This window comes from Nicotiana sylvestris, chromosome 1 (assembly GCF_000393655.2).
Source record: "Nicotiana sylvestris chromosome 1, ASM39365v2, whole genome shotgun sequence".
Classification (NCBI taxonomy): domain Eukaryota; kingdom Viridiplantae; phylum Streptophyta; class Magnoliopsida; order Solanales; family Solanaceae; genus Nicotiana; species Nicotiana sylvestris.
The window spans coordinates 184,875,474-184,947,562 of NC_091057.1; the positions used below are offsets into that span (position 1 = coordinate 184,875,474).

Genomic DNA, 72,089 nt, shown 5'->3' on the forward strand with positions numbered 1-72,089 from the left:
AATATCAAGTAAATTGATTTCCTTTCCGTTTTAAACCAGTTGAAAGGTCCATATTTTACGCTAAAAACGTTATTGTATTTTTGAATACACCTGGTAAATACAGTTGAATACATCTGGAGATTAGCTGGACTTCCCTGATTCACGCCTATTTTTGCTACTATATTCATGAATACATTAGGTTAAATACATCAAATACACGTAAAAGGTATCTATAACACGTAACATAGCAAATGGTATTTATAGATGACTAATTACTACTAAAAGATAGTGCTTTATAAAAATTAGTAGAACCGTAGTCACTCATGAGAGGAAAGGTCTAAGAAAAGGTTTGGGTTCGTCATGGAAAATGGACTTGGGCTTGAGCTTGGGCTCACATTTTGGGGTAAAAATTACACTGGGCGCCCTATTTGGTCGCCCTCATTTAACCTATACCCATTTTTTAAATTTTTTTAACTTGTACCCATTTTTTAAACAACTTCAGCCCCATTTCTCCTTCTTTTTCTCCTCCTTCGTTTTCTTCTTTATTCTTCTACAACGATGACTTCAACATTATTTTAAAGTACACATCATTACGAAGGAGTAGTAGGTGCTACAATACACTGACTTGAAAACTTGAATCGGCCTCTTGAAATTGATAAGTGGCTGGCTGTATTCTATCTTCCTTGGTAATTATTAAACGTGCCAAAAAATTTTAAGATTATGTCTCTGCAAGAAAACTTAATACTACTTGTGTTTTGGAGCTTGAAGTACTCATAAGTGCTCAGTTGCCTTATAATCAGAAACTGCCTAAGGCTTAGCGAAAAACATCTGACCGTAGAAAACAGCTCAAAGCTACAATAAGAATGGGTAGACTGCACCAATTATATGGACCATGGTAACCACATTTAAACATATTTTATCTTAGTGGTGCAGTAAATCAAGGATTGATCAACTAACTTTTGCAATCGTGGGATGGTTCATGCAACATGCTGAAGTTAATCAAATATAGAACAACAACTTCAGCTCTAGAGATGAAGTTCCCTAATTACAAAAACAAAAACTTCAGCTCTAGAGCTGAAGTTCCCCAGTCATAAAAACTTCAGCTCTAGAGCTGAAGTTCGCCAGTTACAAACAAAATTTCAGCTCTAGAGCTAAAGTTCGCCAGTTACAAAACAAAAACACAAAAACAAAACTTCTTCAGCTACAAACAAAAACTTCAGCTCTAGAGCTGAAGTTCGCCAGTTACAAAACAAAAACACAAAAACAAAAAATTCAGCTCTAGAGCTGAAGTTCGCGAGTTACAAAACAAAAACTTCGCCAGTTACAAAACAAAAACTTCAGCTCTAGAGCTGAACTTCAGGCCCGGCTACTAAAATGCTGAAGTTTTGCGTCATTGTCTTTGCTACTTTAGCCCCGTATGCTAAAGTTATGCGAAAAAGTGGGTACGCTTACATTTTTCTTTACAAAGCGAGCACAAGTTAAAACGTGACAAAAAATGGGTATAGATGCAAATGCCCCTTTTTGGGCATGTATATCTTTCCTTCTTGGGCTTTATGTGGCCCGTTAGCATCAGTGACGCATATATCACGTGGTTAGCCATAACTCTGACTAACCATGGTAAGATTCTAACCAGCAGCGGTGAATTTTAACCCAAACCCTTTCTCTATCAGACTCTCCGAGATCCTGACACCTGTCTCAACCCGACGGCCACGATTATCTTACTTTAAATTATCCGCTTTCACATCTTCCTATATAATGTTCCGTCTAGCTTAAACCCTAAGCACAAATCGTACACAGCGGAAACCTCACTGAAAAATCTAGAGAGATGGCAAACCCAAAGGTGTTCTTTGACCTTACCATCGGCGGCACACCAGCTGGCCGTGTGGTGATGGAGCTCTATGCCGACACCGTTCCCAAGACGGCGGAGAACTTCCGTGCTCTCTGCACCGGCGAGAAAGGCGTCGGAAGGATGGGCAAGCCTTTGCACTACAAAGGCTCAACCTTCCACCGTGTGATCCCAGGGTTCATGTGTCAAGGAGGTGATTTCACCGCCGGAAACGGTACCGGAGGTGAGTCAATCTACGGCGCCAAATTCGCCGACGAGAACTTCAAAAGAAAGCACACCGGTCCTGGAATCCTCTCCATGGCTAATGCTGGACCTGGAACCAACGGTTCTCAATTCTTCATCTGCACCGCTAAGACTGAGTGGCTCGATGGCAAGCATGTTGTGTTCGGTCAAGTTGTTGAAGGCTATGATGTGATTAAGAAGGCTGAGGCTGTTGGATCTGGATCTGGCAGGTGCTCCAAGCCTGTTGTGATTGCTGACTGTGGTCAACTCTGCTAGATCTGAGGACGTTGATGATGATCTAGTTTATCTATATTTAAGTCGCCGTTTTTGGCTTTGTTTTTAATTTTAATCTATCAGTTACTGCTTGCTTACTGTGGGTCTAGTTCTAGGGTTGTGCTGTAATTGGTATTGGTTCTGCTTCTACCAGTTTATGTTTAATCTTAAGACTATGGTTTAAATAAGATAATACTCTCTCTGCTAATTTTGATTTTTGTTTTAATTATCTCCTGTTTTGGTAGAATAATTACTTTTTTGTTCGTGATCTAAACGAAGTCAAGTCATTATTTTGGCCTGTTGTATTTTGGCTGATAAAGAGGCGACCGACTTTTGACCGATGCGGTTCGCGTGAATTGATTTTGTTCTCTTTCCATAAGTTTTCTTAGAGTTGTGGGGCCAATTTTTGGGAAATGAATCTGATTCCGAAACGATATTTTATTTCGTGGTATGGATCGTATTGAGCGGTGTGATTGTAGCGAGGGTCCACAATTGTGGATGTGGCGCACCATCAAAGTATGTAGGAGTGCATCCCGGGAAATACTTTATTTTTCAAATTTTCCCTCCGGTTCAAAGAGTTTGAATTTGTAGTGTAAAATGATACACATATATTTTTATGCGATTATAAATTATTATATAAAGGTATTGTTTTTAAATAAGGAAATTGATCATTTTTTTTTACACGGATCAAAAAGAAAATATCACATAAATTGAAACGGAGGGAGTATTATTATTAATATTAATTTGAAAAAGAAAATGTACTATAGAGGATACTAATTTGGCTGTGTGACTTTGTAAGACGTAGCAGCGCGCCCTTCGATAATGAATGCATCTATGTGGCTATATCTAGAAGTTGTTACTGATTAAAACAATAATTGATTGTTACATTAAGTGTCAAAAGTTCTAGATGAAAAAATTGGTAGGAGCTTTTACCTTGTATACTAAAGCAGATACTACACTTTTTTTTATTAGAACACTTTTAATTTTAAACTCATCTACTTACTTAAATGACACGCTTTTATAAATATAGCAATGTAATCACATTTGTAAGATCACAAATTTTAACATGCTTTAGACATGTGTCAAAAGTTTCTTTGCGTGTATTTTATTCTTGAATTCTCTGCGACTCAAATACCGTCCAATACAATTAAATGAAGGGATTAGTCTTTTTCTAAATGTATAGAGTATTCGAAATATCCATTAGGTAATCTCGATAAACTAAAGCTCGATTGTGCTGTTTATAATGGGTAATCTTTGGAGCTGGTACTTGCCAAGAGTTATTTGATATAGGATCTTCTTTTCTCAATCGGCTTCTGAACTTACAACGTTGAACCTTTCAAGAAGGAAATTCTAAGATATGATCAAAAAAATTTATTTTTATGCCTCACACAATTAATATTAGTTGTATGAGAGGCACACCATAAAATCACTCGACACGATCATGTTGTCAAACAAAGAAAAAGATACAATATATAATACGTTAAACATCACATTTTATAATAGAGTCGTAGAGAGAATATTAGCCTTCCTAGAGCAGCTACACCTTGTCTTTGTACTTTGTGATAAAATAATCAACGCTGCCGTATCTTGATTGTGTTAATTATATTTGGAATCACTTTGATTGTTTTTCTTATATTTTCACCTTTCTTTAATTGATGTTTAATATTTCTTGAGGTTTTAGTGGGAGTTCCTTTTTGTGCCCATATACCAGTGGCCGAAAGGAAATTCGCTCAGATGCGAAGTTATAATTTTGAATTAATGGGTTTTGAATTATAAAAAGTGTAGCTTATTAAATTTTGAATATATTTATATATATTAAATAATGTTTTCGCTTAAATAATTTGAGAATTGCAAATGATTGGATTCTCTATTCAAAAGGTTGAAAAGAGAATTGAGAATTCATTCGTAATGTAGTGGCTAGCTTTGCCTTTTTACTACTGGAGGAGGTGAAGGAACTTTCTCTATCACATTCGCCGATACGAAAGTTGAGAATAATAGTTGGTGGAAACTGGTGGTCCTTGACCTTGGAAAACTTGATCGAATAAAGCTCCAATTTGTTATAAAATAAAAGTAATGCAATAAAATGTAAATAAAAAGAGATAGAAAGAAGGAAGAAGTCTTTTTTTTCTCTCACTTTGGTATCTTTTTTCATTGCAATTATATAGCCTTTTATATGCATAAAAAGTAAAGATGATGGACATAAAGTAAGAGATTTAATCTTTAAGCTATTCACAATACGGACATCCAATGTACAAACTATGTTATTCACAACATGAACATCCATTGTAGCATCCAATGTACAAACTATTCATAACACTCCCCCTTGAATGTCTAATGTGCTTCATTAAGAACTTACAAAAAAAATATTGGGATGTACATAGTTATTTATAATATGCATTGCTTGCTGCCTCATTAAAAACCTTACTAGGAAAACTCAGTGGGACAAAACATTGGTTAAGGAAAAGAGTGCAGTGTGTAGTTACTTCCCCTGATGAAAAATCACTTAAAGTCTCGAAGACGACACATTCCAATCTTATATATCAGTTTTTCAAATATTGAGGTTGGTAATGCCTTAGTAAACAGATCAGCCAAATTATCACTTGAACGAACTTGTTGTACATCTATTTCACCATTCTTCTGAAGATCATGAGTGAAAAAGAATTTCGGTGAAATGTGTTTTGTTCTATCTCCTTTGATATATCCTCCTTTCAATTGAGCTATGCATGCAGCATTGTCTTCATACAATATTGTTGGAATATTCTCTTTCGAAGAAAGACCACATGTTTGCTGAATGTGTTGAGTTATAGATCTTAACCAAACGCATTCTCGACTTGCTTCGTGAATGGCTATTATCTCTGCATGATTTGAAGAAGTAGCAACCATAGTTTGTTTTGTCGAACGCCATGATATGGTTGTACCTCCACTTGTAAATAAATAGCCTGTCTGAGATCGACCTTTGTGTGGATCAGACAAATATCCTGCATCTGCATAACCAATCAATGATGGCTTGGATTCATTTGAATAAAATAAACCCATATCAATGGTCCCTTGGAGGTATCTGAATATATGTTTAATACCATTCCAGTGTCTTTGTGTTGGCGAAGTACTAAATCTTGCCAATAAGCTTACTGAGAAAGCTATATCTGGTCGGGAATTATTGGCAAGATACATTAATGCCCCAATTGCACTAAGATATGGTACTTCGGCACCAAGAAGCTCTTCATCATTTTCATGAGGTCGGAATGGATCTTTCTTTATATCAAGTGATCTCACAACCATCGGGGTACTCAATGGATGTGCTTTATCCATATAGAATCGCTTTAAAATCTTTTCGGTGTATGTTGATTGATGGACAAATATTCCATCTTTCATATACTCAATTTGTAGACCAAGACAAAATTTTGTCTTTCCAAGATCTTTCATTTCAAATTCTTTCTTCAAACAGTCTACTGTTTTTGGAAGCTCCCCAGGAGTTCCAATGATATTTAAATCATCAACATACACGGCGATTATAACAAATTCAGATCCAGACCTTTTTATAAAGACACAAGGACAAATTGGATCATTCTTGTACCCTTCTTTCAACAGGTATTCACTCAGGCGATTGTACCACATACGACCTGATTGTTTCAATCCGTATAAAGATTTCTGAAGCTTTATTGAACAAGTTTCTCGAAAACTTTTATATGCTTCTGGCACTTTAAATCCCTCAGGTACTTTCATAAAAATTTCGTTGTCTAATGATCCATACAAATAGGCTGTAACAACATCCATTAGATGCATATCAAGTTTTTCTTGCACTGCCATATTTATGAGATACCTGAAGGTGATAGCATCCACTACAGGAGAATATGTCTCCATATAATCAATTCCAGGCCTTTGGGAAAACCCTTGTGCCACAAGTCGTGCTTTATATCTAACGACTTCATTTTTATCATTTCGTTTTCGCACAAAAACCCATTTATACCCTACTGGCTTTATGCCTTCAGGTGTTCGAACTATGGGTCCGAAGACTTCACGTTTTCCAAGTGAAGTTAACTCTGCCTGGATAGCGTCTTTCCATTTTGGCCAATCATTTCTCTGTCTACATTCATTGACAGATTTTGGTTCAAGATCCTCATCTTGTTGCATTATTTCAACAGCAACATTATAAGCAAAAATGTTATCGATAACAATATTATTTCGGTTCCATCTTTTCCCGGTTGAGATGTAACTTATTGATATCTCTTCATTCTCATTATTTTCAGGTACCTGGACCTCCCCTAAGGTCTTATCATTTATTACGTCTCGGGGCTCTTCTTGAGCCACTGCCTCTGTGTTATGTTCACTTTGATCATTTGCTCCTTTTCTTCTTCAAGGATTTTTTATCTTAAGAACAGATTGGTCTACCACGTTTCAAGCATGGCTTAGACTCATTTGCTTTAATTAATTGTCCTGCCGGGATATCAACTCGAATTAGAGCATTAGCAGCTGGAGTATATGACTTACTCACCCTTGGTAGGTCAGTGAATGCATCTGGCAATTGATTTGCAATATTTTACAAATGAATAATCTTTTGAACCTCTTGTTCACATTGATTTGTTCGAGGATCTAAATGAAACAGTAACAATACATCCAATCTATCTTCTTTTTCAGCTACTTATTTTCTCCCCTAATGTTGGATATACTGATTCATCAAAATGGCAATTAGAAAATCTTGTCGTAAATAAATCTCCAATCATCGGCTCTAGATATTTTATAATAGAAGGAGATTCATATCCAACATATATCCCCAACCTTCTTTGAGGACCCATCTTTGTGCGTTGTGGTGGAGCAATTGGAACATATATCGCACAACCAAAGATCCTAAGATGGGAAATATTTGGCTCCTGACCAAAAGCCAATTGCAATGGGGAGACTTTATGATAACTTGTGGGCCTTATCCGCACAAGTGCTACTACGTGCAAAATAGCATGACCTCATACTGAAATGGAAAGTTTTGTTCTCATAAGCATTGGTCTAGCGATTAATTAGAGGCGTTTGATCAATGATTCTGCTAGACCATTTTGTGTATGAACATGAGCAACCGGATGCTCAATTGTTATCCCAGTTGAAATAAAATAATCATTAAAGACTTGGGATGTAAACTCACCAGCATTATCAAGACGAATTGTCTTAATTGCATAATCTGGAAATTGTACTCTTAGCTTTATTATTTGAGCTAACAATCTCGCAAATGCCATATTGCGAGTTGATAGTAAGCACACATGTGACCATCTTGTAGATGTATATATCAAAACCATATAATATTTGAATGATCACATGAATGGTGAATGGGCTCACATATATCACCCTGTATACGTTCCAGAAATGCAGGGATTCCATCATAACTTTGATAGTTGATGGTCTAATAATTAATTTTCCTTGAGAACATGCAACACAAGAGAATTCCTTAAATTAAAGAATCTTCTGATTCTTCATTGCATGTCTATGTGAATTCTCAATTATTTTACGCATCATATTAGAACCAAATTGGCCCAACCGGTCATGCCAAATAATAAAATTATCTTGATTAGTAAACTTCTCGTTTACTACGACATGTGTTTCAATCCTGCTAATACTTGTGTAGTATAAGCCGGAGGAAAGAGCAGGTAACATTTCAAGCACATATTTCTTACCGGACATTATTGTAGTAATATAAAGATATTCAATCTTTTCATCATTTGTAGTCTCAATATGATAGCCATTTTGTCGAATATCTTTGAAACTTAATAAGTTTCTTTGAGATTTACTACAATATAGTGCTTCATCAATAGCCAAATTTGTTCCTCCTGGTAGTAATAAATTGGCTCTTCCAGAACCTTCAATTAATCTTGTACTACCGGATATTGTATTAACATTCGCTTCTTTCATTACCAAATAAGAGAAATATCTCTTATCTTTTAAAATAGTGTGTGTTGTAGCACTATCCAGAAGACATATATCATCTTTATTAATCTTGAGTCCAACTGAAGACTGGGGAATTTTCCTATTCTTCATAAAAAAAAATAAAAAATACATCATAAGAAATATGAAAGACAAACAGAAAAAAAATTAAGAAATACATTAGGAATGTAGAAACTAGCAACACATGATGCATTAGGAAAATACAATCAAGAAAAATAAACTAGTTGCAAACATAAAAATAACAACTTTTATAGCTTCATTACCCAGTGAGATGATTAGTTTTCAGTCAATATCTTCAAAGAAGTCTCCAGCTTCTAAATGAGTAATATTTGTTAGGCCTCCAAAATCATCATCTTTATATGCAAGATGTGCCTTAGAATCATATTTGTTTGAAAGACCTGCTTCATCATCATTATTTTGAAAGGTCAAGTGTGTCTCCACATTATTTTCTTTTTTTCTGAGGGAGGCTTGATAAAGTTTGACAAAATGATCTAGCGTACGACAAATGCGTTCCCAATGACCTTTCATATCACATCGGTGACACATACTAGTTTTACCTTTTGAATGATTAATTTGAGAACCCTTATTGTTCTCCAATTTATTTCTACTATAATGACGATATTGTTTCGTCCCCTACCACGTCCACGACCACGGTAATTATTTTGTTTTCTTTCAAACTTATCATATGCTGCTACAACATTCACTTCCGGAAATGGAGCTGACCTAGTGAGACGAGTTTCATGATTTTTCATTAATAGAGTATTATTCTGCTCTGTCACAAGTAGGTATGTGATTAACTCAGAATATTTCTTAAAACCTTTTTCACGGTATTGTTGTTGTAGCACCATATTTTAAGCGAGAAAAGTAAAAAATATTTTTTCCAATAAGTCCTCATCTGTGATAGTGTCTTCATATAATTTTAATAGAGAACTTACTTTAAAGATAACAAAATTATACTCACTTACGGTTTTAAAGTCTCGCAACCTTAAATGTATCAACTCATACCGAGCTTTCGGTAATACCGTAAGTTTTAGGTGGTCATACCGATCCTTCAAATTAATCCATAATTCAAGTGGATCTTTTAGGGTTAAATATTTAATTTTTAACCCTTCATGTAGATGATGACGAAGGAAAATCATGGCCTTCGCTTTATCCTGATTTGATGATTCATTTCCTTGTATAATAGTATTTCCAAGACCTTTAGCGTCAAGGTGAATTTCAACAACAAGGACCCATAATAAATAGTTCCTCCCGGTGATGTCAAGTGCCACAAATTCAAGTTTTGTTAAATTTGACATAGTGAAAACTATCATAAAAGATGAATAAGTTAGAGAAATAATTATAATAATAAACAATTAATGAAAACAAAACGATTAAGGTAAAAGAAATGAAAATATAGTTATATCATGTTAACAATCTACTATTTCATTTTATTCTTGCCATAAAGTAGAAATTACATACTTGTTTCATTTTACTTTATATTATTTATATATATGTGTTAATAGAATTGAACGTGACTAACATTATTTATATGTTCCAATAAATATAAAGTAATTAAACTATAAAATTATTGTTTGTCAATTCATTTCTCACAGTTCTTCAAAATGCCTTAAAGATATGTTTTGATTGAGGGAGTCCATGAATATTATAAGTATGTCATTAGTGCATATCTAGTTTGATGACTTTGAGGTCCTCTAAGAGTTGAGCACGGAAGGAAATAATTATTATCATTGCAATGTACTTAAACTATTTAAGATGCCCAAGAGCACAAGTAATCTGCAAACAGTGAGCATATGATATGTACTGCCATAAATAAAATGATTATAATGATACATACCTTAATAAAATATGGCTCAACTTAGCGGGAGTTAAGAATAAAATTAGAGCTTCGTGCTGATAACGTGTTATAAAATAAAAGCAATGCAATAAAATGTAAATACGAAGAGAAAGAAAGAAGGAAGAAGTCTTTTCTTCTTTCACTTTGGTATCTCTTTCCATTGCAATTACATAGCCTTTTATAGGCATAAAAAGTAAAGATGATGGACATAAAGTAGGAGATTTAATCTTTAAGCTATTCACAACATGGACATCCAATGTAGCATCCGATATACAAACTATGCTATTCACAACATGGACATCCAATGTAGCATCCAATGTACAAACTATTCATAACACCACTAAAATTTTAGAGTCATATTCTTTAATTAGATGGATGGTTATGCACTAAACATGTTTTTTAACCTCTACTCACTCATCAGATCTTAAATGTTTGTAATCTAAATCATTATGAGCTTGGAAAATACTACGGGCGAAGTGCACCAGTAGCCACTTTTAAACATGATATTTAAAATGTATCGACAATTTATAATGTATTTAAAGAATAATCAATTTCCCAAACTTTAGGATCAAGTATTCTAAATTTTTATGTCCTAAATTTTTTAGCTGATAATTTGAAACCCAGGACTAAGTGTGCGTTTGGTATGAAGGAAAATATTTTTCAGAATTTTTTTCCCAATTTTTCCATGTTTGGTTGGCTTAAATGTGTTGGAAAACATTTCCCTCATGAATTCATTTTCTTCAATTAGAGGAAAATGTTTTCCCTATCAAGAGAAGTGAAATATTTTCCAAACTCTTTTTCAACCTTCCCCACACTATTCTTCATCTCCACCAACCCACCTTACACACCCACCTACCCACCCCAACCCCTGCACGACCCCCTTCCCCCGCCCCCACCCCCCAATAAAAATATTATTAATAGTACTTTCTTTTCATATTATAGATAGAGTATTTTTTTCATTTCAACAAATGAGTATTTCCTTTCATGATATAATTTGTTAACAAGAAAGTATTTCTTCATGATGTAGAAAAAGTATTTTCTTTCATTTCAATAAAATAATGTAGTAAAAAGTATTTTCTTTCATTTCAACAAAAATAATATTTTCTTTTCATGATGTAGAAACATATTTTCTTTTATTTCAACAAAATGAGTATTTTATTTTCATGATGTAGAAAAAGTATTTTTTTTATTTCAATAAAATGAGTACTTTATTTTTATGTTGTAGAAAGATTACTTTTTTTTTTCAACCAAAAAAAAGTATCTTTTTTTATATTATGGAGCAAAAATTCCAATATTGTCTTTGCTTAGAAAAGTAAAGTAGCACATTAGTTCCTTTGAGTCTGTGAGAATTTTTATAAGAATAATTAAATTCTTCAAAAAATAGAGTCTTAAAAATATTGGGTATTTGGAGGAGGAGGAGGAGGAGGAGGAGGAGGGGGGGGGGGGGGGCGCAACAAACATGGGGGAAGGGAGATGAGGAGAGTAGCACAAAAAATTATTTTCTAAATAAGTATTTTCTACTCTCTAACCAAACACTAGAAAATATTTTCCGGAAAAAGTTTATCACTCATCAACCAAATGCCTTATTTTCCGGATTGTGTAATGGTAGGCAGTAAATGCCTTATTTTCTGCAACGGACCGTGCACTTAATACTATTGAATATCCTTCATTAAATACTACCAGGTGGTAGGCATTTACTTCGCCTTTACGAATACAATTCTCTCAGATAACAAGCGAGATCACCGCTCTCGGGCCCGATTGTCTTCTGTCTCAAATTCCACGCGTCACTTTCTCATGCGAACATTAAATATGAACATATTTTACCGCATATAATTTTCCTTCATACCAAACACACTCAAGTGTCTTGAATTTCTAAACTGCTAATTTAAAATCCAGGACATAAGATTCGAATTTTTGGAAATAATTTTCGAACTTACGGCACAAGGTCCTGGAGTTTGAACATTGAGGTTGAAGGAATTGACTAATCTTTAAATATAATATAATTAAACTACTGGTGTCATTCCAAACTGCACAGATGGTCTTCTTTTTCTCCAGCATTCAAATGTAATAACTATTAGCTCAACAAGTTAAATTTGCCTGCCAAAAGATATTCATGCAGCTACTTTAATAGGCAAAACTTATCCCACTAACTTAACGGGGAAATAATTTAAAGAGTGATCTTAAAGAGGACCATACTGTGCAAATAATATCATGGAATCCGTAGGTAACTGCAAATAGAAATCACAGGCATGAAGAAGATTTGCTAATCTAGGCACGAGTTATAGAATCAGGGGCGGATATACAAAATAAATTCTATGGGTTCAATTTTTAATGTTTAAAAATTAAATTCATTATTTTTTTAAAGTTATGGGTTCATATCTACTATTTTAAAAAATTTAATAAATTTTCACATATGAATTTTTACTCCGTATTAAAAATTATGGGTTCAATTGAACCCGTCATTAACACACTACATCTGCCCCTGTTTAGAATATCGAGTTTTTGCTCCCTATAGATTTGAGACATGTAACTTAGTAATGATAGGCTATAATTGTGTATTTTAGTCGCTTATTACACTTTAATTTACTGCACTTTAATTGAGTTTGAGCTTTAATCGCTAGTGTTTTGCACTAAATTGTGTTTTATGCCTTGTAGGAGTGATTTCGAGCTATGTAAATATTATGGAATGAATTCAAGTGATTTAGAGCTTTGAAGTCTGAGTAAAAGCTCAAGGAATTAAGCCAGGATCGTGTTCAGTGATCAATGGATGATAGTTAAGAAGGAAACGAAGAATCGAACGGGCATACAACGTATTGTCTAGTAAAATGCACATAACATTTTGCTCAGAACTCCATTCGGGCTCCACAACATATCGTTGGAAAGCTATTCGAAAGGGCTACAACTTTCATGTTTTGCATTTTTGTGAAATCCTACTACCGCGCCGCACCTGTGCAATTTTCCAACAGTCTGTCAGAAAACAGCTCTGTGAACTTCCCCATTGCTGCGCCGCACAGTGCGTCGCCCCATGCGGCACGCCTGTACAAATTTTACAGAGTGATTGTCCTATTTTATACGGGAGAAGGTGTTTTTGTCTGGGCCCGACCCTACTTGGTATAATTACATATAAAAATGCTATTTTGAGGACTTTTGACACATCAGAGACCAGTGAGACTACTTTGGACAAACTTTAGACCTAAGGAATACACACCACGCTTGGAGGAAGCTTCTAACTAGTTTTTCTTCTCTTCTCTTCTTTTAATTCATAGTTTATTAGTTCTAGAGTTTTGGGTGCCACATAAACGTTGTAGTTTGAAGTTTAGATTATTCTTATTATTTTATCATATTGGTTTATTTATTCAATCTTGCGATTAATTATTTGATTTCTTGATCACCAATTGAATAGTATCTACGAATCTAGTATTGAACTCGGGAGAGGAAATTCTAGATTGCATATAAGATTGAGTAGAGAAAGATCTTAACTCGGGGGGGGGGGGAGGGGCGGCGAATTTGGGGTTAGGATAGGAATATACCTAATCGCCTTGCTTGGTTACTATACAAGAATTATTAATGCGTTCTTATTAATTCTAATTTCATAGAAATATAGGCGTTAGATTAGCTTGAATAGGCGAGTTGTACTTCGGGAGAAAGCTACGAGCAATATTAACCCTGTCAACCAATAAATCAGATAAATTAATTAGACGATTTAAGTGGAAAACTCAACGGGATTGTTAGCTAACCCATAGCTCTAGAATATTCACTCATATTGAATTCGGCTTTAAGTTTATCGTTGTTTTCTTTAATCTCTTAATTTGTTACTTTAGATTAATTTTAGTTAAATATTCATACATTAGGATTCTCTTGAATAGATTAATTGTTTGGTTTAATTTAGTTGATAGTTAATCACAAGTCCTTGTGGGTACGATATCTGGACTTACAATCCTATATTACTTGTCGATCACGTATACTTGCGTATGCATTTGGGAGCAACAAGTTTTTGGCTCCATTGTTGGGGACTTAGAAATTAACTAGCCTACTAGATTAGATTTTTACTCTTTGTCTATTCAAGTCTTTAAATTTTTAATTTAGTTTAATATTTACTATCTTTGTTGATATGACATCTTGGGATGATAATTGGTTGAATATTGGTTATTCTTATTACGGTGATCCTTGTCCATATTATGAAGGACCACACTTAGGGTAAAATTGTGCATTTCAATCTGATGTGTGGAATTTTTGTAATGTGTGTGGTTGTCAAGGTGTCCATTGGGATGGTTGTCCTAATTCTTATTATCCTTCTCAGAGTTCTTATTATAATATTTATGAGTTTGATAGGAGCAATGAAGTGGAGGATATGGAAAGCGTGGCTCGTATTATAGACATGATGAGGCAAGTAGCCGAACAACATGACATGATGATGAGGCAAGTAGCCGAACAACAAGATGAAAATCGAAAGGCTATACGAAGAATTAGTGCAACAATAATGAGAATGAAGGCCGAGGCGGGTGGCTGAAGAGAGCGAGTTCCCACCAGAAGATAATTTAGAAGAAGCAGCTATAGTGAGCCAATCTTGGCTAGAGGAACAATCTCAGCTGATAAAATCTCATGAGTTCCTCAGTGATGGTCTTTCAAATATGACAGAACAACTGATAGACGACAGAACTGAGCTCAGGCAATAGATAGACGAATTTGGCTCAGATATCCATGACTTGCAGGCTCAATTGAGTAAAAAGGTTGAGGCGTCTGATACCATACAACTAATTATTGTGGATACTGGCCAACTTATGGAGCAAAAAGAGGAATCCCAACTATTTAACCAAATTATTAATGATGCAAAGTTTAACGAAGTGCGCAAAATTGAGGATGTAAAAAATAATGCAATTTTGGAGTTGGAACGTATTGGACCTCATTCTAAACACTTTTCAATATTGTGTTTGATTGGTGACATGGGAATTGATCCAGTCAAGCATATGAAGGAGACAATGGATGGGGAACAAAGTGCATATATTCTGAAATTTGTGATGCCAAGGAGACAAAACGACATCCCTCAGTTAAAATCCAAGAAATGCAAGATGCGATATTATTTACTTGGTTCCTTTATTTTCATACCACCTTCCTAGGAACATGACAGAAATATTAATGCAAAATTGGGGGCGCAATTCATATCCTCAAAGTGAAAAGAAAAGTGGTAAAAGTGATGGCGTCGTGCCGCGACGTTAAATCAAGTGCTTGTTGGGAGGCAACCCAATTTTCTTTTTTCTTTTTTTACTTTTGCTTATTTTTTATTGTGTTATATCTTTTGTAGTGTTGTTTTTGTATTTTGTAGGAGTACCAATAGACATGTGCAAAAGCGAGCAGGTGGTTGAAAATAAGTTTGAGGTATTCGCACAAGGGATCATACCTGGAAGAAGTCTAAGTATCCCGTGAGCCACTATTGCTTCAACCTTTGTCCTACCAGGGAGTCTTTTTTACCCTCTTATTATTTATAGTGTGCATTGAGCACATTGCACAATTTTAAGTGTGGGGTGAAGAGATTGTCTGTTTGATTTTCTGTGCTATCTTAGCTTAGCTGGAGTACTCGTTCTTAGTGTAGGAGTTTTTGTTAAAAAAAATATAGAAAATTGGAATTTTCCCAACGATGGATATCCTAGACAGTTTTCTTGAGAGATTTAAGTCTAAAGAAAAAGGACAAAAAGATTTTCTTTGTAGGTAGTGTAGCAATTCCTCTTGGATTTCTTTGTGTCGCGGTTTTTTTCCAAGGGTTTCGTTTGAACCGGGTATAGTTAATTTTAATTTTTTAGAACTAGGAAAACTTGTGCTTGTTTTGAATTGAAGCAATATCTTTTAACTTTGTCATGCCTTGAGAATAGAGAGTACTTTAGTGGTGACGCTTAGGCTCAATTTTTGACTCTTGTATAAGTACCTTAAATCGTATGATCTTAAGTTTGCTTAACTTTTTTGACTAAAGTGTCTTGATGAGTCCAATCCTGAATGAGTTATGTGCCATGTGTGTGTAAGGTTTTGTGCTATTCTATGCATTGCATTTGATGTCTAGAACTTATCCCGTGTGGTTGCAAAGCGAAATAGTAGTTTTGTTTAGTCTTGAAAGTGATATAGGTGTTTCTTTGTTGAGCCATATATATATTTTACCCGCCTAATTATTTGGCAACCACATTACAAGCCTCACACATTTGTTTGAATTAACCATCTATTTGAACCTTTTCACCTCTCATGAGCACTTGAATTGTTATGAACTGTGTAAAAGTTAAAGTGTGGGGTGATTGGGTTGACTTTTGAGTGGAACTAATGAAATAAGGAGAAAGGTGCACTGTTTTGAAAAAGTAAGAGCCACATGAATTGGAAAGAAAAAAATTAGTTGTATTGTTGTGAAAAATAATTCTAGATGGTGGTGGCTAGTGATATACTTGTGCTTAAAGAAGTGGGGAGTTAACATATATTGATGTGAAGGTGGAGTTATGGTTTGACATAAGTATGTGGTTTTAAATGTTAAAGTGTATGTATTAAAGTGCTTAGGGAGGTGTAGTCGCTCTTATATCTAAATGTATCATACCCGTCCCGCAGCCTACATTACAACCACATAAAGTCCTACTTGATCTTAGACTGAATGAGCTCGATTAGTAGAGTAATACACTACGGGCAAGCCTATGGTGCATCTCTTGTGACATATGAATGTTATTTCTGAGAGTGAGTGAATTCTTTCTATCTTGAGTTCCTAAGTGTTCTTAAATTTTATTGTGTGGAACTACTCTCTTTGTTGTGTGAGGGCACTTTATTCATGAAGGAAAAGGTAATTTCAGTGACCTCTATGTTAGAGTAAGTGGGTAAGTTGTGAATAATGCGTGGTACTTGTGAGTCAAATTTTGAGGTGAGGATGTTACACTCTTGTGCTTAGTCTATTTTAAATATTCTTGGTGTGATGAGTTAGGAGAATTGTTTAAAAAGATCGTGTCTATATAAAATGTAGTTTGATTGCTCGAGGACGAGCAATATTTTAAGTGTGGGATGTTGATGATAGGCTATAATTGCGTATTTTAATCGCTTATTACACTCTAATTTACTGCACTTTAATTGAGTTTGAGCTTTAATCGCTAGTGTTTTGCACTAAATTGTATTTTATGCCTTGTAGGAGTGATTTCGAGCTATGTAGATATTATGGAATGAATTCAAGTGATTTGGAGCTTTGAAGTCTGAGTAAAAGCCCAAGGAATTAAGCCGGGATCGTGTTCGGGGATCAACGGATGATAGTTAAGAACGAAACGAAGAATCGAGCGGGCATACGACGCATTATCTAGTAAAATGCACATAACTTTTCGTTCAGAACTCCATTCGGGCTCCGCAATATATCGTTGGAAAGCTATTCGAAAGGAATACAACTTTCATGTTTTGTATTTTTGCGAAATCCCACTACCGCGCTGCACAGTGTGTCGTAGCGTGCGCCGCACCTGTGCAATTTTCCAACAGTCTGTCAGAAAACAGCTCTCTGAACTTCCCCACTGCCGTGCCGCACAGTGCGCATCCCATGCGGCGCGCGTGTACAAATTTTACAGAGTTATTATCCTATTTCGCGCGGGAGAAGGTGTTTTCGTCTGGTCCCGACCCTACTTGGTATAATTACATATTAAAACGCTATTCTGAGGACTTTTGACACATCGGAGACCTAGGGAAACTACTTTGGACAAACTTTAGACCTAAGGAATATGCACCATGCTTGGAGGAGGCTTCAAACTAGTTTTTATTCTCGTCTCTTCTTTTAATCTCATAGTTTATTAGTTCTAGAGTTTTGGATGCTACATGAACGTTGTAGTTTGAAGCTTAGATTGTTCTTATTATTTTATCGTATTGGTTTATTTATTCAGTCTTGCGCTTAATTATTTGATTGCTTGATTACCGATTGAATACTATATATGAATCTAGGATTGAACTCGGGAGAAGGAATTCTAGATTGCAATAAGATTGAGTAGAGCAAGATCTTAACTCTGAAGGAGGGGGAGGGGATTTGCGGTTAGGATAGGAATATACCTAATCGCCTTGCTTGGTTACTATACATGAATTATTAATGCGTTCTTGTTAATTCTAATTCCATAGGAATATAGGCGTTAAATTAGCTTGAATAGGCGAGTTGTACTCCGGGAGAGGGCTACGAGCAATATTAACCTTGTCAACCAATAAATCAGATAAATTAATTAGACGATTTAAGTGAAAAACTCAACAGAATTGTTTGCTAACTCATAACTCTAGAATATTCACTCATATTGAATTCGGTTTTAAGTTTGTCGTTGTTTTCTTTAATCTCTTAATTTGTTACTTTAGATTAATTTTAGTTAAATATTCATACGTTAGGATTCGCTTGAATAGATTAATTATTTGGTTTAATTTAGTTGATAGTTAATCACAAGTCCATGTGAGTATGATATATGGACTTACAATCCTGTACTACTTGTCAACCACGTATACTTGCGTGTGTGTTTGGGAGCCACACTTAATTATGAAAGATTTTGATAATTTAATTTAATTTTTCCTATGTAGCAAAAAAGGAGTACTATAAAAAAGACTGATTAAACATGAGTAAAAATTCTTAGCCAAGATAGAGAACTTATGATCATATGCTAACATAGATATTATTATTGATCAAAATTTATCTTTAATTTTAACTGAAAAGCCTGATGGAGCTTATAGAGTTTATATTATTATGGGAGGTAATACTCTAAAATTGGCCTAAATTATATAATTTTTCTCAGTTGCCTAGCTAAACTATCGCCTTTCCCCGAAAACCCTCTGAACTTTATCCTCCTTTATAATAAAACTCGCTCATCGCTTATGTGGCATAATGTGTGCAATAAATCGACAAAAATGCGCGTGAAGGCCAAAAAAAAATCATTAAAATAGCCCACCTGACAGTGTTTAATGGCTAGTTAGCCTTATTTAAAATTTATATTTTTTTTATTTTCTCCTCTTTTTTTTATATTTCACCTTATTTCCTCATGTTTATATCTTTCTTCTCTATCTTGTCACTTTTTTTCTAAGTTTCTTCATCTGCAATTTTCTCTTTCTTATCAAAACCCTAATCTTCTATACAGATTCAGGAGCAGAACCTTAATTTTATCCCGATTTTCGAATAGAAGCAAGAACAGATTAAGCAATTGAGGTTAGAACCAGGATTAATGGAGAAAATCGCTAATAAATTATTTAAAAAGCTTTTATAACGGGGTTTAATGAAAAATCTAACAATCATTACTAGATATTCTATATGCTACCGATATTTTTCGCCAAAATGGCTGGATGAAGCAAAATTTTGGAAACGTACCGCCTTCCACCTCCCTCCTTCAAGAAAAGGGAGGAAAAAATTGTCTTGTGTCACGTGATCTTGTTTATGATTATTTAAAATTAGTGAATATGTTCATGCCTGGCACAGTTGTAAAATGCTTCGTTGAGTTTATTATTTAATCTTTTTTTGATATTTGAATTTTTAAGTACGGCCTATCTTTTTCCTAAGCAAGTAGCTCAAAGGTCACGGGAAAAAATAAAATATCAAATTCAAGTAGGAGTCACTTTAAACGGAAGATACTCCAACTTGAAAGTTGCTAAATAATTTATCCTTATAAATCATAAAAACTGAAATTTGTTATGAAACAATAAAAGAAGAAGAGTATCGCAGAGAAAAGTAGAACCCTCTATTTATAGGGAGAGGTTGACTTAGCCACCAAGTAATAAACCCTAGAATCTCTCTAAATATAGACATTCACCTTAAATATAATTCTATTTATAACACTCCTCCCTCCTTTGAATGTCTATTCAACAGATAATGTGTCTCGTTAAAACCTTAACTAAATAAAACCCAATGGGAAAAAAATTATAGAAAAGGAAAAAGAGTACACATATCTAACAATACGTTTTTTTGTTGCCTCGTTAAAAACCTTGCAAGGAAAACCCAATGGGAAAAAATCTTATAAGGGAAAAAGAGTGCAACGCGCATTAACTCTCCCTGATGAGAGCATCATTTACATCCTTGAGTCTTCACATTTCAATCTTGTGCACCATCTTCAAGAGATCGTTGGTAGAGATTTGATAAATAAATCAACCATATTAACTTGAATGAATATTTTGCATCTTGAAATCATCATTCGTGATACATATATAATGTCTTCATAAACTTCCGTAGAATGACCTTTTTAATATCTTCATAGAGGTATTCTCGATATCACATTATCATGCTTATAGTTATAGCAAGATACATATGTGCACAAATTGCACTTAGGATGTGGTACTTCAAGACCAAGAATTGTATATGCTTTAAGAGATTTAAATCCTTCATGGATTGTCATATAAGTTAAGTCATATAAGCCATATAATAGACTTTAGATGCATATCAAGTTTTTATGTCATGCTAAACATATAAGATATCGAAAACTGATTGCACATACCATTGACTTTATACTTTCAAGTATTTGAACTACATGTCCAAAACTACATGTCTTTCATATTAAATCAATTCTATTTGAATTGTGTATCGTCTATTTGGCCAATATTTTTGTATCTGTCTCGACAGCCTTAAGATCCCCATATATACTTAGCGCTATGATAGATGTCGTCGGCGAACATTTTATATCGGTTCCAATAATTTTTCATAAAGACATAACATAGAGATCTCTTCATTCATATATTCAGGTACCTGAATCTCTCATGAGATTTTATGAAGTGTTATGTCATGTGATCTTCTAGATCACTTGCCTCCTTATTATGATCAGTTTGATCATTTGCTCATCTTCTTTATCAAGAAGTTTTATCTGAAACCGATTTGTCTATATGGTTTAAGCGTACCATATACTTTGTCCTTCTAGGACTTAATATGAGCATTTGCAATGAAAATATAATTACTTTCTTTGGGTAAGCAAATGAGTCTGACATGCTTTGCAAAATATTGCAAATGAATTATCCTTTTATGAACTTCAAGTTCATATTATCTTATTCGAGGATCTATATGTATAAATAATAATTCATTCCATGTAATTTTTTTCTCAACTGTTTATCATGTCTCCCCCTCATGTTAGAAAGACTAACTTGCTTCCTCAACTTTGGAACTCATCTCTGTGCGTTATGGTCTTAATCAATATATACACCGCACATCAATAATAACAAGATGAAATTATTTGGTTCCTGACCCCGAACCACTTGTGAAGGGAGAATATAATATACTTTCGCATATGACTTATATCAAACTGATATAGATAACTTTGTTCTCATCAGTAATAATTTAGCTATTAAGTGGAGGCACTCAATAAATTATTTTGCTAAACCAGCTGTGATGTAAACCAACTTATCAAGATGAACTTCTTGAATAGAAAATCTGGAAATTATGCTCGAAATTAAATTATTGAGCAAGTTACCTCGCAAAACATCATATTGCAGGTTAATAATAATCGCACATGTAACCATCTCATAGATGCATCTTATGTGGTATACATGGCAAGTGAATGGGCCCATATTCACTTTTGATATTTCCAGCGTTTATGGGATTCAATCCCAATTTTAGTTGGTCTACTAATTAACGAGAACAAGCAACCTAGGAGAATTCGTAAAGATCTTTCTAGTTCTTTAATGTTTACTCATTTGAATTCTCTTTTATTTTTGCACATCATATTTAAATTGATATGACTAAACCAGCTATGCCAACTGGATATCAATAAACTCCAAGTTTATTATGATATGAGTTTTATATCAATAAAGTTCTACTTTATTGTGGCATTCTTTTATTTGTGTAGTACAAACTGAAGAATAAAGCGGGTAACTTTTCACATACATATTACCCCGCTACAAATTGTAGTAATAGAAGATATTAAATCTTTCCTTTATTTATAGTCTCAATATAATCAACTGCTTTCGCGTGTACTTTGGAAACTGAATAAGTTTCTTTGAGACTTACTACAACACAATACCTTATTAGTAATCAATTGTGTTTCTCCAAAATAGTATAATTGGCTCTTGCAAAGTTCTCAATTAATTTTGTACTACCACATATTCATCAATATCAATATGGTGAATATCTCTTTTAAAGAGAAAGTTATATCATTATGGTTATGGTCAAAATTATATGCAAGATATGTTTCTTGCATTAATGTTATTCTTTAATAATCGCATTACCAAAATATTTTGGTGTGCAATAGGTACATGACAAATGACCATTCATGCCATAATAATGACATTATTTTCTTATATCATCTCAAATCTCCTTCAAGAGGTGAGTGATTCACTACCACTAGCACGTTCATATTCTTCCAAGAATGAATATGTATTCATAAATTAGATGTTGTCATATTCACATCATGAATGGACCATAATCATCTATATGTGCTTTATAAAATCTCATGTCAAATCGATGACAAATATTACTTTCACAAAGTGAATGATTATTTTGAGAATCCTTATTGTTCTCATTATCACAATGATGACAAATATAATTTCATCTATTGTCACGTCCACATCCATTGATACATTCATAGTAATAATTTTTGTCATTCTTTTAGACTTATCACATACTGCTATCACATTCTCTAAAGGGAATGAGAAAGGGAATGAGAATGGAGCAAATTCAATGGGACGGGTTTTCAATTCTTTGCCCACAATCATACATGAATTTGATCATGGCAAGATATAGAAATTTTACCACTTTGGATGGTTATAATATCTTTCAAACTCTATTAGAGTTGCAATCAAAATTTATTGTCTTTGCTTGTATTTAAAATTAAATTATAGAATGTCAAGAATTTGAAAGAGAAAAGTAAAATACTTACCTTAAATCCAGAATTTAATCATGAAGGAAGTTCATAGAATAATTGACAATCATTATGCTCAATCCCAAATCTTCTACTCAATTGGTTAGAGTCTCGTGCTGATAACGTGTTATGAAACAATAAAAGAAGAAGAGTATTGCAGAGAAAAGTAGAGAGAAGAGAATTCTTATTGATATGGGATGAATTACAATGGAATAAAACCCTCTATTTATAGGGAGAGGTTGACTTAGCCACCAAGTAATAAACCCTAGAATCTCTCTAAATATAGATATTTACCTTAAATAAAATTCTATTTATAACAAAATTGAGCAAGTAAAACATCTATGTTTTTTTTGGCATCGATATTTAGAGCCAACCGCACAGACACCTCCTTCCCAACAACAACTGGCCCCTATCATTCTATCAAAATAATTTCTTTGACCATTGTTGAGGGAGAGTTGGAGAACATCCTCTATATCAAGCTTTTCCCCTCCCCCTCTCCTGGCGCAAAACAAAAAAAGGAGAAAACAAAAAAAGAGTAAAGAAAAATATGCTTTCCTTCTCTCTTTTACCCATTGGTCTACCTTTCTTGTTTAATGTACAATTAAATGTACCATATACCATATTTCTGCTGCTATGATTAATGAAGAATATGTCTCTTTATATAAAGGAAATGTTATCCTGGTCCTTAATATTCTTCAATAATTTTATCCGTTTCTTGGCAAATTAAGGACTTTAAATACGTACTTAAATATATCAATAATTTCATCAGTTTCTTGGCATATTAAGGAATTCAAAAAGAACTAATATAATTAGAGATCTTTGAGCAACATTAGAGGGGGAAAAAGAACCAAATTTGTCAAAAAAAGAGAAAAGAGATAAATACAATTGCTGGACATAGAAAGTGTATGGGTCGAAATCTGACTAGACAAGAACCCACGTAAAGAGGAACGACAAAAGGTCACTAGGGCCGAAGTCGTATCCATACAACGCTATAACGACATACACCTCAGCCAAGGCCGAGGTCGTGTATTCAGAGTGCTTGAACGGCAAATTGGATGTTACGGCTTCTCAGAAGGTCAATCAGTGATACAATCAAATGGCTTAGGTACTAAGGCTAATGACCGCTAGGTAAACAAGGATGCCTAGTATATAAACTAAGCGAGAAGAAGAAGAAAGGGGGCTGAAACAGATTCACACAGAGACATATTTTCGACGAAGAAGGATCTTCTTCTCTTTCTCCTCGCTAAAGAGAGAGAAGCAAGGGAGCTCAGATCCTCAATATACAACATTAGTCTCATCATGTCAAATGTATAAGGGTCAACCGTGTTAAAGATCGGTGACCATTTTTATCTATGCATTCTTCATTATCGTTCAATATTATGAAATTCCTTATCCTCTTCTTGTATTATGGGATCCGGTTATGGCTATAGTTAAATTTTATGTTCAGCTATGCTCGCTTGTTCTTGTCCTCTGTCTCAGATCTATGATGAATTATCTTTGACTAGGATTTACCTCAAATCTTCCTGTTTAATTAGTTTACAAAAAGATTTACCACTTTTTAGTCAAATAATTTGGCGCCGTTTGTAGGGATTTTCTAGCCAAAGTTTTTGTTTCCTCTAGATCTAAAGTCAGACAGAGTTTCACTTTCCGGTTGTCGTAGCCTTGCCCTCTCATTATAAACACCAACTTTAGAAAGTTGTCGGCATGCTTTTTAAATAACCAAACCAACCAGGGTCAGATCTATGCATGAAATCGAAATTATGTCTGATATCTATACAAAATCCACGTCTTGTTGTAGCGATGAGTTTGGTACATCGTGAGTATGAGTTGTCAAAGTGGGATTACGGTCACTACGCACTGAGCACGTCCGCAATCCTATTTGCTATGTCAATATTAGATATTGATCTATACTTCCACCTCTTAGGAAGGGACGTTAGACATGAGGCTACCCAATTTGAAGTCGTCATTCAAGTACGGGATAAAACGAGTCGTCCTACAACTCCCCTTTCCCCTCGCCAACCTATCAAGTCAAGGTAGCAGACAATTTTGCTTGGGTTTACCTTGTTATTTTTCTTTTTTGGATTGGAATAGGAACACGAGCATTCTTCCAGGTGCGCGAACAAGGAACAAACGCCACCAAAACAACACACAAGGAAAACGTACCGCACCATATCATCTCGCAGGCGACGGTCGAGCAAAACCTTCCACACCGTACCATATTACAAATAACAGACAAACGACTTAGAACAAGCCGGACTTATTAAGAAACAATTTGCATAACCTCGTACTGAGCGGTGAGCCCATGGAACATACAGTATCTCCAACACAGGCAGAACATGAACTCGAAAAACTTGTACGTATGCTCGCCATTACAATCCTATGCCAACGCAACCGACTAAATATTATGAATCACGTCCGAACTTCATTCGAATTAATAAAGTCCCAGGATGCCCAAAAGTCCAAGCAATAAGTTCATCGCATGTCCCGTTAACGGCCTCTCCAGGCCGAGTAATGAAGGGACTAGATAAATTGGGACTCATCCCGACATATGTATAAATGATACAACAACGAGTAATATTCTCCAATAAAAGCAAAGTCGTATGCGACATTCTTACCACTCCCTCGAACCAGCACATCGCCAAGTGAAGGTAAAGTTCGACCTCGCTCGAACTCATCACGGGTCACAATTCGACCTCGTTCAAATTTACACCCTTACGGCCCCCGGCCATTTCCAAGTGAAGGTAAGGTTCGACCTCGCTCAAACTCATTACGTGTCACAATTCGACCTTGTTTGAATTTACACCCTTACGGCCCCCAACCGTCGCCAAGTAAAGGTAAAGTTCGATCTCGTTCGAATTCATTACGGGTCACAATTTGACCTCGTTCGAGTATATACCCTTACGGACCCTGGCCAAGTTGGCAAGTCAAAATTTGACCTTGCTCGAATTTTCAAGTCAAAATTGGCTCTGCCCCAGTTGGCGAGTCAAAATTCGACCTTGCTCGAATTTTCAAGTCAAAACTGACTCCGCCTAAGTTGGTGAGTCAAAAAGAGAAGGGAAAGCCAAAAACATACAAACGAAGATGAGTCGACTATTTCATTCCAAGAAAATATAAGTATCTTACAAAGAGCCAAAAAGAAGGGGGGGCCCACCCAACAACAAATGAACAAAAAAAAGCTAAGTACAAAAAGCTATAAAAATTTCACCTGGCCTCATCTCCACCACCATCCTCTCCAGCATTGTCATCATCGAAAGGAAGCCCATCTTCAATCTCGGCACCCCCATCGGCTTCCGGTGTCGCAGGGTCATAACCACAAGCAAGACGAGCCTCACGTGAATCTTCAAAAGCATCCTCAAGAACGTTACCCGCCCTCTACAAACCCATATATATATCTCGTTGGGACTCAACATGGACCCACAACTCGTACAAATGGCGGGGGACAGCAACATGGGCAGATTCTTGAGGGCGGGCCTGAGCCAACAACTGCATCTTCTCAGCCTCGAGAGCCGTAACTCAGTCTCCCAGGCTCAAAGCATCCCGATCAAGTTCATCGATCCGCTCCTCGAGCCATGCATCCCTCAGTGTGGCCATCGCCCTCTTGGCTTCCCGCTCAGACCAGAGGATGCGGATAGTGTCTTACAGAGCCGCCGCTCTCGCCAATGCATCCACTTGAGCTCCTTCAACTCTCTCCAACTGCGCCACCTTCTTTTCTAGCTCTGCCACCTTCCCTGTCCACTCTGCACTTAGAATGGAGACTCTAGTGGCATTCTGCTCAAGCTTGGATCGCAAAGACAACACCTTCGCCTGAAGATCCTCGCATTCCGCTGCAACTCCTTTGCCCACCTCGAGCTCCTCGTCTTTGGCACTAAGTAGCTCCTCGAGCTCGTTGCACCTGCGGATAGACCACATCATATTCTCGTCCCTTTTCTCTAGCTCCTCCCTGACAGATTGAGTATTACTGCCTGCCCTAGATTGCGGATGCATCTCACAGCACCTGTTGCGATACCGGTGATACTTAGCGGCCATTTTCAGAAAGACTTCGGCCCGCGTCTCAGCCCTACGAGCACTCTCGATCTCCAGTATGCAAGTCTAAAAGGGGGGAGGGAGAAATCAACGAAGGCAAATAGCACAAAACAAAGAAAATAGCAAAAGGAAACTCACCCTCAAGGTCTTCCCAGCCACACCACGTGACAACCCGGAATCACTAATCTCCCGAAGAGACTCGCTTTCGATGGCGGAACACTAAAGGTCAAATTAGGGCACCAAGTCCACCGTGTCCTCCAACAAGTTAAAGTCTGACAAAATTTCGAGCACACGGGAAGGGCCCTCCGCCTCACATAAACTCTGGTAAAACCCTCCTCGAACATCCTCATGTCCTTAGGATCAATATCAGAATCAGACTCATAATCATCCATCACTATGCCCTTTAACCTTTCATTAGCTGAAGAGGGGGTACAAGCCTGCCGAGACGTTGATGGACCACTCGGAACAATCACGACAGCCCCCGAACTCTGTCCCTTACCATGACAGTTCCCTCTACGATCGAAATGGGCATCGCCTCCGTACCTAGGCCGGTATCACCATCATCTTCAAATACCGCAAAAGTAGGGTCGTCCCTCGAGGATGTTTCAACCAAAGATGCTGTCACGACCCGGATTTCCCACCATCGGGTGTCGTGATGGCGCCTACTATCGGAGCTAGGCAAGCCAAATATTTAAAACACCTTTCCTGCTTTCTTTCAAACAATATAATAAACGAGACAAAATTTAAGTGGAAGACTTTAAATCTAAAGCAACTGAAAACCAAAAGTGCGGAAGTTTAGTACACCTCACTAACCAAGGTTTGGTGTCACTAGCTCACAGACTACTACAAAATACTACAAACAATGTCTGAAAGGAAATACATCATGTTTGTCTGATACAAGATGAACAAACGAAAAACATGGAAAGGGTCTTCGGCCTGCGAACGCCAGCTAGGCTACCTCGAGAGTCCCTGGACTGAAGATAGCTCCCAGAAGTCCTACTGATGTGGTCCGTAAGCTGCTCCCTGATCTGTGCACAAAAATGCACAGAGTGTAGCATCAGCACAACCGACCCCATGTGCCGGTGAGTGCCTGGCCTAACCCCGGCGAAGTAGTGACGAGGCTAGACAGGACCTACCACAATTAACCTGTACAGATATATATACAAGTGCAAGAAAACAATAACAAGATAATACAAAGTAAAGCTAGGAGGGGACATGCTATCGGGGAGTAACAGATAAAAATGAAATATCGGAAATAAACAGAAGAAACTCCGGTTCCCATGATATATATATATATATATAGTGGATGGCGTGCCATACGATCCCATAATATCTTATATAAGTGGACGGCGTGCCACACGATCCCATAATATCATATATAAGTGGACGGTGTGCCACACGATCCCATAATATCATATAAAAGTTGACGGCGTGCCATACGATCCCATAATATCATATAAAAGTGGACGGTGTGCCACACGATCCCATAATATCATATATATAAGTGGACGGCGTGCCACACGATCCCATAATATCATATAAAAGTGGACGACGTGCCACACGATCCCATAATATAATTCGAAACATATGATTTTGTAAGGAGAGTCCCATTAGGGGAAATCAACAACATATCACTCTAACCCGGCAAGGGTACAACTAACAACCCAAAAATATCCCGACAATGGAGAGTATATATATCGGTCTACACATCCCGGCAAGGGAGTAATCACAATATATTCTCTTTTTAAATCCCTTTTTCCTCAACTAACACATTCATGTTCGAGCTAACGCTCCAAAAGTACACCAATCACAATTTTACCTCAACCGTTCACATTATATTAAACTCATCAAATAAACAAAGAGCTTGTGTCACATTATTCGAATTAAAAGCAATCAAAACTCACGGTCATTCTAGACTCCGGTGCATAGATAACCGTCACCATGCCTATACACCGTACTCCACATTGGCAAGTAGCAAATATCATCTTAATCCTATTCCCTCGAGCCAAAGTTAGAACAAACACTTACCTCGAATGCTCCAAACTCAACTCACGCTTCTAGTATAGCTTTACCTCTTGATTCCACCACCAATCCGCTCGAATCTAGTCATAAGTTACTCAATCACATTAATAATTACTAAATGGATCAATCCCAATGCATGGAAATAATTTTTACAAGGTTTTTCCCAAAAAGGTCAAAAACAACCCTGGACCCACATGGTCGAAACTCGAGGTTCGGACCAAAACCCGGTTACCCATTCTCCCACGAATCCAAATATATGCTTTGTTTTGAAATCAGACCCCAAATTGAGGTCCAACTCCTCAATTTGTAGAAAACCTAGGTTCTACCCAAAACACCCAATTTCCCCCATGAAAATCTTTGTTTTGAAGTTGAAATCATGTTAAAAGATGTCAAGGAATAAAGAAATTAAGTTAGAAATCACTTACCAATCGTTTTGGAGAAGAAAAGTCATTTGGAAAATCGCCTCTTAGGTTTTGGGTTTTTGAAAAGTGGAAAAATGTCTGAAAATCCCGAATTTATAGATTTTGCTGGGGGCTGGTGCGGACCGCGCAGAAATGCACCGCGGCCGCGTGGCTGCCAGCGCGGACCGCGCGGAAATGTACCGCGGCCGCGCCGAGGGAGGGAAGAAGTGGGCTCTCTGAAACCCACCCAGCGCGGACCGCACTAATTTGGTGCGCGGCCGCGCTGGTCGACCTGGCTATCGACCCTCTGAACCCCCACCACGCGGACCGCACAGAAAAGCACCGCGGTCGCGTGGCTACCAGCGGGGACCGCGCAGAAATGGTCGCGGCCGCGTTGGGCCTGCAACACCTGAACCTGCATTTTTTTAAGTCTAAGACCTCCCGGGCCCCACTCAAAACTCACCCGAGCCCTCGGGGCTCCAAACCAAACATACATATGATCTTAAAAACATCTTACGGTCTCATTTGTGCGATCAATTCACCAAAATAACATCATATACATAGAATCAAGCCTCAAAATATATGATTTTCTTTCAACTTTCATAAAACTCAAATTCCCCATTTTAAGTCCGAAACACGTCATATGACGTCTGTTTTTAGCCAAACTTTACAGATAGTGCTTAAAACATATTTAAGACTCGTACAGGCGTCGGAACCAAAATACGAACCTGATACCACAGTTTTCTGATCAATTTCCTTCTTCATTTTCTTTAATTAATTTCAGAAAATAATTTCACACAAAAATTCATTTCTCGGGCTTGGAACCTCGAAATTTAATTTCGGGCACACGCCCAAGTCCCATATTTTTCTACGGATCCTCTGGGACCGTCGAATCACAGGTCGGGGTCCATTTACCCAAAATGTTGACCGAAGTCAATATTATGCATATTAATATCAGAATTCATCAAACTTTTCACATAATTCACATATTCTAACATAAAAACTTTTCCGGCTACGTGCCCGAACTGCGCACGCAAATCAAGGCAACTAAAAGCGAGGTTTTCAAGGCCTCAGAAGCGCGAAACAAGGAAGAACTACGGTGATGACCCTTTGGGTCGTCACAGATGCCCCCTTTGACAACCTCCGCCTCTTTGACGGGGCATCTTCGCCACTGCCACGAGAAGGTTCATCCATTGAACGGGCTGTGAGAATCAGATTGTCTGACCGAGGAGCGACCTCCAAACGAACAGGTTCGGCGGGCACGCGGCCCACCGAGCAACCGAACTTTAACTGCCCTCATTCACAGTCACCCTTGGTACGGGCCCGGTAGAGGAAGCCGGTTTACGGAAGCAAGGACAGGAGCCCTAGCCCTTCTACTTGCCAATGAGATTCGACCAAACAAAGATATAAGATAAAGAAAAAGGCGGAGCAAAGAACAAAGTGACTTAGGGAGAAATAAGTCGACTTACCAGCGGAAGGCTTGCGCCCGAACCTCTGGTGGAAAGGCACCCGTTCATGGATCCCCATCGTGTGGGGAAGAATTGAGCTCACCCAATCGCGAATATTGGCAACTTGTGGAGGAGGTACCCTCTCGGCTGCGGAAACAGAAAACACTCGACGGTCACTAAAGGGAAACAACTAACAACTATGTTCAAAAAAATATAATATAGAAAAAAAGGAAAGGGAAACCTATGGGCAAAATTCTACGCCTCAGGGAACCCAACAGGGTTAGACACCACGTGCTCCGTACGAATATAAAGGTAGTTTTCCCAGAAGCGGCGGTTGGTCTTGTCATCCATCTTCACCCCCAAACTCTTGGTTCCTCGGTGACACATGTGAATCATCGTGCCCCTATGAGAATGAGGGGTGAAGAGGTGAAGCATGTGTTGTAGAGAAATTCCCCGGTTGTCCAGCTTAGCGTGCTTGATAAGCATAAGAAAGAGCATGTACACGTACAGAGAGAGTTGAGCCGAACACACCTCGTAGAAGCGGCAAAAATCCATCGCGAAAGAGGGAAGGGGAAGCGTGTATCCAATGATTAATGGATATGCATAGAACGCACAATAGCCCGGGCGGTGTATGTGCACTATGTCCCGGCCCGCCGAAACTAGTTCAATGTGATCAGGGATTCCCCATTTGGCTTTGAACGCCATGAGAGCCGCAAAATCCATCATAGAAAGAACAGGTTCCAGCTCATCCCCAGCAGGGCTATTGAAGTCAATCCTTACCTTCTATGGGCAGGGAACCACCTCATCTACCGTCGGAAAACTCTCGTCCTCCGCCAAGCCCAGTCCCTCTTCGAGTAGGGGTATATCGTTTTCCGGCACCGGAGCACCAACAGCTTGGAGGATTCACTAGCCATCTCTTCTTTGATTGCAAAAAATCAGGACTAATAAGGGAAAAAGTTAGCGGCCACAGGAATTTTTTACAGAAAAGGAAATGTGAGAAACTGAAGGAGAGGAAAAAAAGCCGCAAAAGTCTCTTGAGCGATTGGGAAGTATAACATTCAAAAGTAAGATTTTCCCCTATTTATAGGGATATAAATACCCCAAGCGGGAAAACCAAACGCCACCATTTTGAAAACGGAAAGGGCACGAAAAACGATACATTGCATAGGAAACGTGCGCCATAATGACGCATGATGAATTTTAATGACATTCTGAACTGACGTAACGGTCTGATCCAACTCTCAAAACGTCATGTCGCTACCTCGCCACGAGATACTCGTCTCTCTCATAAAGTGATCATATTCCTAACAACTTTCGAATCGACAGAGTTCGCCCATCGAGCTCGCCAAAAGACGACCCCAATAGGCGGAGATGTGAACTGTATGGGTCGAAATCTGACCAGACAAGAACCCGCATGAAGAGGAATGGCAAAAGGTCACTTGGACCGAAGTCGTATCCATACAACGCTATAATGACACACACCTCGACCAAGACTGAGATCGTGTACTCAGAGTATTTGAACGATGAATTGGATATTACAGCTTCTCAGAAGGTCAATAAGTGATACAATCAACTGGCTTAGGTACTATGGATAATGACCTTTGGGTAAACGAGGATGCCTAGTATTTAAACTAAGTGAGAAGAAGAAGAAAGGGGGCTGAAACAGATTCACACAGAGACATATTTTCGAAGAAGAAGGATCTTCTTCTCTTTCTCCTCGCTAAAGAGAGAGAATCAAGGGAGCTCAGATCCTCAATATACTACGTTAGTCTCATCATGCCAAATGTATGGGGGTCAACCGTGTTAAAGATCGATGACCATTTTTATCTATGTATTCTTCATTGTCGTTCAATATTATGAAATTTCCCATCCTCTTGTATTACGGGATTCAGTTATGGCTATAGTTAAATTTTATGTTCAGCTATGCTCGCTTGTTCTTGTCCTCTGTCTCAGATCTATGATGAGTTATCTTTGGTTAGGATTTACCTCAAATCTTCATGTTTAAATAGTTTATAAAAAAGTTTAACACTTTTTATTCAAACAGAAAGATGCCACATCACCTTTCTCATTCCCAATTTTATATTTATGTATAAGTTCATTAAATTAAAAGTCGCTGATAAGTATTAAATATACTGATTCGTTAGATTAGAAGTCGCTCATAAGTATTAAGTTTTGAAAGCTCTTAAGTGTTGAGATATATACGTGTTAGTGTAAAATTGTTGGAGTTAATATGAAGCTTATATATGAAGATCGGACGATAAGATGACCTCCTGCCGGGCAAAGGAAAGAGGGTGATGAGTTGAGGTTGGGCTAAAATTTAGCTTGAAAGGATAGCAACGAACACATAAACTTTTGTAAGCGGTGTCGAAATTTATAAAGGAAAAGGATAAAATAACTATAATTTATCATATTTTTAAACAGTAAATAACTTTAGTCCATTAGTTTTTTTGAGTCTTAAGTTAGAAAAGATCCTAAGTTCAATTCTACTTAATCACTCAAATATTTGCAAAAAATAAAAATAAAAAATTACGCGTTAGTTGCGATTAAAACCTCTAACCTCTTATAGAAAAAATCAGACACATAACCAACACGCCAGAAGATAGTTTGCTTTAAGTGGTGATATTTTTTCCCGTTTATCTATTTTTCACTGTATTAATATATATTTAGTAAATATTTTCGATGAAGCAGTGTTGTGTGATAGCGCTTCACTTAACATGCGTCCGTCCTTGCAGAGGACATCTTTACGACTTGGCCGACAAATTTTTCCTTATATTACGAAAGAAATTTAGAATTAGGGTGATTTACAATTGCTAATTAAAAATTAGTCATAGTTTTCAAATTAGGTTAAATATGGCCAAATTTTTTATGCAAAAATAAAATTTGGACAAAAATACCCTTAGTTAAAATCCAAAAAAATCATAACATAAAATACTGGAGCTCAGACTTTTTACATATGAAATTCCAGCAACATGATATGCAGGGGTTCTACAAATTCAGCACATTATGCTTGGTTTTTTTGTGTTTTCGGCTGAGAAATTTTTTTTCTAGATTTTTTTCTGCATTAAATAATGGCTAATTTTCAATTACTTTGGCAAGCTCATACTACAACAACAACAACAACAACCCAGTATAATCCCACTTAGTGGGGTCTGGGGAGGGTAGTGTGTACGCAGACCTTACCCCTACCCTGGGGTAGAGAGGCTGTTTCCAAATAGACCCCCGACATCCTTCCCTCCAAGAACTTCCCACCTTGCTCTTGGGGAGACTCGAACTCACAACCTCTTGGTTGGAAGTGGAGGTTGCTTACCATCAGAGCAACCCCTCTAGCTAGACGTGAAAGTCTAGTACTAATGCTCCAAAGAGGTTAAATGGTGCATTTGAATGAATGCTGAGTTATTTATCTAGAGAAGTAAAGACCAATTTCTACTGATTTCTTTTTCCTCCATCCTTTAGTGGTACATTCATATTATAAAAATACTAGATTCACATGCGAGTACTAAACAACTACTCATTAATTATCATTGTTAAAGCGGACCGATCGAGACACAATCACAAATCGTGATGAAGTGAAGTTTGAACCGTAAAGTTGCGGGTGAATCTTAGTGATTTTTTTGATACTGTTTGATAATTAGATACTTTTGTTATCGTCTTTATAGTAATTCTTTTGAGAAACAACCATGGTTTCTCATTTAACCCCTTTTTGGAAGCTTAAACCTCTCGACTACTAGTCGATGACATGAGTGTTTTACTACTAACGCTACTCGCTTAGATTTTTTTTTTACTCCAATAATTTAAAACATGTATTGAAAATTATTTTGAACAAGACAATAATGAAATAGCATAATTTCAAATTTTAACGTAGGCAAAAAAAAAGGTTTATATGTTTCTTACTAATACCTGTGATGACAGGAGATTAGATATTCAATAAAATAATCAATGTGTAGGTACGGTGATTGGAACACCACCATCTAAACAGATAAAATAAAATAAAATAGTAAAAGGAGCAATAATAATATAGAGAAGAAAGTGAATATGCAGCTGATTAAGGTCAGTTGGGCCAGCTCACACGCTGTTTGGTTATCAGGTGACGTGGCCTTCCTGGTCGTTAGACTCGTTAACGAAGCATTTCCAAAAGAACCTCAAAGCTTCGATTTAACGGCGTTAAAATTGCTACCGTGTTTCCCGTTTACTAAATAGTCCCCACGTCACAGTAAAACGTTGAAGAAGCAGAGGAAGAAATACCATATTACCGAAGCTTCCAACAAACAAACTAACTTTATGGGTTTTTAGGAGAGGGAGGAAACAAGAATTTTCTGAAACTATTTTATTTGTTCTTCAATTGTTTCATATCTCCCTCTCCCAATTCCCAACGAACAGTAGCTCAGTTTTTGTAATTTTTTAGAAGGAACAATTATTCTTTTCAGATTCTGTATTTAATGCGTTTTTGAGCGTGTATAGAAGAGTTGGAAGCCTCCAGTGAAGCAATTATTCTTCCAGATTGAGTATTTGTTTGTGTATATAAATATTCGAGAAGTAAGAAGAAGTGACGGAGAGAGAGGATGGGGTTTTCGGAGAATAGTAGAGGGTTAGTTCTAGCTATGGTATCAAGCTTGTTCATTGGAACAAGTTTTATATTGAAGAAGAAAGGTCTCAAACGTGCTGCTGCTGCTGGAACTCGTGCAGGTCTGAAATGCTCTCTCTCTCTCTTATAGTTTTACTTCGGTTTATTAGACAATTTACTAATTGAAAAGGCACAATCTATTCGCTTGCCTGAAGTTGAATTACTTGTGTGGATGCAAAAATTTTAGTAATTAAAGGTGAAATTGTGTTGATGATAGTGCTATCCGTGATATTAGTGAAAATATAATCAACAGCGCCTTCAATACCAAATTAGTTGGGTTTCAACTGTATGAATCTTCGGTATCCATTCCAGCTTTATGAGGCCTGTTCAAATAGTCAAAAGATTCATTGTAGTCAAATTATTTTAAGCTGACCATTCTGCGAAACTCACATAGGAGAAATTGTACTAGTGAAAGAATATACTGCATTAATTATTTTGTATTTGGTAAATATTGCAAGTTTATATATCTAATACCTGGGCATGCTTATACATTGTATCTCAACATAGGGTAAAATTGTTCTGTTCAATTTGTTGTATTTATGTTGGTTCTTATTTGATTCATCAGGTATTTTAGGGTGTGTAATTTGTTGTTAATTAATAGGATCTATAGTCACCATCTGGTAGACTATATGCTAAGGGCATGCAGTTACTCAAGAGCTAAGCTTACCAGGATTTTTAATCATTTAGGTGGTGGAAACAATATCCTTCAGTTCAGGCCTGTGTTGGAATACATAAATGAAGTAGGAGATGGTCACATGAATAAAGACGAGAAAATCTAGAGGTCTAAACCCATTATTTGAATGTGGATAGGGAAATGCTAAAATGACTAATATGAGATCTAAAGGCAACTAATGCATCTCAATGTTGACAACCTTTCTAGCCCCATTAGGTCCAGTCTTCTTCTGGTAGCACTTACTAGTTGGGAATTGCTGAATTGGGTTCTTCACATTTAGGTTTCTTCTTCTTCCTGTTGTCATTTTCTTTAATTAAACCATGAGTAGAAGATTGACAAATAATAGTTGTCTAGCCGGCTGAAACACTGCAACCCAATGTTTATATACCAATAGTTTCTATTCTTATTCATGATCTTGCCAACCCATACATAATATGAGAAGAACCATCGTTGGTTGGACATTCTAGTGGGAACTGAAGCTTTTATCCCTGAAATACTTGTGAGTTTCACATGGAGTAATCTATGCCAGTACTTCTAGCTGATCATATTTTGCTTGAAAGTTAATATAGATTTTTATTTTTAGACTGTAGTCTAGTGTGCCAATTATCTGGTTAGTACTTAATTGATAGCACAGCAACAAACATCGTTTTTAGCACCCCTTTTCCTCATTAAATACGCTGTCAACTTCAATTCACCTGGCTAAACAGTTGTTGTAATCTTCACTGCAGGAGTTGGAGGTTATACTTATTTGCTTGAACCCCTTTGGTGGTCAGGCATGATCACAAGTAAGTGGATCATGAGATGTCTCCATAAGTTAACCTCTTTCCAGGAATGTGTTACATTGTTCTGGTCTTAATGTCATTTGGATTTGGGTATGCAGTGATTGTTTGGGAGGTTTCCAATTTTGTGGCTTATATTTATGCTCCGGCGGTTCTTGTGACCCCTCTTGGTGCATTGAGTATAATTATCAGGTATGATTTTGAAGCCTTTTTAGCTGTTTTAAAATTCTGATAAGGAACTCCTGCTGATGTTTGCGTAACTAACCTTGGTGAATCTGAATAGTGCTATCTTGGCGCACTTTTTGTTGAGGGAACGATTACAACTGTTAGGTGTGGTGGGATGCATATTGTGCATTGTAGGATCTGTGGTAATTGTTGTACATGCACCTCAGGAGCATATGCCAACTTCTGTGCAGGAAATCTGGATTTTGGCAATTCAACCAGGTCTGGACTTTTGGTATTATTCCTGTTTATCTAGCTATAGGTTATAAGATATTTCTCCCTCTTGCAGAGCTTATTACTAATTTCTCCTTGCTTCTTTTGTCATCAGCATTTTTGATTTATGTAGCCGCAACAGTATCCGTAGTAGTAGCTTTGATGTTGCATTTTGAGCCTCGTTGTGGGCAGACGAACGTACTGGTCTATTTGGGAATATGTTCCTTAATGGGTGCACTTACGGTAATTATTTTTTATTCTAGTCTACTTCCGTCATCTTCTTTTATTCTTTGGTGGAATGTGTACACTACATTCTTGTTGTTGGACAAGATGCGGTTTTGCACATGTGAACATTTTGCTAGCCTGTCAGGATGTTTCTGTAGCTTTTTTTAAAAAGATTATATCTGCAGGTTGTAAGCATAAAGGCTATTGGAATTGCAATAAAACTTACTTTGGAAGGAATTAGTCAGATTGCCTATCCGCAGACTTGGTTTTTTCTAGCTGTTGCAGTCATCTGTGTCATCACACAGTTGAATTATCTAAACAAGGTAATGTGTATATGGTACTTTCCCAGCTTGACTGAGACTTTCAGAAATCCATATGATCATTCGTTTGCATTACCTTGACTAGCGCGAAGTCCCATTTCTTCAATAACATGCTTGTCATTTAAGGTGTTAAAATTCAGAAGCGTCTATATTGATGATGACCTAGCAATGCATCCAGGGTCAGCTCATCTCATGCATCATGTGTATCTCTGGTTTCAATTCCTCTGAATTTAAATATTAGATCAGTTATTGGATTTATGATCTCCATGTAATGATATCAATTCTTGCGCAAGGTGTTTCATGTTAAATGACGATAAAACAGAGAATCAATACTTGATAGCAACTATGCTACAATGCTTTCCTGAGGTCTTTAAGTTATGTTTCTGTTTTCTACTTTTGTACAACAAAAACAAACCCAGTGTAATCCCACAAGTGGGGCCTGGGGAAGGTAATGTGTATGCAGATCCTACCCCTACCTTGTGAAGGTAGAGAGACTGTTTCCGATAGACCTTCGACTCGAAAAAAACATGGAGAAGAAGAGAAGCAGTAACAACAGCACATAATAGTGAGATAGCTGAAGCAAAAGAAACAACAAATAGTACTATAAATGTAAGAATAAAAGAATGCAATAATAATGATAATACTACTATTATGGAAAGGAAAGACATCGACTACCTACTAATTTACAACTCAAATTTTTGACCTCCAACCCCTCCTATCAAGGCCTCAAGGGTCATGTCCTCGGTAAGTTGAAGATATGTCATATCCTATCGAATCAATTCTCCACAATACTTTTTTAGCCTGCCTCTACCTCTTATTAGACCCCCCACGAACAACCTCTCATACCTCATAACTGGGGCATCTGTACATCTCCTCTTCACATGTCCGAGCCATCTCAAACTCCTTCCTGCATCTTGTCTGCCACAAAAGCCGCTCCCACCTTACCCCGAATATCCTCATTTTTAATCATATCTCTCTTGGGTGCCCACACATCCATCTCGTCATCTTCATTTCCGTTACTTTTATTTTCGGGACATGAGAATTCTTGACTGCCTAACACATTGCTCCATACAACATAGTCGGTCTAACAACCACTTTATAGAGCTTACCTTTAAGTCTCGGTGGCATATTCTTATCGCACAAAAAATAGGATACGAGCCTCTATTTCCTCCATCCGCCCCAATACGATGTGTGACATCATCGTCAATCTCCTCATGACCTTGAATTGTTGACCCTAGATACTTGAAACTTCCTCTTTTGGGGATGACTTGTGTATCAAACCTCACCTCCACGTTAGACTCATGAGTCACGTTACTGAACCTACACTCCAAGTATTTTGTTTAAGTCCTACTTAACCTGAAACCTTTAGACTCCAGAGTCTACCTCCAGCCTAATGTTAACTCCGCCTCGTGTCTCATCAATTAGTAGGATATCATCTGCAAATAACATGCATCATCTCACATCCCTTTGAATGTGTCATATCAATTCATCCATTACCAAAGCAAATAGAAACGGGCTAAGAGCTGATCCTTGGTGCAACCCCATCACGACGAGGAAGTGTTCCGAATCTTCTCTCATTGTCCTCACCCGGGTCTTAGCTTCGTCGTACATGTCCTTAGTCGCCCTAGTGTATGCCATAGGTACCCCTCTAGCCTCCAAACATTTTCATAGAACCTCCTTTGAAACCTTGTTGTATGCTTTTTCTAGGTCAATGAGCACTATATGAAGATCCTTTTTCCTCTCCCTATTCTGCTCCACTAACCTCCTAACAAGATGATTAGCTTCTGTAGTCGATCACCCCGGCATGAATCCAGACTGATTTTCGGAAATAGACACACACCTCCTCACCCTCATCTCTACCATCCTCTCCTAAGCTTTCGTAGTATTGTTCAGCAGCTTAATACCCCTATAGTTGTTGCAATTTTAAATATCGCCCTTGTTCTTGTACAAGGACTGCACCTCCATTCTTCAGGCATCTTTGTTGTTCTAAGAATGACATTGAACAACCCAATAAGCCACTCCAAACCCGCCTTACTCGCGCTCTTTCAAAATTCCACTGGGATCTCGTCCTGCCCGGTCGCTCTTTCCTTGCTCATCCTACACATAGCCCCTTCAACCTCCATAACCTTTGTATGCCTACAATACCCGAAATCTCTACGACTCTCAGAGTGCTCCAAATCCCCCAGCATAATATTCATGTCTCCCTCTTCTTTCAGGAGCTTATCGGTGTAAGTCAGCGATCTTCGTTTAATGTGTCTCTCCTCCACCAACACTTTGTTTTCAACTTTTGTGATTTGGCAATAAATGCTTCTTCTAATTTAGATCTTTATGTCACTTAGACAAATAAGTAGGGTACTATGAAACTGAAGGTGTCCTTAAATGATGCATTGCTCTACTCCTAAGTTGAGATGAAGGATACTACGGTTCAGTTTCTCGTTTCCTTTGTAGCTCTCTCTTGCATGCTTGATATGTGATTAGTTTTAATATCTGCAATGAGTGCTTTGGTTGGTAATCTCGTAAAAGAAATTTTCTACAATAGTTGGTACTACTTCATATTGAGATTTTCCTTATCAAATGAACCTTGAGATGCTGGTTGACCATTATAAAGTGCAGTTACTAAGAACTGCATGCTATTATGCCTAATCTTGGTTTTGCAGTTTAGCAATACGCATGATTTTTTAGGGATAATTTACATTGCTTCTCTTTTGGGTGTCTGAACCATTTTTTGACATTTATGCACCATTTGATTAGGCACTGGATACATTCAATGCCGCAATTGTTTCCCCAATATATTATGTAATGTTCACCACTTTGACCATCATTGCAAGCGCAATAATGTTCAAGGTATGTTGTCAATTTAAGCTATTCTTAATTGTGGTCGTCCTTCAATATGTTTACGGAGTAAAATGTGAACCCATCATTTGCTTTGTGATATTGCTCTACAGGATTGGGCTGGACAAGATGCTAGCAGTATAGTATCTGAGATCTGTGGATTTATCACAGTACTTTCAGGAACAGTCGTACTCCATGTGACTAGAGAACAGGAACCAGCAACTACACCAGGTAAAATGAAGTTGCAGCATGCACCCACCTTTAGATGCTGTAGGTCTCTCATATCAATGTATATATCCTTGATATTATGCAAGCTAAAATCTGCCAAAAGTAAGGAATTGGCTCATTCTGTCTGCAACACTTGAAAGCATATTTTGACTTAGGTGTAGTTATCTCCTGCTTCAGTCAATCTAACTAATTTTAGTATACAAATTTCTCGATACTTCTAAATTTTGTTTTTTGTAGTTTTCCGATTCAGTGGAGATTGTAAGTAGACACTGATAAAATAATCGAGTCTGGTATTTGATTTTACTCTACCTTTTGACAACGATTATTCTTTTCGTGATGGGGCTAGATCATGAAGAGAGTATGTGTTTTTACAAAGTTGCATATGTGAGATTAGCTGTTCCTACTTTGCTCAATTCAGGTGCACATATCAAAATGCGCTTCTGATTTTGGGTACTTGGTGACCCAAAAGAGCACGCATTTTTACATTGTTGCCCATGTGTGACACATAGGTACCTTACATTGGTGTTGGGACTGATGACCTTTTTGAGCTGGGGCTGGACTTTACTTTTAAAAGTGATTCTCTGAAGCTACTGTACTTTGAAGTCCAAATTGAGGCCTCAATATCATTTTTCTACTCAAATTTTACTACAGGTTTGTGCTTAGAATACATTGGTTTATGCAGGAAATATATCGTGGTATGACGGCGAAGATATAAAGGTTATGGAGGATGGACATTACATAATGTTGAATGATTCAAATTATTTCCGCTGATTTGATCTCGTGGCCATCGATTCTAGATCTTGATCGCAAAAGTTGAAGTTGTATCCATAACTGATGCTTGATTTATGTTTTCGTGGAATGAGAATTCTTCTTTAGGCTCAGAAATGTTGAGCTTTATAATTGGGAGGCAAGTTCTCCTACGAGCACAATTTTGGGAAAAGGCTACTAGTCGAGGTCACCTTGTATATGAAGCTTGGCATGGATTCTTGAAGAAGCCTTGACCAACATGTACATTTGGACATGCTTTTCTTGCTGACCTGCTATTCAAATTGAGGTTTGTACATACATGGTGGTGTCATTTATTTGAGCTTGTTTTGTAAGAGTATTTTAGTTGATTCATGTTGTAATTTATTGAGCCACCTTATTGTTGTAACATATTATTCATTGTTTTAGCATGAGAATATAACATAGTGAAGAAGGTTGCAGCAGTAAGTTAGGATGGTATTCTTTTGAAAGATAGTAAACCAAGCCTTTGTAAGCATTAGTTTTGGAGAATGATACATTATGTACTTTGTGGAGTTTATAATTTAGAAGTTAGAAGATTGTTAAAGCCGTATTGTTATAGATGCTTAGCAGCAAAGTGAAGCATTTCGCACTTACCTCAACCATAAAGATGGACGCTGAAACAAGCAATTTGGTTGGGTTTGGGGGGGGGGGGGGGGGGGGGTTAAAATTCACGAATAGCCTCTTTTCAGCTCTTGTTATTGAAAGATAACTGTTGTCATGAAATTTAGCTCCCGTTTTGGCCATAAAATTTGGGAGCTTTTTTCCAAATTTTATTTTTAAATATCTGCTTGTTTATAGATTTAGACCATTTTTTGGCAGATTTTGAAAACAAAATCTTCAAATCCCAAAAAGAGTTCTAGAATAGTTATTGAAGTTTTCTACTCATAAAACATCTAATTTTTTCAAGTAAAATGCATATCCAAACACAATTTTAACTTTCAAAAATTATTTCATCTCATCTCAAAAATTCATTTTTTAAGTTTCAATTATGTTCAAACGCTAGCTTAAAATTATGCAAGTGAAACTCTAGAATATCGTCATACAATTTCACTTGTGAATTTGAAATTCTAGATCGGGCTAATTTCCAAAAAAACATGACCACAAATGGGGGAGAAATTCAAAAATAGCCAGATTTACAAGTGGTCATTCAAAAATAGCCACAGTTTCAAAAGTAATCGAAATTTAGCCACTTTTCATATAAAGATAAATTTGAACGAAAACACTATTCAAAATCCGAAAAATACTTCAGCATAATATACTGAAGTTCCAGCATAAGTATACTGAAACTCTAGTATATATAATGGAGTTCCAGCATAAGTATACTGGAACTCCAACATATTATAATGGAGTTCCAGCATAAGTATACTGGAACTCCAGCATAATATACTGGAGTTCCAGTATAATATGCTGGAAGTTCATACACAGGTGCTCCAATCTCCAGTATATTATGTTGGAACTTTCCGCGTGTTGTAGTTCCAGCATATATGCTGAAAGTCCATACACAGGTGCACTGATCTTTAGTATATTATGCTAGATCGGTCCTTGTTGCAGCAAAATAGTAGCTATTTTTCAATGACATTGCAAATGCTGGCTATTTTTGAATGACCAATCCAAAAACTGACTAGTTCGTGCTATTTTAACCACAAATGGCCAATCAGGGCTCTCAATCCAAGCCCAATTGTTTTGCAAGTGGAGGGCCCTAGGCCAGTTATATCTCAACCCAATTGTGCTATTTCACAGCTAGGCCCCTACGTTGTTACACATAATGTGCTACAATATCGGGACATTTTCATCTATACCCGCTTTTTGGGTCACGTTTTAACTTGTGCTCGCTTTGCAAAAAAACTGCAAACGTGCTCACTTTTCGCGTAACTTCAGCATACGGGCCTGAAGTAGCAAAGACAATCACGCAAAACTTCAGCATTCTAGTAGACGTGCCTGAAGTAGCAAAAATTGCTGAACCAAGTGTGCTGAATTTTTGTGTTTGTAATTGTTGAACTTAAGCATAGTAGCTGAAGTTTTGTTCTCTATTTGCTGAAGATTTTGTTTGTAATTGTTGAACTTAAGCATAGTAGCTGAAGTTTTGTTCTCTATTTGCTGAAGTTTTTGTTTGTAATTGCTAAACTTAGGCATAATAGCTAAAGTTTTGTTCTCTATTTGCTGAAGTTTTTGTTTGTAATTGCTGAACTTAAGCATAGTAACTGAAGTTTTGTTCTCTATTTGCTAAAGTTTTTGTTTGTAATTGTTGAACTTAAGCATAATAATTGAAGTTTTGTTCTCTATTTGCTGAAGTTTTTGTTTGTAATTGTTGAACTTAAACATTTTAGTAGCTGAAATTTTGTTCTTTATTTGCTGAACTTCAGCATATTTTAGCTGAAGTTTTGTTCTATATTTGTTGAACTTCAGCATGAACTTCAACATGAATTAGTAACTTAAAAAACTAGATAATGATTTAGCACAACATGTTAAAATGCATTGATAATGTACAAAGCTGAATCCAAAAAATATATAATAGAATGTGAATTAAAGGAAATGGACTTATATTTACATACATGTACGTACTTACTTTAGAAAGTTATTCATAATTTATTTTTTAATAATCTGATAAACATACTTATGGCAACATCATCCCCATGAACTGAAGTTTCATAGCAGCACCAACAGCAACAGAGGGTTGAAGTTGTTTAAAAAGTGGGTACAAGTTAAAACTTTAAAAAAACATGGGTATAGATTAAATGAGAGCGCCCTAAATAGGGCGTCCCGTGTAATTTTTACTACAATATCTAGATACTAGTTTTATTTATGAAAAATTGGCATTCTATAACAACCCATAATAGGAATTGGCAATTTTTTAGCTTTATATCAGGCTTGGCAAAGATAGCCCCAAACAATTGGCATTATATAGCCAAATCCTAAAAAAAAAACTACTCTCTTTTATATTCTCTCTCAAAAAAAAATACACGCTATTTTGGCTTCCCTCCCCCTTTTTCTCCTTGTATTTCTTCTTCTTGCTCTCATAGTTTAGCAAAATTCTTGCAAATTATGCAAATAAAATCAGTGGGATGAAAAGGTAAGGTTGATTTTACATCAGAGAAAATCATAACCGAAAACTAAGAGAGAAAAAATATATTTCAACTTTGTTTTTCTTCTCTTTTTTTTGTTGGATTGAATGAGCGGGTATGATTGAAATTGGTTGAAAATACCTAAACAAGACTATATATAAAATTTGAGCAAGATTAGCAAAAACTAAGAGAGAAAAAATATATTTCAACTTTATTTTTCTTCTTTCTTCCTTTTTGGGTTGGATTGAATGAGTGGGTGTGATTGAAATTGGTTGAAAAATACTTAAACGAGACTATATACAAAATTTGAGCAAGATTAGAAGTGATTTAGACTGGTTTCGGCAAAAAATAGACCTAAAAATCCAACCGCGATATGTGTATATCACGTTGTATATCGTGTACATCAGTGTTTATCACACACAAGTTTTTAAGGACGTCTATGTATATCACTTTGTATATCGGTATACAATACAATTTTTTTATGGACGCCCGTATATATCACATTGTATATCGTATATACAGCACAAATTTTCATGGATATACACAGATACACATAATATATATGAGATATCACTGATGTACATAGAGGTATACACGAGTTACAATAGGGGATACACATGTGGAGTCGTCTTAAACTTGAGTTTTCAATCTGAAATGTGTTATACAAAGAAGGAAAATAAAATTTTAATAATTTTTTTAATATACACATTATTATTATGTTATATACTGTGATATATAAATAATATAATTATTAATTATAGAAAATAAATTGTTGATATAGCATGTTTAAGCAAGTTCTAAAATATAAAAATAATAAATATAATTGTGAGAGTAAATAATGTTTTAGTATACAAAGAAAATTAATTTTTGATGTACACAAAGAACGAAGAAAAATAAACTTATGATATCTATTTTGGTATACACATGTTCGATGTGCTATACACTAAGATATATAAATAATATAATATTTTTATTGTGGCATACATTGATATAAAGGCAGCAATAACTATATATATAATTTTATATTATTGATATACAAAGAATAATATTATTTATATACAAAGAATGAAATAAAATTTTAATATACATGTTGGTATAGACAAAGAAGGAAAAAAAAGTTGTGATATATATATTATTATTGTGATATATATATATATATATTAGCTATTTGATGCCAATATCTATAATTAAGGTACCATACCAAAACCCCTTTATTTATTGGACTAAAAAAAGTTAAATAAGCATTATTCTCATAGTGGACAATCACTACTTCGAGTGCATCATAATTTTCCTTGTAATACTTAGTAGTTGATATTTTAGCACTTAATAATTAGGAACTCGGCATCTGATTGTCTAGGACAGAGTGTGTATGGGTCCAAATTTGAACAACCACGACCGTTGATGAGTACGACAAACGTCGAGATCCTCGTAGCTCGACATCCTGCATGGGACGACCTATGGGCGAACAAGAGACTGTACGACTTTTGCAGCAGTGTAAGCCCATTAGGGGACATTAGGAATATTCTTTCGAATATTCCCTATGATTTGTCTTTTATGGTTTAGAAGGGGTTTGTCCCTTATAGATAGAGCGTAAAACCACCTTGTAAGCTCTCTGGCCATTTTTCCTAACTTACAACACTTGTTATAACATTTGTTTACATAAACGATTGATGCCATTATTGTTTGAGGGTTCGTCTTGACAAGATAAAGAAATCTTATCCTCTATATTCTCCTTGTATATCTTTTGTTCTAGAAATTATTATACTTAGCTAAGATTTACCCCTTCATTTTCTTTGATTGATTTATTCAAAAAGGTTCCGATATCTTTTGAGTCAAACAATTTGGCGCCGTCTGTGGGAATTTCTATAGTTGAGATCTTAGTTTTGTCTAGATCCTTGAAAGAAATAATCACCTCTTCTTAGCCTCGCAAAGGCTAACAATGGCAGGAAAAGGAGAAGCAAGATTAAAGACAATAGTAGGTGTTACGAACGACCTCCTGAATTCCCTCAATGAAGCCGGTAGGGAAGACAACGAAAACGCAACGCCAAGTGCTACACCTGAGGGAGAGATCTCACCCCCCCCCCCCACAAGGGCGTGACTGTCTCGCTGATCATAGGCTAAAAACTCGTGTTTTAGTCGTTGTACCAACACTTTAATTATTTTATTTTACAAAGGTTTGAGCTTAAATAATAATGAATTGTACTAAATTCATGCTTTATGCCTTGTAGGAAGCTAATCCGGCTTAAGAATTAAATTTGGGATGAATTTGATTAATTTGGGGCTTTGAAGTCTGAGTAAAAGCTAAATAAATCAAGTCGGGATCATGTTTGGGGGTCACAAAGCAAGTCGGGATAGCAAAATAAATGAAAAAATGAAGCAGCGCAAAAAATTGCACTGCCGCGCCGCGTGAGGCACCGCGGCAATGAAAAATTCTGCACTGCATTGTTTTTCTCCGTTAAAATGTATTCTGCCTCTGTTCAATCCATGTACGCGTCGCACGGGGCATCGCACGGGGTGTCACAGACGTGTAAAAATCGCAAAACTACTTTATTTCGGTCTAAAAAGGGTATTGTCACGACCCAATCCCCGAACCTGGTCGTGATGACACCTCTCGTGATGACAAGGCCAGCTAGACCAAAACGGAACACCTCTTTTAAACAGTTAATAACATATAATATAATACTCATAAATTGCGGAATTTAATGATAATAACCGCAAGAACCATCCCAACACAGCCCAAACCGGGGTGTCACAAGTCATGAACTACTACAGAATCTGCTATAGGTCTACAAGTACGGAATCCGATACAACAGTCTGAAGAAAACATAAATGATAGAGGATAAGAGAGACAAGGGGTTGCGGCATCAACAACTACCTTGTAACTCCAAATCACTGCCTAGCCTGGATGGAATCAGCGCTCAGGTGCGGACTCTGCTATGCTTGGATCTGCACACATGGTGCAGGGAGTAATGTGAGTACTCCGACTCAGTGAGTACTAACTATAAATAATGGCTGAAAGTATGAAAACACGTAAAGGCACAAAGCAATTCCATATCAAGCAGTAAAAATCACTTAAAGCAGTAAGTCAGTGAAGAAATTAAATGATATTCCTTTTAAAACAAGTAAAACCGGTAAATTAATAGGTAAATAACAAGTAGAAATCCGCCCCTCGGGCACGGTATTGATCGCTCAGCATAGTATCAGCCCATTGGGCTCACTCTCACTACAGTATCAGCCCCTCAGGTTCAGTATCAAACACTTAAAACAATATCAGCCCCTCGGTCTCACTCTCAGAATAGTATCAGCCCCTCGGGCTACCTCACAATCACTCATATCAGCCCCTCGGGCATAGTATCAATCGCTCAGCATAATGGGTACCCGCGCTCACTGTGGGTGTGCAGACTCCGGAGGGGCCCCTTACGGCCCAAACGCTATATCAAGCCACCTCGTGGCATCATCACTCGGCACTCGGCCTCACATCACTCAAGCCACCTCGTGGCATATAAAGTATCTCAGGCCCTCGGCCTCATATCACTCAGCATATCCTCACATATGGCCCTCGGCCTCACTCAGTCCAAAAAATCATCACAAGCCCCTTGGGCATTAGTAAAGCAATAGTTCTCAGCCCAAAATATGATGTAGAAATATCATTTAAGTTTCAAATCTGAGTAGAAGTGGCTGAGTTTGTAAAACAGTAGATATCAACAGGACTGAGTTCAAATAATAAGTCAAGCAGTAAGGAAACAGTGATAAAAATCCCCGAAGGGTTCAAATAATTGGCACGAAGCCCAAATATGGCAATCAGCCCAAATCATGATGATAACAAATGAATTTCAGTCAAATATTCGGTAAAATCATCAATCGGGATGGACCAAGTCACAATCCTCAGTAGTGAAAGACCCCACGCTCATCATCCAGCGCGTATCTTGCCTCAATATAGCACTACGATATGCAAATCCGGGGTTTCAAACCCTCAGGACATCATTTACAACCATTACTCACCTCGAACTGGCTAATTCTCTAGCTCGCGACGCCTTTGCCCCCCAAATCGGCCTCCACACGCGTCGAATCTAACCAAAATTAGAGCGAATACATCACAATATGTTTAGGGAACAATACCCAATCGAAAACAATCGAAAAATATCAAGAATCATGAAGTTGGCAAAAACCCGAGCCTACGTCTCGAAACTCAGAAATTTTTACGACATCGAGTTCCTTATCTCGCCACGAGTCTATATATACAAAAATCTCTCAAATCGGACCACAAATGGGCCCTCAAATCCCAAATTTAGAATTTCAATTTCAAGCCCTAATCTCTTAGAATTTGGCTATATTTTCATGAATTTCGAAGATGATTTCACAATATAATCATGTATTTAGTTCATAGGACTTACCTCCAATCACTTCCCGTCAAAACCCCTTCAATTCCCATCCAAAAGCTCTCAAGGTTGCTCAAAAATGGTGGAAAAATGGGTTGGGTTCGTGGATGAAATGTTTTAACATTCTGCCCAGATCACTGTAGCTCCTTCTATGCGATCGCATAGCACAAATATTCTGCCCCCCAGATTTAGCCCTATGCGATCGCATAGGCCTCCCTGCGATCGCATAGCATAAGGTCTTTACCCTGTGCGATCGCATGCCTTCCACCGCGATTGCATAGCACAACCAAACAGCCCCTCAAATTCCTTCTATGCGATCGCATGACACCCTCTGCGATCGCATAGAACAAAAATACTCTGCAATTTTTCTGCTGCATTTTACAACTCCAAACTTCCCGTTAACCATCCGAAATCATCCCGAGGCCCCGGGACCTCAACCAAAAGCACCAATCCAACTTAAAACATTATTCAAACTTGCTCCAATCATCAAAACACCTCAAACAACGCCAAAACCATCAAATTACATCGGATTCAAGCCTAAATTTCTTAAAAACTTCCGAAATACGCATTTGATAAAAAACCCAACCAAAACACCTCCGAATGATCTGAAATTTTGCACACACATCCAAAATTACCTAACGAAGCTACTGCAACTCTCGGAATTCCATTCCGACTCTCAGATCAAAATCTTACCTATCAACCGGAAATCGCCAAAATACTAACTTCGCCAATTCAAGCCTAATTCTACTCCGGACCTCCAAAATCAATTCCGATCACACTCCTAAGCCACATATCATCCACCGAAGCTAACCGAATCACCGGAAATCATATCTGAGCCCTCTAACTCAATAGTCAACACCCGATTGACTTTTTCCAAAACAAGCCTCCCTTAAAGAGACTAAGTGTCTCATTTCCTATCAAAACCAATCCGATTTAACTCTAACACACCGAATACCGACAACGAAACATGAAGAAGCATAAAATGGGGGAAACAGGGCGGTAACTTGTATGACAACGTGTCGGGTCATCACATTCTCCCCAACTTAAACAAACGCTCGTCCTCGAGTGGGTCAAGAAACATACCTGGGGCCTCAAACATGTGAGGATATCTGCTCCGCATCTCCCGCTCGGTCTCCTAAGTAGCCTCCTCCACGGGCCGATCTCTCCACTGCACCTTCACGAAGTGATATCCTTTGATCTCAATCTCCGAACCTGACGACCCAAAATAGCCGTTGGCTCCACATCGTAGGTCAAATCATCATCCAATTGGACCATCCTAAAGTCTAAAACATGAGACGGGTCCTCAACATACTTCCGGAGCATAGAAACATGGAATACCGGATGAACGCTCGACAAGCTGGGTGGCAAGGCAAGCTCATAAGCCACCTCCCCAATCCTCTGAAGCACCTCAAAAGGCCCAATGAACCTAGGACTCAACTTGCCCTTCTTCCCAAACCTCATAACACCCTTCACGGGAGAAACCTTCAGCAAGACCTTCTCACCAACCATATAGGACACATCTCAAACCTTCCGGTCTGCATAACTCTTCTGACGCGACTGCGCTATATGAAGCCTCTCCTGAATCACCTTCTCCTTCTCTAAGGCATCCTGTACCAAATTTGTCCCCAATAGTCTAGCCTTGCCGGGCTCGAACCAACCAATCGGAGATCTACACCGCCTCCCATACAAAGCCTCATATGGAGCTATCTGAATACTCGACTAGTAGTTGTTATTGTAAGCAAACTCTGCAAGTGGTAGAAACTTATCCCATGAACCTCCAAAGTCAATAACACAAGCACGCAACATGTCCTCCAATATCTGAATAGTGCGCTCGGACTCTCCGTCCGTCCGAGGATGAAACGTTGTGCTCAACTCTACCTGAGTACCCAACTCTCTCTACACGGCTCTCCAAAACTGTAAAGTAAACTGAGTACCTCTATCTTAGATGATGGAGACCGGAACACCATGCAACCGAACAATCTCCCGGATATAAATCCCTGCCAACCGCTCTGAAGGATAGGTAGTACACACAGGAATGAAGTGCGCAGACTTGGTTAGCTGATCCACAATCACCCAAATAGCATCGAACTTCTTCAAAGTCTGAGGAAGTCCAACCACGAAGTCCATAGTGATTCTCTCCCACTTCCACTCAGGAATAACCATCTGCTGAAGCAAGCCACCCGGTCTCTGATGCTCATATTTCACCTGCTGACAGTTGAGACACCGAGCTACAAACCGCACGATATCTTTCTTCATTCTTCTCCACCAATAATGCTACCTCAAATCCTGATACATCTTCGCGACACCCGGATGAATGGAATACCGCGAGCTATGGGCCTCTTCCAGAATCAACGCTCTAAGCCCATCCACATTGGGCACACAAATCCAGCCTTGCATCCTCATCACACCATCATCATCTATGGTCACATCTCTGGCATCACCATGTTGAACTCTGTCCTTAAGGACAAGAAAATGCAGATCATCATACTGGCGCTCTTTGATGAGATCATATAAGGAAGACCGAGAAACCACACAAGCCAACACCCGACTAGGCCCCGAAATATCCAATCTCACAAACCGATTGGCCAAGGCATGAACATCAACTGCAGGGGGTCTCTCCCCAACTGGAATATATGCCAAACTCCCCATACTCACTGTCTTTCAGCTCAAAGCATCGGCCACTACATTGGCCTTTCCCGGATGATACAGAATAGTGATATCATAATCCTTAAGCAACTCCAACCATCTCCGCTGCCTCAAATTAAGATCCTTTTGCTTGAACAAATGCTGAAGACTGCGATGATCAGTGAACACCTCACAAGATACGCCATACAAGTAATGCCTCCAAATCTTTAATGCATGAACTATGGCAGCCAACTCCAAATCATGAACGGGGTAGTTCTTCTCATGGGGCTTCAACTGACGAGAAGCATAAGCAATAACTCTACCCTCCTACATCAACACACAACTAATCCCAACTCTCGAAGCATCACAATACACAGTATATGAACCTGAAGCTGATGGCAAAACCAACACTGGAGCTGTGGTCAAGGCTGTCTTGAGCTTCTGAAAGCTTTCCTCACACTCGTCTGACCATACAAATGGAGCACCCTTCTGAGTCAACTTGGTCAAGGGCGATGCAATGGATGAAAATCCCTGAACAAACCGGCGATAATAGCCTGCTAACCCAAGAAAGCTACGAATCTTTGTGGCTGAGGACGGTCTGGGACAACTTTGAACCGCCTTTATCTTCTTCGGATCAACATGTATACCTTCGCTGGACACCACGTGCCCCAAGAAAGTTACTGAACTGAGCCAAAACTCACACTTGGAGAATTTTGCATAAAGCTTCTCCTCCCTCAATCTCTGCAACACAACACTCAAATACTCCGCGTGCTCCTCCTGACTACGCGAGTATACCAGAATATCATTAATGAATACTATAACGAACAAATCAAGATAAGGCCGGAACACGTTGTTCATCAAATGCATGAATGCTGCTGGGGCATTAGTTAGCCCGAAGGACATAACAAGAAACTCATAATGACCATATCTGGTCCTGAAAGCAGTCTTAAGAATATCTGAATCCCTGATCTTCAACTAGTGATAACCCGAACGGAGATCAATCTTGGAGAATACCCTCTCTCCCTGAAACTGATCAAATAAATCATCGATGCGAGGCAAGGATACTTGTTCTTAATTGTTACTTTGTTCAATTGCCTATAGTCGATGCACATGCTCATTGTGACATCATTCTTCGTCACAAATAAAATGGGCGCATCCCAAGGTGACACACTAGGCCGAATGAACCCCTTATATAGGAGTTCCTAAAGTTGTTCTTTTAATTCCTTCAACTCTGCTGGTGCCATACGATACGGTGGAATAGAAATGGGCTGATTGCCCGGCACCAGGTCAATACCAAAATCAATATCCCTGTCCGGTAGCATGCCTGACAAGTCTGCAGGAAAAACATTGGGAAAATCCCTCACAACTGGAATAGAAGCAATACTAGGAGTCTCAGCTCCAACGTCCCTCACAAACACTAGATATGAAAGGAAACCCTTCCCAACCATACGCTGGGCCTTCATGAAAGAGATCACTCTACTAGGGATATAATCAGTCACACCACGCCACTCGATCCGCGGTACACCCGACATAGCCAAAGTGACTGTCTTAACATGACAGTCTAGAATAGCACGACATGGAGATAGCCAGTCCATGCCCAAAATGACATCAAAATCTACCATGCTCAATAGCAATAGATCCACTCGGGTCTCCAAACTCCCAATAGTCACCACATATGACTAGTACACATGGTCTACAACAACAGTATCGCCCACTGTGGTAGATACATGAACAGATAAAGCAAGAAACTCACGGGGCGTACCCAAATAACGAGCAAACTATGATGACACATAAGAAAATGTGGAGCCGAGATCAAATAATACAGAGGCATCTCTGTGGCAGACTGAAACAATACCTGTAATGACAGCATCTGAAGCAATAGCATCTGGCCTGCCAGGAAGTGCATAGAAACGGGCCTAACCGCTCCCTGATCGACCTCCCCCTCTAGGGAGACCCCTGGCTGCCTGACCTTCACCCCTAGATGGCTGGGCGGGTGGTGAAGTGACTGGAGCAAAAGTCGAGGGTTGACCCCTCTGTTGGGACAAACTAGCAATACGACGAGGACACTGCCTCCACACATGCCCAAACTCTCCCAACTCGAAACAACTCCCAGGTGCTGGAGAAGGGGACTGAAGGGAACCCCTTGCACCGGAATGACCAGCTGATGCACTCGGCATAGAAGAACCTTGAGCTGACGGGGCACGAGATGAACTCTGGGCTGGAAGGGCACTGAGTGATGACTGGCCCCGCTGAGATCCATGATAACCATGCCCCGAAGATGCCCCGCGATACTCTGGGCGGGCTGACTGAGCATGCTTGAAAGAACGTCCCCTACCATGTTGAGACTAGCCCCTCAAAGAAGCACCACTATAACTGCCAGATCCTCGAGGCCTCTTGACCTCCCTCTCCTCTCAATCCTGACGGCAAACCGTCTCAATCTCACGAGCAATATTGACCACCTCCTCGAATGTAGCACCCAACACCCTCTCTCGGGTCATAAGAATACGGAGGTGATAGTTAAGGCCATCAACAAATCTCCTGATCCTCTCACGATTTGTCGGAACCATACAAATGGCATGATGAGCCAACTCAGAAAACCTCGACTCATACTGTGACACGGTCATATCCCCCTGTCGCAACCACTCAAACTGTCTACGCAGCTCCTCTATGCGGGACTGTGGCACATACTTCTCCAGGAAGAGAGTGGAGAACTGCTTCCAAGTAAGGGGCGCTGCTCCAACCGGCCTACGCCTCTCATACGCCTCCCACCATGTGAAGGCAGCTCTAGTAAACTGAAAGGTGGTAAATGCCACACCACTAGTCTCAAGAATCCTTGCTGTACGGAGCATCCACTGACACTTATCAAGAAAACCCTAGGCATCCTCGCCCTCGTCACCACTGAATGACGGAGACTGGAGTCTACCAAACCTCTCAAGGCGACGCTGCTCATCATACGGCATAACTAGCACAACAAACTCCTGAGCTGGTGCAACCGGCTGAGCTGGAGGTGCCCCCGGCGTCTGTAGTCCCTGCACTACCTGCTCAGGTGTGCGAGCAGCAGGGGTCTGATTGCCTCCCCCGGTCTGTGAAGTAGCTGCTGCTGTAGTGGCTGAAACTACCTAAGCCAGGCCAGTGCAAACTGATAAGATCTGTGCCAAGGCCTCCTAAAGACCCGGAACAACGGTAGGCACTGCTGGTGCCTGAACTGGTGCTGTTGGAGCATCCATAGTTGGAGCCTGATCCGGAGCCGGGGCAGCTGGTGGGTCAATAGGTGCAGCCCTCGCTGCTCTGCTTCTGCCACGTCCACAACCGCGTCCACAGCCTCTGGTGGCCTCAGTGGGTGGCACTGGTGGTCGTCCACCTCGTCTGGTAGTTCGCGTCCTCACCATCTGTGAGAGAATGGAATATCAGAAGTTTAGTACTCGGATCAACAAGTTCGCACGACAAGAGTTTCAAGGATATGAAGTTTTCCTAAAGGTTCTGCAGCCTCTCGAGGATAGGTACAGACGTCTCCGTACCGATCCACGAGACTCTACTAAACCTGCTCATGACTCGTGAGACCTAAGTAACCTAGGCTCTGATACCAATTTGTCACGACCCAATCCCCGAACCCGGTCGTGATGGCGCTTCTCATGAAGACAAGGCCAGCCAGACCAAAACGGAACACCTCTTTTAAACATTTAATAACATATAATATAATACTCATAAATTGCGAAATTTAATGATAATAACCGCAAGAACCATCCCGACACAGCCCAAACCGGGGTGTCACAAGTCATGAGCTACTACAGAATCTGCTATAGGTCTACAAGTATAGAATCCGATACAATAGTCTGAAGAAAACATAAATGATAGAGGATAAGAGAGACAAGGGGCTACGGCGTCAACAACTACCTCGTAACTCCAAATCACTGCCTAGCCTGGACAGAATCAGGGCTCAGGTGCGGACTCTGCTATGCCTGGATCTGCACACATGGTGCAGGGAGTAATGTGAGTACTCCGACTCAGTGAGTAATAACTATAAATAATGGTTGAAAGTATGAAAACACGTAAAGGCACAAAGCAATTCCATATCAAGCAGTAAAAATCACTTAAAGCAGTAAGTCAGTGAAGAAATCAAATGATATTCCTTTTAAAACAAGTAAAACCGGTAAATTAACAGGTAAATAACAAGTAGAAATCCGCCCCTCGGGCCCGGTATCGATCGCTCAACATAGTATCAGCCCCTTGGGCTCACTCTTAGTACAGTATCAGCCCCTCGGGCTCAGCATCAATCACTTAGAACAGTATTATCCCCTCGGGCTCACTCTCAGAATAGTATCAGTCCCTCGGGCTACCTCATAATCACTCATATCAGCCCCTCGGGCATAGTATCAATCGCTCAGCATAATGGGTACCCGCGCTCACTGTGGGTGTGCAGACTCCGGAGGGGCACCTTACAGCCCAAGCTCTATATCAAGCCACCTCGTGGCATCATCACTCGGCACTCGGCCTCACATCACTCAAGCCACCTCGTGGCATATAAAGTATCTCAGGCCCTTGGCCTCATATCACTCAACATATCCTCACATATGGCCCTCGGCCTCACTCAGTCCAAAAAATCATCACAAGCCCCTTGGGCATTAGTAAAGCAGTAGTTCTCAGCCCAAAACATGATGTGGAAATATCATTTAAGTTTCAAATCTGAGTAGAAGTGGCTGAGTTTGTAAAACAGTAGATATCAACAGGACTGAGTTCAAATAATAAGTCAAGTAGTGAGGAAACAGTGATAAAAATCCCCGAAGGGTTCAAATAATTGGCACGAAGCCCAAATATGGCAATCAGCCCAAATCATGATGATAACAAATGAATTTCAGTCAAATATTCGGTAAAATCATCAATCGGGATGGACCAAGTCACAATACTCAGTAGTGAAAGACCCCACGCTCATCATCCAACGCGTATCTTGCCTCAATATAGCACTACGATGTGCAAATCTGGGTTTCAAACCCTCAGGACATCATTTACAACCATTACTCACCTCGAACTGGCTAATTCTATAGCTCGTGACGCCTTTGCCCCCTAAATCGGCCTCCACGCGCGTCGAATCTAACCAAAATCATAGCGAATACATCACAATATGCTAAGGTAACAATACCCAATCGAAAACAATCGAAAACAATCGAGAATCACGAAGTTGGCAAAAACCCGAGCCCCGGGCCCACGTCTTGAAACTCAGAAATTTTTACGATATCAAGTTCCTTATCTCGCCACGAGTCTATACATACAAAAATCTCTCAAATCGGACCACAAATGGGCCCTCAAATCCCAAATTTAGAATTTCAATTTCAAGCCCTAATCTCTTACAATTTGGCTATATTTTCATGAATTTCAAAGATGATTTCACAATATAATCATGTATTTAGTTCATACGACTTACCTCCAATCACTTCCCGTCAAAACCCCTTCAATTCCCGTCCATAAGCTCTCAAGGTTGCACAAAAATGGTGGAAAAATGGGTTGGGTTCGCGGATGAAATGTTTTAACATTCTGCCTAGATCACTGTAACTCCTTCTATGCGATCGCATTAGAGCCCATGCGATCGCATAGCACAAATATTCTGCCCCCCAGATTTAGCCCTATGCGATCGCATAGGCCTCCCTGCGATCGCATAGCACAAGGTCTTTACCCTGTGCGATCGCATGCCTTCAACCGCGATCGCATAGCACAACCAAACAGCCCCTCGAATTCCTTCTATGCGATCGCATGACACCCTCTGCAATCGCATAGAACAAAAATACTCTGCAATTTTTCTGCTGCATTTTACAACTCCAAACTTCCCGTTAACCATCCGAAATCACCTCGAGGCCCCCGGGACCTCAACCAAAAGCACCAACACATCTTAAAACATTATTCAAACTTGCTCCAATCATCAAAACACCTCAAACAATGCCAAAACCATCAAATTACATCGGATTCAAGCCTAAATTTCTTAAAACTTCCGAAATACGCATTTGATCAAAAACCCGACCAAAACACCTCCAAATGATCTGAAATTTTGCACACACATCCAAAATCACCTAACAAAGCTACTTCAACTCTCGGAATTCCATTCCGACTCTCGGATCATAATATTACCTATCAACCGGAAATCGCCAAAATACTAACATCGTCAATTCAAGCCTAATTCTACTCCGGACCTCCAAAATCAATTCCGATCACACTCTTAAGCCACATATCATCCCCCGAAGCTAACTGAATCACCGTAAATCACATCCGAGCCCTCTAACTCAATATTCAACACCTGGTTGACTTTTTCCAAAACAAGCCTCCTTTAAAGAGACTAAGTGTCATTTCCTATCAAAACCAATCCGATTTAACTCTAACACACCGAATACCGACAACAAAACATGAAGAAGCATAAAATGGGAGAAACGGGGCGGTAACTCACATGACGACGGGTCGGGTCGTCACAGGTATAATTGTTAAAACCCCTTCCTACACGATTAAAAAGGGTAAATCATCAATTATTGATGGGGGAAGACCTGATTTTAGAGAGAAAAAAGAGGAGGAGACTCATCTTGAAGCATCAAAAATCAATAGGAACAACATTTTGGAGCAAGAATTAAAAGAGTTTTTCTAAACTTTCTTGTAATATCTATTTATTTGATGTTTAAGACTTATATTGTTGATGTTTTTATGAATATGAGTGGCTAAAATCCCAAATATTCTGGGGTTATGGATGTTAGATGATTATGTTGTTTGAAGCTTAAATTGATGATCTTGAATTTATTGTTAAGGGTTGTTTATTTGATTCTGCTGTTAATTATTTTACTACGTAGCTAACAGTAAAATACTATTTACGAATCTTGAGTTAAACTTGAAAAAGAAAATTCTTCATTGCATATAGAATCAAATAGAGCAAGATCTGGATCCTGGGCATCGGGTGAAAGATTCGTGATTGAGATAGAACTATATTTAATTGCCTTGTTTGGTTGAAAAATAGGAATTGTAAACGCATTTGAGTTAATATTAATACCATATAAATATAGGTATTAATTTAACTTGAATAGGCGCATAAGAATTCGACAGATTCTTATGAGTATTATTAACCCTATAATCAATAACCCAGATAATTCAATAAATCATTTTTAAGCTAAAAGCGTAGCATGATCTCTAGCAAACACATGACCCTGGAATATCTCTCTTATTAATTGTTAAAAGAAAATTGCACAAGTGTCGTAGTAACTTTGCATTGTATTATTATTTGATTACTAGTTAAATTGTAAATTGGTTATTTATGTATTTTGTGATGAATTAGCTTGAATCGATAATTGTTTGAGTTTGCATCAATCGATAAGTTGATCATAAGTCCTCGTGGGAACGATACTTTACTTATTACTATATTACTTGAAGATCGCGTACACTTGCGTGAGTGTTTTGAGCGCAACACGTTTTTGGCGCCATTGCCAGGGACTTAGAAATTAACTATTTTCTAGATCAGACTTTTATTCTTATCTTTACAAGTTTTTTTTTCTTCTTTTTTTTTTGTAAATATTTTATTTTTATAACTATTTGATTTTTCTCCTAGTATGTTTCTAGTTCTCTCAGGATGAAATATGGGGATGAAATATACAGAGGTAAGGTTAATGATGAAGACGCTTGGTTGACGGAAGATTTTTATAGCCCGTATTTTTGGGCTAGTCATGGCCTCACCTCTTGGAGATCTGAATTTGAATATGGGAGTAAGGGTTGATATTGGGACGGATATTCTCGATTAGGGGAATCTGCGGAACAACGTTGTTTACTAACAACGTTGATGAAAGATTGGTCTAAGGAGAGAGATGAGCTTGCACAAAAAATTGATAATTTTAGCTTGGTTGCATAACTTGGATTCAGATTTGAGTACAAAGGTTGATGCGTGTAACGCCCAACAATTTAATGATGAGTTGTATGAAGCTGAAAAAAATCTTCTAGACCATATTGAGGAGCTAAAACACGAATACCAATCATTAGATCATGTTTTTTTGAGGATGACAATGTTGAGAAGAGTGCTCTAGAGTCATGTGAGGGAGTAGATAACATTACTTTAGGATAATTGAGTGTGTGTATAAATGAGTATGTAAATAGTAGTAAAATTCATTAGTTAGGGAGCATTAGACCTCATTCCAATCATTTTTCCTCATTGTGTTTAGATAGTAAGATAGTAATCGAGTCATCCGAGCCTATGGGGGACTCAAAGAGTGAGGGTGAAAGTTCCTATATTCTTGAATTTGTTGTGTCAAAAAGCAAAAATTACATTTCTCATCTAAAGGTCAAAAAGTGCCGAGTGAAAATTTATTACTTGGTCTGGTTATCTTTGTAGCCCCACCAAATGAGCATAGCCACAGACTGGATGCCCTGTTAGGGGTACAATTCATAAGTTCAAGGTGGAAGCAAAAAGTGGTTCACGTCGTGCCGCGACGTTAAATCAGACGTTTGTTGGGAGGCAGCCCAATGAGTAACATCACTAACTTTAAATTATAGTTTAAAAAATTAGATTTTAGAAGTTATGATGTCTTTAGTCAGGTACAAGCATGAATTTGTGCATTAAATATTATTGTGAAGATGTGGTGATGTTGTAGTTGTGATGTGAGGTATATTTGTGTTGTTGATATGGTGAATTTGTCTCATTTCAAGTTGAAATTTAAAGAATGCAAGACATGCTTACAATGTGTTTGTTAAAATGTCTAAGTGACATGAAATTGAGTAATGTTGCAAATTGAGAAACAAATTGCATTGTGGGATGTTATTTTTAATAACAACTATGACATTAGACTACACCATGATCTTTCGCTTGCTAGATGTAAAATGATATGTAGGATTCATGCTAATGTGCCTATGTAGTATATTTTGTATAATAATTTTGAATTTTGTAAAATAGACTAATTTCTTTTTATGTTTATTTTTAATATTTTCAGCCTAGTTTTTGAATTCTTATTTTATTTACAATTGTTGCAATTCTCTCTAATGTTGGGTAGGCCGATAAGCATTATATCATTCTAATTGAAGAACAGGGTAGTCTGAATCCCTGTTATACATGCTAAGTGTCAACATGATAATAACATAAGTGTGGGGTATTTACTCCATTTGCTTTTAAAATGATTTTGTGTGTTTTAGCTAATATATTATGTTGTGTAGGTATAATGTCTCGGCGCCCAAGTAAAAGATCAAACACTGGCCCATCTAAGGTTGCATCTAGTAGCCGACGGGGATAAGGATGTGAACTCTATTCCCTCAGATGACGAGGAATATTTGTGCACCTTTGAGGATGAAGATGCTTAGGCCAATGGCCTCAGGGAGTCTCTTTTCTGATCTATTTTTGATCTTTTCAATTAGGGACAATGCAAGTTTTTAAGTGTGGGGTGACTTGCCCCTATTGTAATGTACTTACTTTTGTATTTTTCGTATTTTTGGTTGTTTGATTTTGTTTAGACTGTTAAAGTTTTTTTGGTTTGGTAGAGTATAGTGTTTGTAGATAGTAAGTGGTACTAATTTCGATTTTTTTCCTGACGATGGATTTTCTTGAGGGAAATGAAGTTGAAATTCGAAAAAAATAAATCAAAACACTTGTACGCGATCAAAAACTTGTTGCGCTCAAAACACTCACGCAAGTGTACGCGATCTTCAAGTAATATAGTAATAAGTAAAGTATCGTTCCCACGAGGACTTATGATCAACTTATCGATTGATGCAAACTCAAACAATTATTGATTCAAGCTAATTCATCACAAAATACATAAATAACCAATTTACAATTTAACTAGTAATCAAACAATAATACAACGCAAAGTTACTACGCCACTTATGCAATTTAATTTTAATAATTAATAAGAGAGATATTCCAGGGTCATGGGTTTTCTAGATATCATGCTACGCTTTTAGCTTAACAATAATTTATTGAATTATTTGGGTTATTGATTATAGGGTTAATAATACCCATAAGAATCTGTCGAATTTTTATGCGCCTATTCAAGTTAAATTAATACCTATATTTCTATGGTATTAAATTAATTCAAATGCATTTACAATTCTTATTTTTCAACCAAACAAGACAATTAAGTATAGTTCTATCTCAATCGCGAATCTTTCACCCGATGTCCAGGATCTAGATCTTACTCTATTTGATTCTATATGCAATCAAGAATTTTTTTTTCCAAGTTTAACTCAAAATTCGTAAATAGTATTTCATTGTTAGCTACGTAGTAAAATAATTAATAGCAGAATCAAATAAACAACCCTCAACGATAAATTCAAGATCATCAATTTAAGCTTCAAACAACATAATCATCTAACACCCACAACCAAAGAATATTTGGGTTTTTAGCCACTCATATTCATACAAACATCAACAATATAAGTCTTAAACATCAAATAGATAGATACTAGAAGAAAGTTTAGAAAAACTCTTTTAATCCTTGCTCCAAAATGTTGTTCCTCTTTATTTTTGATGCTTCAAGATGAGTGTCCTCCTCCTTTTTCTCTCTAAAATCAGGTCTGCCCCCTTCAATAATGGATGATTTACCCTTTTTAATCATGTAGGAAGGGATTTTGATAATTATACCCTTTTTAGACCGAAATAAAATAGTTCTGCGATTTTTACACATCCGCGATGCCCCGTGCGACGCGTATATGGATTGAACAGAGGCACAATACATTTTAACGGAGCAAAACAATGCAACACAGAATTTTGCACTGCCGCGGCGCGGTAGTGCAATTTTTTGCGCTGCTTCGTTTTTTCATTTGTTTTGCTATCCCGGCTTACTTTGCGACCCCCGAACACGATCCCGACTTGATTTATTTAGCTTTTACTCAGACTTCAAAGCCCCAAATTAATCAAATTCATCCCAAATTTAGTTCTTAAGTCGGATTAGCTTCCTGCAAGGCATAAAGCATGAATTTAGTACAATTCATTATCATTTAAGCTCAAATCTTTGTAAAATGCAATAATTAAAGTGTTGTTACAACGACTAAAATACGAGTTTTTAGCCTATGATCAACACCCCACACTTAAACCATTGCTCGTCCTCGAGTAACTAACATACATTTCACATAAGGACGACTCCTTTTTATCAAACAACTTCTTTAACAACACATGCTGACACTTAAGTACCAATTCATAATATTTCAATGTCAAGACATGACTCACAAGTGCCACGCATTTTCATAACTTGCTTACTTACTCTAACACAAGAGTCAAAACTTTTCCTTGCTTTTACAAATCATGTGCCCTCCCACAACTAATATAGACTAGTTCCTCTCAAAATAATATTCAAGAATATTTAGGAACTCAAAATAGGAAGAATTAACTCACTCTCAAAATTGAAATTCATGTGCAACAGATGACATACCATATGCTTGCCCCTAGTGTAATACTCTACTAATTGAGCTTATTCAATCAAGGATCAAATAGGACTTTAATTGGTTGTAATGCAGGCTCAGGAAGGGTGTGATAAATATAGAATGTAGTAGCTACACCTCTTTGAGCACTTCCATACATACACCATTTCATTTCACAATTTCAGCATCACTCTTATTGTTAAACCATCTCCAACCTTTTTGAGGTTTTACATACTAACAACAAATCCCATTCTCTTTAAGCACCATAAGTTAGGGAATGTTACTAATGAAAATTCATCCCCTATATATATACATATATATACAAATATGAATTACTCTTCACATTGTATATATGTATTTTTTCAATTTTTTTTAAACAAACCATCCAATCTCTTCTGAACTTTAACAACATTAAAACAACACTAAGTGCTCATGAGAGATAGAGGTTCAAACAAATAATATATTTACATAAATTGGTAAGGTTTGTAATGTGGATGCCAAAAAAATAGGGTTAACAGCTCAAAAGGTTTGACTAAGATATATACAACTAGATGAGAATAATTATAAAACTGGTTCAACAAAGAAATGCCTATATCATCTCCTAAACTAAATAATGCTACTATTTTACTTTGTAAAACACTTGAAGGCAAGTTCTAGATATCAATTGTTAAGCACAAAATATTTCAGCAACCTCACCCACACATTGGCACACAACTTATTCAAGCTTGGATCTTTCTCGACTCTCTAGTCAAAGCAGTTAAGCATAGTTATAAATACACAATTTAAGGCACTTACTTTAGAATCAAGAACTGAGGTTGAGCATCACAAATAAGGTACATACCACTTCTAAAGCATGTGCATTTGAAGAGATTAACGCTGTAAGTTAGGAACTTTTTATTCAATTGAAAAAATAAAAATAAAAATTACACTACACCCGGTTCAAATACACCCTTGAAAAAGAACCGCGGCATAAATAAAAATCAAGGGGAAATTTTTAAATTAAATAAAAACTAGCATACACTAAACTGAAATAAAAGCCAAACTTGTAATTTTGATTTTTTTTTCGAATTTCAACTTCATTTCCCTCAAGAAAATCCATCGTCGGGAAAAAAATCGAATTAGTACCACTTACTATCTACAAACACTATACTCTACCAAACCAAAAAAACTTTAACAGTCTAAACAAATTCAAACAACCAAAAATACGAAAAATACACAAGTAAGTACATTATAATAGGGGCAAGTCACTCGCGCGAGAGGGTAACCTCAACATCCGCAGCAAGAGAAGCCCCGCCGGCTGTGAAAAGGCTATTAGATGAGTGGTTGATAAACACCTTGAGCAATATACTCGACAAACCTGTTCAAAGGGATATGGAAGGCACAATACCCGCGAAAACCGCAACTATCGCCGATGAGCCAGAAACTCCACGAACAGGTAACACTCATACTGTCATTAATGCAGGTAACGATGCACTTGCGGCCATCTTAAAGAAAATGGAAGAGATGGAAAATGAGAACAAAACACTGCGCGATTAGATGAAAGAGCATCAGGAAATGGTTGATGAAATACCGGCCGCTCTGAAGTTGCTACCAAAACGTGACGTGGGCCGATTCGTCGAACAACCATACAGTGAAGGGGTGGCTCCCACTCTATTCCGAAACACTTCAAAATGCCACCATATTTGAAAATATATGATGGTACCACGGACCTGGAAGATCACTTAATCCATTACGTTACTGTAGTAAAAGGTAACGATCTATCGAAAGAACAGGTGTCATCGGTGCTGCTGAAAAATTTCAGCTAAACTCTGATAGGGGGAGCGTTGACATGGTATTCCCAACTACCAGCACGATCAATATCAACATTCAAAGAAATGGCAGATAAGTTCATCACCGCTCACGCAGGAGCGAAAAAGGCAGAGGCCAAGGTAAATGACATCTTCGTTGTCAGGCAGACGACAGGCGAGAGACTTCGGGATTTCCTATCCCGATTCAACAAGGTGAGAATGAGCCTACCAAACGTGTCAAAAGGACTGGCGGTAGCATCCTTCCAAAATGGGTTTAACAGAAACGGGTCAAAAGCAACCAAAAAGCTACTAAGTAGACTCATGAAGTACCCCCCCCCACCACGTGGGAAGAAATCCATAATGCCTATTGCGCCGAAGTAAGGGCAGACGAGGATGACCTAAACTGCCTGATCTAGTGGCTAACAACGATCCAAACTGAAACAAGGAAACACCGCTGCAACAATGGCCGAAGGGACCAACTACCCTATTTCAATCGAGAAAGGCCCCAACCCTATATCCGAACACCCAATCCACCTCCTGCAACGACATGCAGACACCGCGCCTTGACACACCGCACCACCCCGAAATGAAAGAGGTATGCCTACACTATTATTTGCTCATAACTTTTGTGTTTCTCCTTCAGAAATAGTGTATGCACTGGAAAAGCTCGGCACAAAGGTGCAATGGCCGCAAAAGATGAAGTAAGATCCGAGCACCCGGAGATCGAACGTTTTGTGTGAATTCTATCACGAAAGGGGACACAAGACCGAAGACTGCATAGCTCTACGACAGGAAGTGGTAAGAATGCAAAACCAGGGACACCTGAAAGAACTGCTGAGCGATCGAGAACGGGTTAACTTCGCTCGTGGACGCGATCAACCTCAGGGACCTCCAAAACCACCGTCACCAGCTCGAACCATACAAATGATCATTGGCGGTGGTGACAACACAGTAATCAACCATGTGAAATTCATTACCACACACAAACTCAAACGGACAGTCGCCCACGAACGGTATGACGACCTCGAAGATAGTATCATCTTTGATAAGTCGGATACCAACGATTTGTCTTTCCCTCACTATGATGCTTTGGTTATAACTTTTCGCATCGCAGATACCAATGTAAAGAGAATAATTGTGGATGACGGAAGCGGTGCATGTATTATTCATCCATGAGTCCTCATACAGATGAGGCTCGAGGATAAAGTAGTACCGCATTGCATAACACTAACAGGTTTTAATAATGCAGTGGAACGAACCTCTGGAGAGATAGTGCTACCCATTCTGGCAGGAGGAGTCACCCTAGAAATGACGTTCCATGTCATGAACCAGGAAAAAACCTATAACGCCATCGTAGGGTGTCCATGGATACACGCTATGCGAGCCGTCCCATCAAGTTTCTATCAAGTAATCAAATTTCCTACCACATTGGGGATATTCAGCATCCGAGGCAAGCAGCGCACTGCCCAAGAATGCTACCGAATCGCCCAAGATTGCACACACACCCAACAATCAGCCATATCGGGAACTAAACCCGACATACAAATAGAAGCCATCAAAGACCTAGATGTCGTAGAATCCTGCAAGGCAACCGTAGAAGACCTCGACCCTGTTCAGCTGGACAACACCGATAGCACGAAAAAGGCTTACATCGGACACAACCTATCAGAACCAGGTAAGTACCATGACTTCTTAACTAACAATGCCGATTTGTTTGCCTTTTCCCATTCAGATATGCCGGGAATCCCAAGGGACATCGCCACACACAAGCTGAATGTCGACCCTCTTTACCCGCCAGTACGGCAAATGAGGAGAAATTTCAATGCCCCCATCAATGAGGCGGTCAACAAAGAAGTTGATAAGTTACTCGCTAATAGTTCCATCCAAGAATCAAAATATCCCGAATGGGTCGCCAATGTGGTCATGGTAAAAAAGAAGAGCGGGAAATGGCGGATGTGTGTCGACCTCACCGACTTGAACAAAGCATGCCCGAAAGATTCCTTTCCGTTACCACATATCAACCAGCTTATCGATGCAACAGCGGGGCACAAACTACTGAGCTTCTTAGATGCTTATTCTGGTTACAACCAAATTTTAATGGCTGAAGAAGACCAAGAAAAGACCACTTTCATCACTCACCGAGGAACGTACTACTACAAAGTCATACCGTTCGGACTCAAGAACGCATGGGCCATATCAAAGGTTAGTCACCAAGATGTTCAAAGAACAACTCGTAAGACCATGGAGGTTTACATCGACGACATGCTAGTGAAGTCGAAAAATAAAGAGGATCACATTGGTCATCTTAACGAAGCCTTCGAGATATTGAGGCAATACGGAATGAAGCTGAATCCCGAAAAATGCGCCTTCGACGTAACCTCAGGAAAGTTCCTTAGTTTTCTGATGTCACAAAGGGGTATCGAAGTTAACCCGGATCATATCAGAGCCATAGAAGGAATACCGGTGATATTAACCAGCAAGAAACAAGTGCAAAAATTAACAAGACGAATAGCCGCCCTGTCGAGGTCTATTTCACGATCGTCGGACCTATGCCATAAATTCTTCAATGTGCTAAGGAAAGACCATGGACTACAGTGGAATTCAGAATGCGTCGACGCCTTGAGAAAGCTAAAAGTATACCTATCCTCGCCACTACTACTCGTCAAGGCAAAACCAGGTGAATGCCTACTGGTGTACCTAGCAATCTTCGAAGTCGCGGTGAGTGCAGTCTTGATCCGCAAAAATAAAGGTGCTTGCCAATTTCATCGCCAATTTCAACGCGAAAATATTGCCTGAAGTAGATCAAGAGGTGCTCCACGCTTCTGCACATTCCGACCTCTGGGTCCTCTACACTAACAATGCATCTAATGCATCGGGATCAGGACTGGGACTCGTCCTCGAAGTTTCTATGGGTGAAGTAATTTGACAATCCATACGATGCCCCGAGATGACTAACAACGAGGCCGAGTATGAAGTTTTGATTGCAGGATTGAAATTAGCCCTCAAATATGGCGCTCGACGACTCGCCCTCAATTGCGATTCTCAACTCGTGGTGAACCAAGTCACGGCGACTTTCCAAATCAAAGAATAGAAACTACAAAAGTACCAGTTAAAAATTCACAAACTGCTGCCAGAATTCGATGAATGTCGCCTCGACCAAATACCCAGGGCACAGAATATTGAAGCAGATGGTCTCTCCAAGCTAGCAGCATCCACCAGAAATATCAACAAAGAATACGTGGTCACTCTTCTCCAATCCGCAATAGACCAGATCGAGGTACATTCTGTAAACCTAATTTGGGACTGGCGCAACCGTATTGTAACATATTTGCAGGATGAAACATTCCCACAAGATAAGAAAGAAGCGAAAAAGCTTTGAATACAGGCAGCCAGATACAACCTCATAAACTGTGATCTTTACAAAAGAACGTTTGGCGGCCCCCTGGCCAAGTGTCTTGGGCCAAATCAAACAAGGCGAGTACTAGAAAAAGTACACGAGGGGCACTGTAGCACCCACACGGGAAACCGCGCTCTCGTCTGATGCCTCATCCGCGCTAGATACTACTGGCCTACTATGAAAAAAGAAGCCGCAAATTACGTCAGGAAGTGTGAACAGTGTCAAAAGTACGCCCCTATGATACACCAAGCAGGAGAACTCCTGCATTCTGTCACTTCGCCATGGCCATTCATAAAGTGGGGGATGGATATTGTCGGACCCCTCCCAGTAGGACGAGGTAAAGTACGCTTCCTTTTGGTTTTAACTGACTATTTTTATAAATGGGTGGAAGCAAGTGCATAAACTCAAATACGTGAGCAAGAAGTTATCGCGTTCCTATGGAAAAATATAATATACCACATCGGTATCCTCAAATAAATCAGTTGTGACAACGGACCTTAACTTGTCAAAAAGAAAATGACCGAGTTTTTCGAAAAATGGCACATCAAGCGAATACTCTCCACACCATACCATCCCGCCGGCAATGGCCAAGCCGAATCCTCCAATAAAGTGATACTGAATATATTGAAAAAGAAGCTCGAGGACGCCAAAGGGCTATGGCCTAAACTACTACCAGAAGTACTATGGGCATACCGCACTACACCAAAAACTAGCACAGGCGAGATGCCATATTCACTAGTCTACGGGACTGACGCAATTATACTCGTCGAAGTCGGAACCTAGCTTGAGATACTCCAACGAAAGCGGACCAAACAATGAAGAAAATAGGCTACAATATCTGGATGAAGTCGAAGAACGAAGGGATATGGCCCACGTAAGAATGGTAGCCCAAAAGCAACAAGTATAAAGGTACTATAAAAAGAAGGCCAAAGTATGACCGCTCAAGGTCGGAGACTACGTCCTCAAAGCTAAAACACAAGCAGGAAAAAACCCTAACGAGGGAAAACTAGGAACAAACTAGGACGGACCATACATAATCACGATGGCAGCAAACAAATGAGCATTCCAGTTAGAGACAATGGAAGGAAAACTGCTCCAAAACAATTGAAATGTCGCCCATCTCAAATACTTCCACTTCTGAAAGGAGGGGCCACCTAAGTCTTACTCCTTTTCCCTTATCCGGGTTTTGTCCCAATCGAGTTTTCTTGGTGAGGTTTTTAGTGAGGCGGCAAGGGGGACGTCTCAAAGTCCGAAGTATTGTTCATTACCCCGCCCGTCGACGTGATCTCCAAGCCGAATAATGAAGGGACTGGATATAGATAATCAAATCTCCATTGTATGTATAAAGTCGACATGTATTTCCTACGGGAATATGATCAAATCTCCATTGTATGTACAAAGTCGACATGTGTTTCCTACAAGAATATAATCAAATCTCCATTGTATGTATAAAGTCGACATGTATTTCCTACGAGAATATGATCAAATATCCATTGCATGTACAAAGTCGACACGTGTTTCCTACAAGAATATAATCAAATATCCATTTATATGTATAAAGTCGACATGTATTTCCTACGGGAATACGATCAAACCTCCAATGTATGAGCAAAAATCCCAATGGCCAAGGCCATCAATGAAAATATGAGTTCGACCTCATTCGAACTACGACGGGATCCTACTTTGACGATAGTTTAAAAGTAACATCCCAATGGCCAAGGCCATCGACGAAAATATGAGTTCGACTTTATTCGAACTACGACGGGATCCTACTTCGACGACAGTTCGAAAGTAACATCCCAATGGCCAAGGCCATTGACGAAAATATGAGTTCGACCTCATTCGAACTACGACATGAACCTACTTCAACGATAGTTCAAAATTAACATCCCAATGGCCAAGGCCATCGACGAAAATATGAGTTCGACCTCATTCGAACTACGAAGGGATCCTACTTCGACGATAGTTCGAAAGTAACATCCCAATGGCCAAGGCCATCGACGAAAATATGAGTTCGACCTCATTCGAACTACGACGGGATCCTACGTCGACGACAGTTCGAAAGTAATATCCCAATATCCAAGGCCATCGATGAAAATATGAGTTCGACCTCATTCAAACTACGACAAGATCCTGCTTTGACAACAGTTCGAAAGTAACATCCCAATGGCCAAGGCCATCGACGAAAATATGAGTTTGACCTCATTCGAACTACGACGGGATCCTACTTCGACGACAGTTCAAAAGTAACATCCTAATGGCCAAGGCCATCGACGAAAATATGATTTCGACCTCATTTGAACTACGATGGGATCCTACTTTAATGACAGTTCGAAAGTAACATCCCAATGGCCAAGGTCATCGACAAAAATATGAGTTCGACCTCATTCAAACTACGACAGGATCCTACTTCGATGACAGTTTGAAAGTAACATCCAGTCAAGGCCATCGATGAAAATACGAGTTCGACCTCATTCAAACTACGACGGGATCTTACTTCGATGACAGTTCGAAGGTAACATCCCAATAGGCCAAGGCCATCGACGAAAATATAAGTTCGACTTCACTCGAACTACGACGGGATCCCACTTCGACAACAGTTCGAAAGTAGCATCCCAAAGGCTGAAGCCACTGCCAAAAGAAAAAGGGATCGACCTCACCCAAAGCAAAATCGACTTAATAGTTCGACAAGTACCCTGGATACCATAGATATTACAAAGATAATCACCGAATAGGCGAAATAAATTCTACATTACCACAAAATGTTATTTACACCTATCTTTACAACGGGATCAAGCATGCCCTTACAAAGGTCCCAAAGTAAAAAGTAAGTACAAACAAAAAGTTACACATCATCCGCGGTTGGATACACATCTTCATACCAAGAGTTAGAAGCAAGACGATTCGCATAATCAGAGTTGATGTCATCCCCGTCAGGTGTAAGAGGTCATACCCATATGCCTTATGAGCTGCACGAGCTTCGACACGCACACCCTGAAGTTCTGCTTCAAATGCCCTTCCTTCAGCATGAAGAGCCTTGTACACGTCACACCGGGTCTCAGCATGGACCCACAACTCATATAAGCAACGAGGCACGATCGGATCGGCCGAGGCACGAGACGTAGAAGGCTGTGAGTGTCGACTCACATCCTCTATTCTCAACGAGGCCACTTGCCCATTCAACATAGATCGCTTCGCCTCCAACTCCTTAACAAGCCCCGATGCCTTAAGCTTAGATGCTTCCTTCTCCTCGGTCAGCTCCGACCTACAAACACGGAGGGTATTCTCCAAGGCTGCCATTCCAGAAATAGTAGTCGCCAGCTTATCAGCACCGACACTCAGTTCGCCCGTAAGCCCCTCAATCTTCACCGCCTTCGTACCCAATTCAACGGTCAAACTGGTCACCTTCGCTTACAAGTCGACATTTTCGGCCATCACCCATATGCTTAACTCAAGCTCATCCTCCTTCACCGTAAGGGAGGCCTCAAGTTTACTATTACAGGCGATAACCTTCATAAGCTCCTCATCTCGCTCCCTCAGCTCCTCGACCTTGCACGCCATTTGGTCCTCCCTCTGTTTGAGTCCCTCGCAAAATAATTGAAAATCAGGGTCCTAATTATAAATGTCGGCCATTTCACGATGCTTAACGCGATATTATTGATATTTGAAAGACATCTTCCCGTAGATGGCCATCCTCTTTCATTCCCGGCGCTCGTGTTTGGTCTCCATGATAAAGGTCTAGCACAAAAAGAAAGAAGTTAAGACAAAAACACAGGTCGACAATAACAATGCAAGCCTAACGATGAAAACGAAAAGAA

The 72,089-nt window shown here is 38.6% G+C and overlaps 2 protein-coding genes across 2 annotated transcripts; both read left to right on the plus strand.

Annotated features, from left to right (window-relative positions):
• The first annotated feature begins 1,751 nt into the window (after nt 1-1,751).
• Nucleotides 1,752-2,528, plus strand: LOC104236415 (peptidyl-prolyl cis-trans isomerase). Its single transcript, XM_009790334.2, has one exon. It carries the CDS (start codon nt 1,805-1,807, stop codon nt 2,321-2,323), a length of 519 nt encoding a protein of 172 aa, XP_009788636.1. The 5' UTR covers nt 1,752-1,804; the 3' UTR covers nt 2,324-2,528.
• Nucleotides 2,529-34,984: 32,456 nt separating this feature from the next.
• Nucleotides 34,985-42,207, plus strand: LOC104230540 (probable magnesium transporter NIPA6). Its single transcript, XM_009783373.2, has 9 exons — nt 34,985-35,447; nt 36,787-36,843; nt 36,939-37,029; nt 37,121-37,281; nt 37,388-37,515; nt 37,683-37,820; nt 40,569-40,661; nt 40,763-40,880; nt 41,560-42,207. The coding sequence occupies exons 1-9, from the start codon at nt 35,324-35,326 to the stop codon at nt 41,646-41,648; spliced, it is 999 nt and encodes a 332-aa protein (XP_009781675.1). The 5' UTR covers nt 34,985-35,323; the 3' UTR covers nt 41,649-42,207.
• The last annotated feature ends 29,882 nt before the right edge of the window (nt 42,208-72,089 follow it).

Coding starts and splice junctions, on each gene's coding strand:
- LOC104236415 (XM_009790334.2), top strand. CDS start 1,805: ATGGCAAACCCAAAGGTGTTCTTTGACCTTACCATCGGCGGCACACCA.
- LOC104230540 (XM_009783373.2), top strand. CDS start 35,324: ATGGGGTTTTCGGAGAATAGTAGAGGGTTAGTTCTAGCTATGGTATCA. Junction 37,030..37,120: donor GCATTGAGTATAATTATCAG/GTATGATTTTGA, acceptor GAATCTGAATAG/TGCTATCTTGGCGCACTTTT. Junction 37,282..37,387: donor GATTTTGGCAATTCAACCAG/GTCTGGACTTTT, acceptor TTTTGTCATCAG/CATTTTTGATTTATGTAGCC.